The 72,089-nt window shown below is 41.0% G+C and overlaps 3 protein-coding genes and 1 pseudogene across 3 annotated transcripts; 3 read left to right on the top strand and 1 right to left on the bottom strand.

Moving 5' to 3' along the window:
- Window positions 1-12,873: 12,873 nt before the first annotated feature.
- Window positions 12,874-41,159, bottom strand: OR11A1 (olfactory receptor family 11 subfamily A member 1). Its single transcript, XM_075543405.1, has 2 exons — window positions 41,032-41,159; window positions 12,874-13,891 (listed from the first exon to the last, which is right to left on the bottom strand). The coding sequence occupies exons 1-2, from the start codon at window positions 41,157-41,159 to the stop codon at window positions 12,874-12,876; spliced, it is 1,146 nt and encodes a 381-aa protein (XP_075399520.1).
- Window positions 41,160-41,942: 783 nt separating this feature from the next.
- Window positions 41,943-42,902, top strand: LOC142441381 (olfactory receptor 6N1-like). Its single transcript, XM_075543404.1, has one exon. It carries the CDS (start codon window positions 41,943-41,945, stop codon window positions 42,900-42,902), a length of 960 nt encoding a protein of 319 aa, XP_075399519.1.
- A 17,340-nt stretch (window positions 42,903-60,242) lies between these two features.
- LOC142437570 (olfactory receptor 12D1-like) lies at window positions 60,243-60,923 on the top strand. Its single transcript, XM_075540680.1, has one exon. It carries the CDS (start codon window positions 60,243-60,245, stop codon window positions 60,921-60,923), a length of 681 nt encoding a protein of 226 aa, XP_075396795.1.
- A 6,737-nt stretch (window positions 60,924-67,660) lies between these two features.
- Window positions 67,661-68,821, top strand: LOC142441372 (DNA polymerase lambda pseudogene; annotated as a pseudogene).
- The last annotated feature ends 3,268 nt before the right edge of the window (window positions 68,822-72,089 follow it).

Genomic DNA, 72,089 nt, shown 5'->3' with positions numbered 1-72,089 from the left:
AAACCAGAATGCTAATAATTATATATATATTTATACAGATAGATAGAGAACATAAGAAACAGTCAATTAAATGAGAAAGCAGTACAAATGCCTCAGTGCAACTCACTCCCCTGAGAATTGTGAGACACTTTTCTTCATGTCTTCAGGGCCACCGGGTAGTCCTCTGTAGAGAAATTCAGGCTATCTGGGCACAGGCAGCAAACAAGGCAGGTCATCAAGAGTCATCCAGATGACTGCATCCGACATTACCCAGCTCAAGAGATGTAAATTCCAATGGTATAGTGAAGCAGGTCTTGAAGGAACCTCAAATTACAGTGACACAGTAGATGGGTTAAGTGTCTCACAGGTCGTGTAGCTTGCAAAGTGAGGTACAGAACAAGCAAGGCAGCCACACATTGGTCCAATGCTCAAAGAGCAAGAGACAAGAAAGGCGAGGTTCACTGAGCCATTTATCTATCCCTCCTTCAATTATTCCCATGTGTGTTTATCACCCAGGATGGCACACTGAAATAACTACCTCAAGTAGCTTTTATTATTATATTGTGTCAAATAAATTCATTAATAAAGTAATATTAATCTGGAGTCTGAATATTATTGTAAGACTTTTATTAAATATAAGTGAGAATATAAACTATTGGTATTTCCACAGCATAGAAAATACTTATATGCATCAATGCCCAATGTGAAAACCATGTAGGACCCAGCTCACAACACAGTGTAGGTTAAAATTTGTCTGTGATAAAGGCAGACCACTCAGAAGCTTAACAAAATATCAGGAAGACAGATAGTCAAATAAATCCAAGTAAAGCCAAGTTATTTCCTCTTTGTCCATAATGGCTGTGGTTCTTAGTACTCACCTAGAGAGAACTTGTGAGTCATTCATCTCTAAGGAAACATGGAGAAAAGTCAGATGAACAGTGAAAAGAGTCTCAGATATATTACCATAAGTAGATGAAAACCTTTCTTGGTCAGGGGTTGAATCATACGCTCTTGTTAATCTATGGCTGATCATTAAACAGTGGTGACCCAGGAAACAGTAATAAAAAGCCAAGTTTAAATGCAAGAGAGAGAGAGAGAGCAAAGACATCAGAAGTTCCACATTCCTCCAATCAAGTCAAGTAAAGAAGCAACCAAATTAAATAAAATAACAAGGACTACAACAAGACACGGTAGGGTGAGAGATAGCCAGCACCCAGAGTTGCTAGAGTGTTTTACCTAAAATATCTGTTAGGGACTACGGAATGGATTAAAATTGAGACAGGTGTGAGTCGGGGTTTTATCTTTTCTCAATACTTAGTCAATCTATATGCTGAGGAAATAATCTGAGAAGCTGGACTATATGAAGAAGAAAGCAGCATCAGAATTGAGGAAGGCTTATTAACAACCTGCAATATGCAGATAATATTACCTTCCTTACTGAAAGTTAACAGGAATTGAAGCACTTGCTGATGAAGTTTAAGGATTGGAGCCTTCAGTGTAGAAAATATAGTATAGAAAATACTTGTATGCATATATGTCCCGTGGGAAACCATGTAGGACCCAGCTCACAACACAGTGTAGGTTAAAATTTGTCTGCGGTGAAGGCAGACCAATCAGAAGGTTAACAAAATATCAGGAAGGCAGATAGTCAAAGAAATCCTAGTCAAGATTTCTTGTCAATGTCAGGAAGACCCAAATCTTCACAACTAGACCAATAGGTAGCAGAATAATAAATGGGGAAAAGATTGAAGTTGTCACAGATTTTATTTTGTTTGGAACCACAATCAATGCTTATAAAAACAGCAGTCAAAATATCAAATGGCATATTGCATTGGGCATATCTACTGCATAAGACCTCTTTAAAGTCTGAAAAGCAACTATGTTACTTTGAAGACTAAGGTGGTATGCCTGATCTATGCAATGATGTTTTCAATCACCTCATATGCATGTGAACGTTTTATATTGACTAAAGAAGACAGACGAAGAAATTATGTATCTGAACAATGGTGTTGGAGAAAATTCTTGATACTATCTTAGACTTCCAAAAGAACAAAGAGATCTGTCTTAGAAGAAATACAAACAGAATTCCCCTTAGTGGCATGAATGGTGAGACTTGGTCTCACATACTTTAGACATATTTTTGGGTCATCATGCCAGGTAAAGGAGAGGGACAGCAAAAGACAGGAAGACCCTCAAAGAGGTGGATTGACAGTGGCTTCAGCAATGAGCTGAAAAGTAACAGCAATCATGAGCATTTTGCAAGATTGAAAAGTTTTTCCTCTGTTGCACATAGGGTCACTGTAAGTCACATCGAAGTGGATGGCACTAGACAACAACAAAGAAATCTAGTTTCAAAAAAATAAATTTGAGATACCAAAGAACATAGGAAAGTGTGGCCACCACAAAGGCCTAACAAGTGTCTGTGAGTGAGCACAGCTATTGGACTTAAGACAAAAACTTCAAAGTAACTATTAAAACATATTCAAAGAACTAAAGGAAAATGTTTGCAGAATTAAGGGTAAAGATCTAAGAAGTGGTATAATGATGATAGGAATTCTGGTGGTACAGTGTTACATACTGGGCTGCTACCTGCAAGGTCAGCAGTTCAAAACTACCAGCTGCTCCTTGGGTGAAATATGGAGCTTTCTACTCCTGGAAAGAGCGGCCCTCTCAAAAACCCACTGGAGCAGTTCTACCCTGTCCTGTTGGGTCACTGTGAGTCAGCATTGACTCATAGCAGTGAATTGTATTAGGTTTTTATGGCGACAATTCTCTCCTGTGACTGATTGTGTTCATGCCAAAAATCCAACCTATGAGTATCCAGTCAACTCTGATTCGTAGGGACCATACAGTGCAGAGTAGAATTGCCTCATAAGGTCAAAGGCTGTAAATCTTTTCAGAAACAGACAGCACTATCTCCTATCCATGGAGTGGATTGTGGGTTCAAGCTGCCCACCTCGGGTGATCAGCTAAGCAGTTAAGTATTGCGCCACGAGGGCACCTACTGATTGTCATTAATGATATTCTTTGAGTCCCACAAAAAATAATCATCCGCCTGTTATAAGTTCTTTCTCTCCGAATAACAGAAAGGCACTGTTCACTAAAGTTCCTGTATAATCTTTTGATGTTGTCCATTTCATCACATAAAGACACCACCTCTTAACTCTTTAAACTTGAATTTGAATCTCTTCAACAGCACATAACAGGATGAGGACAACATCTTATCAAGTAGACAATACAAATAAAGAATAGAAATTATTATATTTTAATAATTTAATGGATATCCCAAGGGAGAAAATTGCAATAACTGAACTTTTTTTATAATGTACACGAGGTACAACAACATATCTGAGCTGGCCGAGAACACCATTATTTAAAAATCTGAAGATGAATTGATAAAGATAATTCAATCAACCTCTACGATAAAATATAATAAAAATTAACCATCAAAGTCTCAGCGAATGATATGATACAACCCACTTAATCTAAGTGAAATATAGGAGAAAGAGAAAAAGACAAGGAAAAAATCAAATAAATAAGGATTATAAACACATAACACATAAACCCACGCAAACAAGTGTTTACAGAATTAAGAGTAAAGATCTAAAAAGTGGTATGATAATGACAAGAATTCTGACAGTACAGTGTTACACACTGGGTTGCTAACTGCTAGGTCAGCAGTTCAAGACTACCAGCTACTCCTTGTGTGAAAGATGGTACTTTCTACTCTTGCAAAGATCCACAGTCCCAGAAATCAACTGGAGCAGTTCTACCCTGTACACACATCAAATCTATTCATACTCATAAAGACCTTATAAAACAGAGTAGAGCTGCCCCTGTCGATTTATGAGGTTGCAAATCTTTGCAAGAGTAGAAAGTCTCATCTGCATCCTGCACAGCTGCTGGTGGATTCAAATTTCTGATCTTGCAGTTGACAGCTCAATTCTTACCTCTATTCCATCTACACATCTATGAAGCTCTGGTGTCTTTGAACTGATGACCTTTTTTTTTTTCTTTTTAACCAGCCAGGAACTCTAACCACTATGCAACCAGGGATTTTTCCAAGAAACCCAGTGCGCTCCAAGTAGAATAAATAGGAGGAGATCTACACCCGGACATATCAAAGCAGAACTGTTGAAAGGCAATTGCAAAGGGAAGATCTTGAGAAAAACAAGATGACAACCATTCTTGCACAAAGAAGAATACAAGTAAAATCTGAATTCCTAACAAAAACCATGAAGGCCAAAGGCAGTAGGAAGACAACATATTGAAAGTGTCAAGAACCTCACAGGAAAAAAAAAAACTAGCCTTCAAGTATGAAATGATGAAATTCACAGATGAGAAAGCAGATGTCTTTTCTGCTAAAAGACCCGACTATCAGAATTACTGAAGAACGTTCTGAGGCTCAAAGCAAATGACACCAAATAATAATTTGAATCTGCAAGAGAAAGTAAGAGTGTCAGTAAAAGTAATTACCTAGGTAATTCTAAAAGCCACTATGATAGTATATTTCATCTTTCTCTCTTACCTGATTTAAGAAGTAACAAAAAACACATATCATTATGCTGGTGGGACTACAATACGTAGAACAAAATATATTAACATATACATGAGTGAGAAGAAACCTGTAAGTCACTTAACAACAGCAGCACAATTTGTTATGTATTTCATTCAGTTCATTCACTTTCATATATAATGAATTGTACCATCCTTGGCTGAGAGGGACAGAAATGAAATGAAAAGTACTGTTTGGCATTCAGCCATGCATGGGCTGCAAACAGGATGAAAGCGTTACTGAGTAGAAAGCATAGGCCGGTACTTACGGAAATGTAGAGTGCACATGGAAACTAATGAAACCATTCCTAACAAAGAGGACAGGCTCTGAACATGAACCTGGTCTCTGTTGTGTACCAGTGACTGCTGTCTGCTGTCTTTCCCCTCCTCAGTGAAAGGAGTTTCTATTTCAATTACACTACGCTATTTTCATCTTTCTCCCACAGAACATCTAGTGGTTTGGAACTGCTGACCTTTTAATTAACAACTCAACTCATAGCCCAATAAGACACCAGGGCCCTGATAATGACTATAGCCAAGAGTAATATCTAATCTAAACCTGGCCTAAAAGCAAGGCTTGACAATATCCAGAAGAACAAATGTTGCGAGTTCTGGTAAATGAAGACCACTACAACGTCCAATTTAATTATCTGAAGACTTTATTTTTCAGGAGAGTGCAGAATGCAGAGTGAGCCTTTTAAAGGGGAGGTACACCATACTTCAGTGGGGTTTGGACTTTGGCCATGCCTCTTTTTCCAATCATTTTACTGGGGGCTCTTACAGCTCTTGTTACAAGCCATACATCAATTGTAACCGACATATTAGTACATATATCCCATTGTTCTTTTCTAGACATTTACCTTCCATTGAGCCCTTGGAATCAGTTCATCTTTTTTTACCTCCATTCGTCACACTCCACCGCCAACCCTCATGGCCACCTGATAGATTGTAGATTTCTCATTATTTTCAAATCTCCCTCTGACCACACTGTCTTCCCTCCTCTCTGGTTTCTATTGTTCTTCCCTCTGGCTGTGTGTGTGTGTTTATGTACCATTCATTGTGATCGGTGCCCCTCTCCCTTCCCACTTCTCTCCCCCTTCCCCCTACAAATTTGGTATCTCTATTCCCATTCCTGTTCCTGGGTTCCATGTGTTGTGAGTTTTAGCTCTTGCCTATAACTATGTACATGATCCCATCTAGTCTCGATTGCGAGGTGGCATTAAAGTCGTGCTAGCCGTTGGGGGGTTGGGGAGGCCTCCAAGAAACAGAGGTATATTGCGTGTCCCATTAGTGCTCCAATGCACCCTGATTGACTCCCTCCCTCCCTGTGATCCCTCTGTAGAGGGATGCTCCATTGTCCGTAGATGGGCTTTGGGTCTCCACTCCAAACCCCTTCCATTCTCACCAATGCATTTTATTTTTTTATTGTTTGTTATGAATCATCTGATGCCCATTGCTCAGTCTCAGTGACACTTCACGATCCCACAGGCTGGTGTGCTTTTTCCTTGTGGGCGTGTTGTTTCACTGTTGGATGGCCATTGATTTAACTTCAAGCCTTTAAGACCCCAGACACTATATCTTTTAACAGCCAGGAACCATCCTCTGTCTCCACCACATCTGCTTATGCACCCATTGTGTTACCAGCGATTGTATGTGAGTGGGAGGGGAAGGCGGGGAGTGGTGAGCATCACAGAATGCCAATTTGTTAGAATAAAGTGTTCTTGTATTGAGAGAAGGTATGAGCCGAGGCCTAAAGTGGGAGGTGAAAAGGGAAATACAGATGGGGATAGAATTCAGCCAGGAATGTGAAGTTCAGAAAGATTTTATTGAGGCAGGGAAAGAACTCCCAGGAGGGAAGAAGAGACAGCAGAGAAAGGATAGGGAATATCTTGAGCTCCCAGGCAGGTCCTGCAACCCAAGAGTTAGGTCAGGGAAGTTGGGGGGGGCATTGGGATATTTGTAGGATTTGGGTCAGGGAAATATGCAAATGAATTGAAGAACACTGCTGGTGCCTGTGCCCATAAGGAGAAGGGAGGCTTCTTGGAGCTGAAGATGCAGAGTCTGAAGCCTTCACAGACCAGCTTCTTGGAATGTTGGGGAAGAGGCTGCATATTCCAGCTCCTGCTTTGAGAAGCAGGGGTGGGGAGGGTGGGGGCAGGAGGAGACACACAGTCCAGCAGGCTATCTTCTTGGAGAGCCAGGGTAAGATGCAGCGTAGACCAGACTGGGTCCAAACACACAGACCAGACCCTGCCCAAACACAAGGCCCATCTGCAGCTTCAATGTATTGCCTTATAAATATATGTACATAGGCCAATATCACCATTGTTGGATTAATATATTTGCATAAGTGCACACCTCTGTTAATCTCCTTAACTATGCCTTTGTTTCCTAGAGCTTGCCTCTGTTTCCTTTTGCCTCCTCCTGCCCCGCCATCATTTTCCCCCTTCTTCCACCTCCTAATGCTTCCTCTCCACTAGCTTGGTATTGCTATAATACTCACAGGATATCTGCCCTCTTCTAGATGCTGATTTTGCTTCCCTACTTGCTCCCCAGTCCATAATGCCTTCCACTCACCACACCCTTCTCCCCACCTCCTTATTACCCCTCTTCCTTCCAGGCCCACTGGCCCCATTGCCCTCTCCCTGGGCTTCCTTCCCATGATCCAACCCATATAATTAGGCAAGCCATTCATGCCTTAGTCTGAACAATAAGAAAACCTACGGTTGAAGACAGAAAAGAGAAGAGAAAAATAAGAGAAAAAAACAAACAAACAAACAAAAAAAAACCCCTGCATAGCTCCAGATCTGTTGGTTGGTCCCCATGAGACCCTACCCCTGATCCTGAGGGAGATCTGGGGACTGCCCCTCATCACCCAAAGTCCATTCTTGGAGCTCCTTAGGGACTCTGTGGCTCAGCTTTACTCCAATTACTGATCTGTTATGCTCCATTCCCACACTGTCTCCCTGCCGTATAATCCCATTATTGTCCCCTGTCTCCATATGCACCAGTTAGGGGACAACATGTCTTGAGTTGTTGGTAGTCCTATGGTCCTCTCTGTGCCCCAGCAGCTCCATGAAGCGACCTCATTCTCGGGGCTGGCCGTGTCTTTTATTTCATTTACAAAAGCGGAATGCATAAAGCAAAAAGAAAAACAAAAAAATTTAAAAATTCCTATCTCACTATGTAAGCAGTATCAACAGAAGAAAAATAAAAGTATATTTAGGATAAGCCTTAGACACCTTGTTTTATGAATCCAGCCTCACTAGGGAGGGGGAAAATGACTTCTCTGTGATAAGGAGATGGGTAGTTTCAACAAGAATTGGCCTGAGAGCAATTACAAAAGTGCTTTCCATTATGATGAAGAAACACAGACTACCTTGGGTCTATGGCGAAAGACTGGTCAGAAGGGGGAGGAGGCCTTTGGAAGCATGGAGGCTTTGGTCAATTAAAGAAAGGGGGGTGACATGAGCTTGTCTATTTCATAAGTATAACTGGAGGTAGAGTGGTACCAACTTGAAGGGCTCACACAGAACCTTGGACTTTCCTCAAACCTATATTCCTAAGCTTAAAATGAAGCATTCACAAGCTCACCCATATGCATCTGTCCATTGGTTGTACTGTGGTTGTCTATGTGCTGCTATGAAGCTCAAAGTTATGACACTCATAGTTAAAACACCAGCAGAGGGACCTGTGATGGATCAGAGCAAGGCCAGAGGCTGATGTCTGAGCAGGACATCAATTGCTCATGTGCAAGATCAAGTTGAAGCTGTATAACATAAAATTAAAAAAATAAGTTCAGGAGTGCCACAACTTGGAGTATATCCCATCTGGATTCAGAGGCCATCTCGAGAATAAATTTGACACTAAGGACTGAAACTCAGAGGAGTTGTGAGACGATACCAAGAAAATCATATGTGAAGAAAGGTCATTTTAAAGTGGAAAAAGAGGGAAAGAATAAAAGATCAAATGGGTTCAGAAGTCAAGCTTATACAACACTAAATAACTAAAAGAACTGAGGGGAGTACTTAAAGCAGACAAGCTCACATCGCCACGTTTAAGCAGAACTCTCAAGAGAACACTTCTCCTTGAGGGCATCTTCCCCACCCACTCTGACCAGCCTGTGGTTGTCCTGAGGTCCTCCATGTTAGCCCCACAATGGAATGCAGATTTGTAAGTGCCCTTGGAGCAATTCTTCTTTAAACTACTCCTCTCTCCTCATCAAGAGACACTGCAGGTCTATCTCTCAGGGACAGGAGTGTTCAATTCCCATCCCTGCTAGGAGGACAAGATGAAGACCAAAAAAAATCCAGGAATGGGATCATAAAACAAGGCAAATATGCTTTTGTTTTATTTCTGTCAATACTTTTTAGTGATATATGTATTTTAACCTGTGTTTTTCTTTTGCATTCTGAATTTTACCCTCCCTGAATAATATAAAAGAGACTGGCCAGTGAAGACAGGCACTGCAGCCTGGTGGAAAGTTCCTTTTGAACGGCCCCCACTGCAATCTGGGCTAGTCCGATATTAAAAAAAAAAGACTTCAGTAATTCTAATTGGATATTGTAGTGGTCTTCTTTTTCTGAACCCACAACACACTGAAGTAAAAGAACTAAGGGAAATTTTCAGAGGGCAGTTCAGAAGCACATAATAAAGGATTATAATGAAATGTGCTAACACTTGGAGTTAGAAAAACCAAAAGAGAAAACATGCTTAGAATTTCTCAAAAGGAAAAAAAATGTATCAAACAAACCCCCCAAAAATCATCAAGTCCCAAGTTGCAATATTAAAGGACATGATGGACAAAATAAATATTGACTTATTTGTCCAAAAAAAGATGAAGGAGAATACACATAGTCCTTGTACCAAGAAGAATCCACAGGTACAATCTAGCCATAACTATGATCTTCAAGTAGATGCATGGATAGACATGCAGGCTGACCAAATGTTGGAGGAAGAATAGAAAGAGAACCACAAACATATATTGGTTGGAAGAAGATATTTATAAGTATATTTGCCTTTATTACAAATATGTCTATGAATGTGGTGAGGCCTACAGGGGACAAAGGTACAAAATCTCCTCAGATGAAACTAAACATCATGAGGGAAGGGCGTAGGAGCTCAGGGTCAATGTTAATTAGCATAACATAGTTATCAAAGACAGTGATCTGCACTCTGCTTTGGTGAGTAGCACCTGGAGTCTTACAAGCTCATGAGAAGCCTTCTAAGATTAGAGAAAAGAAGAGTAGTGAACACTGAAAGACACGTGGTAACAATTAGTAAAACAGACTAACGGATCACCAAGTAACAGTCTCCACAACCGCAAAACCAAAAGAATTAGACAGTGTCTGGCTACTACTACGAACTTCCCTGAAAACAATCACATTAGATCCCAGAAGAATGGGAGACAAGTGTGGGAAAAACTCAAAACTATAAAAGAGACCAAATTTATTGTTCAGGTAGAGACTGGAGGAACCCCTGAGACAATAGCCGCTAGTCAACCTTCCAGTCTGGAACTGAGCTTACCCTTCTGTCTCAGTTTTCAGGCAAGCAATAGACAGGCCTATCAAAGGAACAACAGCACTACGGAGGGGTGCGCACCTTAGAACAATCAACTTTTAAGATCAGAATGGCATTACTGACCCCAAGACAGAGTTCAGAAAGTTTAGGAAAGGAGGAGGGCTGGAAAGCAGAAACACAATAGTGTGAGGTTTATTGGGGCGCAAAACAGAACCAAAGATTCAATTGGCAAAGTTTTAGAAGCAGGCTTTATTGAGAAACTTGCAGGTGGGTTCAGCAACTCAGGGTATTGAGTTATTGAAAACCGTACCCTACAGGTGCCGAGGCGAAATTTTTATATGCCAGAAAGAAGGCAGAGAGGTGGGGGATTCCTACTGTTAGCAGGTGCAGCTGGCGGGCTGCCTGGGATACCTGGTGTTCTGAGCACATTCCGTGCTGACCACGGTCATCCTGCCCTTTCTTTGTGGTTATTCCGAGAGGGGTGTTCACCGAGGGAGTGGAAGGGCAACAAGGGGTGAGTCTGAGAGGTAAGACGGAGGTGTTGGATTCAAAATGGAGTTCCTCATGCCAAGACCAGGCAAATAGAAAGTGGGATAAGTGACAGTACATTGAATGACATGAAACAAGATGTGTCTGTATTACTAAATGCAAAATTGATGGTCTGTTTTGTAAACTTTCACCAAATTCACAATTAGAAGTTAAAATTGAGGGGAGCAAATGGATGAAATCCCTGGGGAATACCAAAATTAGACTTTGGGAACAGTGTGGCACCCCATCAGATTCCGCTGGAACAAACACTCCTAAAGGTCAAAAAACAGACCTTGAACTATTTATGGGCTTTTCGGCTTTTGTCGTTGGCTTTCTTTTGGTTGTTGTTATTTGTTTTTGTTTTCTGTTGTTGTTTTTCTTTTGTTGGTTTTGTCTTGTACTAGTATTTTGTGTGGCTTTGCATGGTTTTTGCACTTATTAATGTCTCTGCATGTCTATCTAGATAAGACAGGTGGTATACAATTCGGAGATGGAAACAATGGGACCAACTGTGTAAGATATGATGAAATAATAATTATCTACAACTTATAAAGGGTTCATGAAGGAGACTGGGGGAGGGAGGGGGAAAACGTGGAGCTGATACCAAGGACTCAAGTAGAAAGAAAATGCTTTGAAAATGATGATGGCAACATATGTACAAATGTGCTTAACACAATGGATGAATGTATGGATTGTGATAAGAGATGTAAGAGCCCCCAATAAAAATATTAACATAATAAAACAAAGAGCTAAAATTAAAGAAAACAATTGGTGGTCGTCCGTCCACATGTTTCAGGAGGTATCTTGTGATTAAGAACCAATCGTTCTGAAGAAAGAAGTCAAAAATTGCCCCGAAGGTATCAATGACAAACAAGGCTCAAAATTGACAGGATTCCAATGGCAACGTTTCCACAAACTGATGTGATGCTGGAAGAACTCGATGGCCTATGCCAATAAATTTGGAAGATCGCTATCAGACCATCTGATTGAAAGTGATCTATTTTTGTGAACATCCCAAAAGACAGTAACCCAACAGAAGAACAGAACATGGGAAACAACAATGTATACTAAGACTCATTTGTATCACATGCAAAGAGAATTTGCTGAGATAATTGTGAAAAAGTTAGAGCAGTACATGGACAGGGAACTGCCAGAAATCCATGCCAAATTCAGAAGAGAATGTGTGATAATGCATATCATTGCTATCATCAGGTAGGCCTTAGCTGAAAGCAAAGAATACCAAAACATAGTTTGTGTTTTATTGACTATGCAAAGATATTTGGCCTTGCGGATCATAACGAACTATGAATAACATTTCAAAAAAGGAGAATTCCAGAGCACGTTAAAGTGTTAGAGAGCAAAGATGTCATTTTGTGGACTTAATGGGATGCTTGCCTCAAGCTCTGATATTTTTAGTCGCTTCATATGCATGCATAACTGGGACAATGAGTAAGGAAGTTCAAGAAGAATTTATGCCTTTGACTGGTGATACTGGCAATAAATATTGAATGGACTATGGACTGCCAGAAAAAAATGTACAAATCTAACTGGGAAGAATCACAGCTGGGATGCTCCTTGGAAGAGCAGACAGGAAGACTTGGTCTCATATATATTTTGGACATGCTATGAGGAGAGACCAGGAACCCTAGTGATGTAGTTGGGCTGCTAACTTCAGAGTCAGCAGATGGAAACCACCAGCCACTCCACAGAAGAAAGACAGGGTTTTCTACCCTTTAAAGACTTAGTCTCAGAGACTCATAGAAACCAGTTCTACCTGGTCCTGAAGGGTCCCTATGAGTCAGCATCAACTCCCTGACAGTGAGTTTCATTTGAGTTTATCAGGACAGGACAGTCTTTGGAAAAGGATGTCATGCTTGGTAGAGTGGAGGGTATGGGAAAAACAGGAAGATCTTGGACGATATGGATTAACAGGGTGGCTGCAACAATGGGCTCAAACATAGGAATGTGTGTGTGAGCAAGAGAAAAATTTACATATATAATTCTGAGGTGTCATTAACAGTAATATAAATAGCATTTATACATTCGTTTTGATATTTCCGTTATTGTTTAACTTTATTTTCTATATTTCTATAGAGAATATCTGTGTCCTGTTGCATAACTAATAAAACTTTAAAATACATTTTAATCTATCACCTGGAAACCATTCTCATTTTTAAAGAGCTGTGAAAGAGATGAGAGGGGATGCCAGAGCAGCACAGTGCTGTTCTCCCAGTGTTGGAAACGTCCTGAGGGAGGTGTCCAAGTTCAGAGTAAAATCTTCACCTCCCTCAATCAAATGTCTCCTTTTTTTATATAGAGGAGTCTCCACAGTGCCTGATGAACGTCCCTGTTCCTCAGCGTGTAGATGACAGGATTCAAGATGGGAGTGACCACAGTGTAGAGCAGAGCAAAGATCTTGGAGAGGAGCTGGGAGTGGACAGCAGAGGGTGCAATGTACAAGACCATAAGGGTTCCATAGAACGTGGACACAACGGCCAGATGAGAGGAGCATGTGGAGAAAGCCTTCCGCCGGCTGGCACCAGCGGGAACTCTAAGCACTGCCACCAATATCCGGGCATAGGACGTCAGAATCAGTCCAAATGTAACAGTGAGGAAAATCACAGACAGAAGAAACGTTGTCAACCGGGCCACGCTGGGATCAGAGCAGGCCAGCTCCATCAAAGGCATGAAGTCACAATAAAAATGGTCAATGTGGTTAGGGCCGCAGAACCTCAGCTGTGCTGTTAAAGCCACAACAAGCCCGTCTACAACGAAACCAGACAGCCAGGCTATGACCACCAGCCCCAAGCACCACCTGGGCGCCATTAAAACTGGATAGCGGAGTGGGAAGCAGATTGCCAGATAGCGGTCATACGCCATGACGACCAGCAGAAAGCACTCAGCTGTGGCTAGCGCGCCAAAGACAAAGAACTGAAGCAAACAGCCAGCCACAGAGATGGCCGCCTCCTTCAAAAAGCCTTCCAGCATTTTGGGCACCACTGTTGACGTGTAAAGGATCTCCAGGAAGGACAGATTCGCCAGAAAGAAATACATAGGGGTGTGGAGCCTCTGGGAACTGACCACGGCCACAATGATCACCATATTCCCTATGAGAATGGAAATGTAGACAACAGTGAACACAACAAAAAAAAGGAGATGCACCTCAGGGATGTCATGGAAGCCGAGGAGGACAAATCCAGTTGTAGTTTGGTTTCCAGTGGGGGTGGCTGCCACGTGGATCATCCGCGCGCCTGCTTGGCAGTGACTCAGGGGAAATGTCGACGTTATCCCTGTGTCTTCCACACTAACCCTGAGATTAGAAGGACAAACAAATTAAAAAGTAAGCGAGTTTCCAAAACAAGAAACATGTTCAAACCCTCATCCATGCCCCACACTGTAGTCAAGCCCTCCCACTCAACTCCTTTTCTTCCCTATTTTCCATAAGTGTGGTGCTTTCCAAGGCTCAGACTAGCCAAACTTACAATGTCAGTCCTTTAGTCTCATATATTTATCATGTCATGAAGTGTGCATCCCAGTCTTTCTACCCAGTCATAGCTTCCCTGCTGAACATCAGACCCCAGTGTAACATCCCTCAAATGCCTGCTAGAACTCTTCAGTCAGATATCTCAACCACAGCTCAAATTCAGCTTGTCCAACACCCAATTCTCACAGCTTCCCCACGCAGAACTACGTCTTCTATGAGTGGCCCAAAAATGTTGCCTGATATCCAGTATTTCATTGCCATCTTTCATTGATCAATGGGGGACTTTGTACTTCACTGGTCTATAAATCCCACAAGTTTTTCCCCTCCTCAAATTCCTTCCTTTAAAAGGATTCCTTTCATTGTGCCATCATCTGTACTTATATATGACATGAATTAGGCATTTTTCTATGGACTTCATTGAACTTTGAGATAATTTTACGTGCCCCAAGACCCAATCTCGGAATTGGATTCCTACTACAGCATTGTCACTAAAAATAAAGATAGAAATACAAAACCAGACTGGAAAATTTCCAGCCATAAATAGCCCACCACTTCCGCCAGGCACTCAAGGCCATACTTGGTTCATTTTGATTGTTAGAAATGTATTGCTATAGTGACCAAAGATTTGGCTTCTTTTAAGCCCCACTCATACAACTTGCAGCTCACAAAGTCCAATCCTCCTTTCCTCTGGCAGTCATGCAGCTACCTGAAATCAGGAAGAAGTGTACAGAAGGTAACACGTTAAGAACAGACATAAATGTCTTTATTTTGTGGTGAAACAGCCATGTACTTATCCCCATCTCGTTCCTGACTATCCAGAAGAAACAGCTGTTTCAGATCTCTCCTTCTCACCAACCTGGGAAGACTATTTCTAGGAATAGAAATTTGCATACTTCAGGGGAATGACTGTGATTTCAGGGAGACTAAAAAGAAAGGAAATTCCTTTGTCCTCTGAGTGCAAAGAGACCACAGGCAAAGGCATCTGTGCCCTGGCTGCCAACCTGTCGCCACCAAGGCAGCACACTACAAATTGCACCCTCCCTGTCTGAGAAAGAGAGAACAGATGCTCTACAGAATCTTCACCGTGCCACTGAACAGATGCTACACTGACTGGTGGTCCTCCAGGGGAGACAGAAGCCGAAGGCTTAGGTGAGGATGGACGCAGGGGGAAATGCAAATATGATAAGCAGTGCAGGGTATCAAACAGCTTTAGAATAAAGCCAAATCCCATGATCCAATTTTACATCACCTAAATAAGCCAAGAACCCTAGTTTAGAACCTAAATAAGTTTAGAACCCTAAACTAGGAGAAAAAATTTTTATTTGCTGTCCTCTGATTTAAATATATATCCTAGCTCAACTACTGACTTGATTCAGTTCCAAAGACCAAGCTCTTTTGTAAAGCTGTGCATGCACCCATCTTTGAATGGGTGTCCCCCACTCACCACCACAGACACCCTATCACTCAGAATTCATCACAACATCTCCCCCCAAAACATTTCTGCATAAATTTGACACACTGAGCTCCCTTCTCCCACCTACCTGCCCCAGTGCTTCAAAGTGGGATTGGAGGCAGTAGTAGAGGTGGTTGGTGTTACCTGCCACTCACCCTGGGCAGGGACCTCCACTGGCCTCCACCCATCCCAGCACTAAAGTCCCGGTGATCCCTTCCCCTTTCTTTGTGTTTCTATCTCCCCCACCCCAGCACCACCACTGTCTTCTTGCACCTAATTCAAATCCTCCTGCTAGCCTGAGATTTCACAAAGCCCCACTCCTTTGACCAAGCTGAAATGTCACAAACAGGAGAAGGGTATTTTGACTGGTTGGCTTCTATACCTCCTGTGACTCCTCTTCTACCCCTGAAGCTCTGGGAAAGTGTATGCGGTGACCCATGGGCTATTGCCACATGGTTGGCAGTTCGAAACCACTAGCAGCTCTGCTGGAGAAAGACTGGGTTTTCTACTCTGGTAAACAGTTACAGATGACAGTGAGATGAAGGGTGTCTAGAGTCAGAATGTAGTCCTCTCTCATAGACGTGCACCTGAGAAGTGTTTGCCTTAAATACTACATATCAGATAATAAAATAGTAGATAATAAATAGTAAATGTGCGTGTGTTCATTTTCAAAGAGGCTGCCAGCAATGAATGCTTGAAAACACAATTGCATTCCATCTCCACAACCAGATGGGAAGTTTAGTTTGGTTTTTGTTTCATTTTTTTTTCCATTTCTCCAGATGAAAATTGAGGAGCCCTGGTGGCTTAGGGGTTACCTGTGGTCAGCAGTTTGAAAACAGCTGCAGCTCCCAGGGAGGAAGACTGAGCTTTCCACTCCCACAAACAATTACCGACCCAGAAGCCCACAGGAGCTCTCTGGGAGTCAGCATTGACGATGTGGCAGTAAGACAGAGAGGAAAATTATGTTCACATCATCATAAAGGAGACATCCTGGATTTTTGTAGCACCGCATTCCTAACATTGCTGCTCAAAATGGAGAAAAAGGCAAAGAAAGCAGAGCGCTTGGCAGTTATGGGAAAGGGAGGGGGGATTGCTAAGCAAGGTGGATGAGAGAATCAACTTGTAGGCGATGAGTTGCATTGATGTGTTTTGCAACATCTGCTAAAACCCAGACAAGATTCACTGCCACCACATGGAGTCTGACTCACAGCGACCCTATAGGCAGATTCAAAATGTTCCTGTGGGTGTCTGTGCACCTCTTTACCAAGTAGAATACCTCATCATTCACCTCTTCAGGTGATTTCCAACTCTAGTTCCTGCAGTTAGCAGCCTAACATGTAACCCCCTCCAACATCAGGGCTCCAGAATGTCTGCTAAACATATGTTTAATTTTATCACCTGAAAACAAGCATGTGGATATTGTCACATAGCTTGGTTTTCAATCTGTGCATATGCTTTACACATGCTTTTCAAATAATAAAGCAAATATTTATATATACATATATATATACTTGAAGTTTTTTTTAAAAGAAAATAGCATTGATTTCCATAAATCTCACCTTTGTTATACCATGAAGAAAGTAGGAAGATGAATTTCTACCATGAAAAAATTAGCAGGAGGGTGTTCTAATCCATCCTACTTATTTACATACCAACTGAAGGTGGGTGCACAGTGCTATGCCCTGCTCTCCATCTCTAAGCCAGAAGACAGAAAGAACAGAAGCTGAAATGCAGCAGGAGGCATAAGCAATCCAAAACCAAGCATTAAGATCTGGTGAGAGATGTAACAATACTAGGATTCAGAAGAAGGCTAAAAGATTGTCTGAAATGCTCTTGACCTTTAGGATAGCTAAGTTAACTTAAATATCTTGCTAATTAGAGAAGAAAAAGCAGTCAAGACCAAATCTTGATCTTGTTTGTGAACTGAGTTGTAGAGTTATACAAACACCGGAACCCTACCTGGAACAGCTATCCTATTCTCCAAGGACAAGACTCTGACAAGTAGAAGACATGCTGAGGCTTGTTGAAGAGAGCTGAATGTTGGCATCTCCTATCTTCAGATTCTGCCCTTTTCAAGGGCAAACCAAAATAAAGCAGGATATTGACTAGAAAGATCACCTTTGTCATCCTCCACTCCCCAAAGCCATTCTGTCTTCCACCCTCCATCTTCTTTTCTAGCTCCTAGACTTGTCTGTCCTTTCCTTGTATGTCCTTCCCTTTGTCACAGGGGAGGACTAACAATTGCAGAGTGGAGATGCCCCTGAGAACCAATTAATGATTTCCTGAGAAGCAGGCTTAAATGAATAAACAAATACACACACACAAAATCAGCCCCTTAGGCATTTGTCTTTTCCTTAATGCTAACTTGACCAAAAATGGAGCAGAAACCAGGAGTTCCATGGGAATCTGCCTCTCCATCCCCATGGAGACTAAACTTACTCTTCACTCCAAGTGCACCTCGTTTCAAAATTCCCAGTGTCCTTCCGAGAACTCATTACCAACTTCTCCTCACTTTCCTGCAGCATCCCTCCACGCCCACCTCTGACAGCGTTCCTCCCAGTAGCCTTCCCTGTGCAATCACTCCTCACCCTTCTTATCTTCCCAGGTCACCATTTCAACACAGAATTCTGTGAATAGACTGTACATCTGCACAGGCTTGACAATGCTGGACCAACATTAGGAGCTGGCATCTCACTACAAAGTAAACTCAACAGGATCATGTGCCTTCAGCATCCCCCATGTCCTGGTGCCTACCTGATGCCTCTGTCTCTTTTGCCTCCCTTGTAATAACCCCTGAGGGAAATCAGCCTGAAGAATAGCCTCAAGGCTCTATTCTGTCATTTATCAAAGTTGCACCCTTGCTTTAGCGCCACTTTCTCCTTCATCTGGCACCTTGCTGCCATTGTGGGTTATGTGTTGGGTTGTTAACTACAAATTCAGCAGTTCAAATCCACCAGCCACTCTGCAAGAGAAAGATGAGAGTTTCTGCTTCAGTAAACATTTACAGCCTTGGAAACCCACAAGACAAGTTTTATTCTGACGATAGGGTCACTATGATTTTTTTAAATCTCCTTGACCAACCAACACCAGTTAAAACTCCCTCATCTGAGCTACTATAGGGCCTGCTGTCTGTAACCCAAAGTCAATGACATTGGTATACCCTAAAATTTGTATTGGGATCCTAACCCATAATCCATAGATATAAGCTACTTTGGGAGTAAGATCTTCTTCATTATGCTGATGATGTCCTACTGGCCTAGGGTGTGTAGTAGCCTAATAACTTTTGAGATATAAAAACAGATGGTACAAAGAAAAAGTCAGGTAGAAGAAGTGTGCTATGACCCCAGAGGCAAGAGTTCACAAATTAAGCAACTCCCAGGATCACCAACTACAAGGATTAACAAAGGCAAAATCCTCTCCCTAGATGCCCACCTTGAATTTGAAGTCTTAGCCCCTTGAAATATGAAAACATAAAGCTCTGTTCTTGAAAGCCACCAAGGTATGATATGCAAATGGTCAGAGTCATCGACCTTTTTTATTTTCTATTGTGATGAGAGCATATGCAGCCATCAGCCATATGCAGGTGTAACTCCGTGACAGTGATTACACTCCATTTGAGCCACCCTAGCATTTTCTATGCGTGGTTTTAAGTCATATGCATTGTATAATTATGTTTTAAGAGTTAAATAAAATAGTCTATACAAATCATATTCCCTTTTCCCCAAAAAAACACTCCACCTGAATAATGAAACTACTGTTAAGATTTTGGTGTATGCATTTACATACTTTTTTCCTTCATTTATACTTAACATATGAGAATGTTTATATGAAATCTGTTGACAACACATTTATTTCTATATCCGTCACAGAGGTCTATGATATTTCATTAAATGAAGAAAACAAAGGATAAGATGTGGTCTGTTGTTATTGTGACGTTGGGTGTGGTCAAGTCGTTCCTGACCCATGAAGACCCTGTGTGTACACAGCAAAGCACTGCCATGTCCTGCTCCATCTCACAACTGTGGTTATGTTTGAGCCCATGGGTATGGCTGCCATGTCCATCCACAATGTCATGAGTCTTCCTCTTTTTTGCTCCTCCTCCCTTTTACCAAACATGAGGACCTTCTCCAGAGACTAGTCTCTCTAATAACACGTCCAAAGTCTGTGAGACAAAGTCTTGCCCTCTCATTCCCAAGGAGCATTCTGGCTTTACTTCTTCCAAGTCTGATTGTGTGTCCTTTGCCAGCACCGCAATTCAAATGCATAGATTCTTCTCGGGTCTTCCTTTGGTAAGTCTTGATTGGCATATAATTCGCACATCATGGTACTGATAGTTTAGTCATATTAAAGAGAGTTGTACAATTATCTCTCCAGTCAATATTAGAACATACATTTCTTTTCTTTACTCATTGTCATCAATTCCCCAACTCCCCTCAAACTCCTCAAACATACCCCAAAGAAATCAATAATGCAGTCCATCTTCCTTATTTGATGTTCCATCTTCCCAGGCATATGAGACGATTGAACATGCCATGGCTTGGATCAGGTATACCTTAGTCCTCAAAGCGGTACCTGTAAGGTCTTTCAGAGATAAGAGATAGAGCAAGACCTTTAATTAATAGATTTATTGAGGGAGGTGAAGTTTACAGGGAACAGCAACTCAAAGGAAATGAAGTGAAAGCAGTTTAGAATAGCCAGATAAAGAAAGGTTAGAGTGGGTCTTTTGGCTAAAGCCAGAGAATTGGCTAACTTAAAAGGTATAAAGTCCATGAGAGCCGCTATTACATAAAGGAAGAGAAAATTAGGTCTAATACACACCCACTAACAAAACAATAACAGATTATGGCAAGTAAAGAGTTAAACTACTCTAATGTCACAGCCTCCCTTCTGCCAAGGGAACCCACAGAAAGGAACTGCAGAAAAATTCCAACCTGGAGAGAGATCAGGCCTTTCAGGTAGAGAGCAGGGCTGAGAGGCAAAAGAGGCCAGAGAGGCAGGAGTAAAGAGAGAGAAAACAAAGGATGATTGCTGGTATTTCAGTTTTGGGGCCATGTAGGAAGCATCTGGCTGATCAAGGTGTTTACTAATGGGTGACTATTTAGTCCCCTGCACCTCTGTGTCTCTGCAGACAAAAGCATTGCAAGATGACTGTTATTTGTGACTTTGCTGCTAAAAACATTGAGAGCTAACCCAGTTATTTATGATCTCTTTGGGGCTCTTTTAAATCCTGCATATCCGTGTGATTGTCCTTGAACCTAGTGCTTTTGTTATTCTAAAGTTAAGAAACTGTGATTAGTTAAGTAACATTTGCATAGATAAGAGTTTAGTAATGTTTAAGTTCTTTGATGTTTGTTTTTGTGACCAATTCCCTTATGTAAGAAAAATATAAAATCCAAGCTTCAAATATACTTGGGACTTCAATCCATGAGATTGGAGTCCTCCCGATCCCATGCTTTGTACATAGCTCTTTCTTTTCCGTTCATCCGCACGCCTCAGTTTGAACCCAGCTTGATGCGGGATAGCTGGTCTAATCCCCCGCAGGGCCATCTATACATTTTTTTAGACATGATGAATTCACATATCTTTCTGATTGTTGTGGATAACACCAATGGGCTGAGTGTCATTTTCGGCGGGCTGATGTCACTCAATTGGGAAGGAAGGTGGGCAGAGTAAACCTTGTAAACAGAAGAAATGTCTGCTGCTGTCCATAGTAATGCCTCCACCAGATCCAAGCATATCCCTAATCTTCAACACGTTGGAGGGGTTTTGTGCAGGAGATTGTCACTTGGTTTCTTGACTGCTGCTTCCATGAGCGTTGATTGTGGATCCAACCAAGACGAAAAGATGAAATCCTTGACATCTTCATTTTTTCTCCATTTATCATAGCAGAGGCCTACATTTTCCTTATATTGAATTGCAGTCCTGAATTATCATCAGCAAGCATTTCAACTCCTTGCTTTAAATGAACAAGGTCATGTAATCTGCATATTGAAGGTTGTCAATAAACATTCTGCCAATCTGAATGCCAAGTTCTTCTTCATATTGTGAGGGGAAAGAAAGTCCCCAGCATATCATCACTGGTCTGGTAGGCGTAATTGTACGGTGATAATAAGTAAAGATTATAGTGAAGTCATAGAGAGCATGAGAGAGCGAAGAGAGATTGAAGTAATGGAGTCAGACACAATTCATGGTAACATGCTCACCTCAGCCCCACTTGGTGGTCCTCATGGGGAGAGTCTGAGAGTGAAATCAGGAGAGTTCCCCCACTTTATTGCTAACAAAGGGTTATATACTCAGGGGTGTGTGATTACAGGTAACCACACATCACAGAAAGGGGCAGAATAATAGGCATATACATCGTAGTGAGGGACAGTACAATAGGCATAAGTGTGACAGGAAGGGGATGAGTTAGGGGTGTACACATGATAGAAAGGGGAAGGACTAGGGGTATACATGTGATATGTTGGGCAGACCCTAGATTCATGATGGCAGCTGAACCTTGGTCACCCTTGTGTGGGCTTGACTTCGTAGGGGTCTCCTAAAAGGAAACAGTCAACTACTATCCTTATCAGAAGAGAGTGAGTCCTGCTTGTTTTGAGATAAACTGGTGATGCTTGCCCTGGATGGCTGATAACCCTTAGGGTGAATAACCCCTGATCTACTTCTGATGACTTACAAGTGTGTAGGCATTCGCCAAGTGTAGCTAAGTTTGGCATACATTTGGGGGAGACAACCTGGGAGAAATCTTTCTATTTCCCACATCATATAGTCCAGGGTCTCAGATTATCTGCTCAGTTTATAGATTGAATAAATATGGTGAAAGGATACAACCTTGACACACATTTCCTGAATTTAAACCATATAGTAATGTCTTGTTCTGGTTGGTCCATATACAGTTTCCTCATGAACACAATGCCATGTTCTGGAATTCCCATTCTCAATGCTATGATCTACACAAATGAGTGACTTTATGTAGCCAGCAAGACACAAGTAGTCATCTTTCTTGTATTTTCTGCTTTCAGCCAGGAACCATCTAATGTCAGCAATAATCTTTATTGCATGCCCTCTTCTGAATCCAACTTAAATTTCTCACAGTTCTCTGTCAATATACTGCTGCACTCATTGTTGAGTGACCTTCAGCAAACTTCATTTACATGTAATATTAGTGATACCATTCCATAGCTTCTGCATTCTTTAGGGTCCCTTTTCTTTGGAAGGGGTATAATTATGAATCTCTTCTAGTCAATTGTTAAATAGGTGTCTTACTGATTTCTGGACATAGGTAAGTGAGTGCTTGAAATACATCATCAGCTCATTAAAACACACCCACTGGCATTCTATCAATTCCTGGAGATTTGGTTTTGGTAATGCCTTCAGTGTAACTTGGACTTCTTTCAGTACTATTGGTTATAATTATATGCTACGTCTTGAAATGACTGAATGTTGACTGTTTTTTTTTGGTCCAGTGATTGTGAATTCTTTTCATCTTCTTTTGATGCACCTTGTATCTTTAAATAAATTTCCCATAAAATCCTTCAATATTTCAACTCAAGACTTGAATTTTTCCTCAATTCTTTCAGCTTGATATATTCTGAGTGTGTCCTTCCTTTTGGGTTTTCTAAATCTAGGTCTTTACATATTTGATTATAATATTTTACTTTGCCTTCTTGAACTGCCCTTTGAATTTTGCTGTTCAAATATATTTTGCTATTTTCTTATTTGCTTAGCAAGAAATGGCATTCAATTGTTTACATGTACATTGTCAAGAAGCTATCACCATATACACTCGAGTATAAGCCGACCCAAATATCAGCCAAGTCACCTAATTTTACCACAAAACTGCATTAAAAATGTGCTAAAAACACAGCGCACACTCGAGTATATATGGTAACTCTGAATCCACTTAAATCCTAGGATAATATTTCAGGGCTCAGAGATAGTAAAAACATAACATTTTCATCAAATATATTTAAAATTTTCTTACCATTTAAAATGTCTATTGTACTTAAAGTATTTTGGCTGTTTGCTAATTGGCTTGTTTTCATTAGATTTTTTTTTTTTTTAGATTTTTAAAAATGTTTATCACATTATAAAAGTCATAAATACTTAGTGTACGAATGAAATATGAACTAAAGAAAAATATGGCCATCTCCCTCAACTATTAAACTCTAATCTCCCCCCTCTCTCCCCAGTAGTGGATATAAAAGCCTGCTGTGTATCCATGCATAAATTTTATTGCACAAACACATGTATACACATGTGGACCTTTCCAATAAAATGGAAATATGTGGATTAAAATAAATATTTTTTATTTCTTCCCCAAGAACATTTCATCCAATAGGTGGTGTGCACGCGTACACACACACACACACACACACACACACACACAGCAGTCCCTAGAAAATTGGTTAAGTGATTAACTTCAGAGTCTACATGTTTCTGCATACCTTAATAGAATCACTATTCATGTTATCCTCAAATTCACATCTTCCCTAAACAATATGTATAAACAAGGTCTTCTTTCTTCAGTGGAGCATAGCTCCTTCAGTTCCTCTTGATGCCAGCTGATAAGGTCCAAGATGACCATCACTGTTTAGCCAAATTCAGGGATCAAGTTGATTTAGGAAATTCTAAGTTTATTTCTGCCAGTGCTTGACAGAAGGAAACAGTGTAGTTGAAGCCTTCCAATTCTGCTTCAAAAAATCAGTGGAAAACAAGCAAGTCATAGACCCTAAAGGATGTGACAAGTTTAGGGAAAGTTTCAGAGGACTTCAGCAAGAAGCCAAAGGAGGCCTTGTTCATAGAAATGGGAGGCATCCTGCCCTATACCCTCAAGGTCTCGGCTCTATTGCTTATCTACTAGAGCTGACCTTGCTTGGCCAGATGATTTTGTTTGTCCAAACTTGCTGAACTAAAATGTTTTTACATTTAAAAGGGAATTTACTGCAAGGGGGTGGTGAGGCTATACATTTTGTGTTTTTTATAAACTAAGTTTTAAACAGAACAGATCTCAAACCATGTTACCCTTGCAGTATTGATTAACAGCTGGCTAACAATTAGCCCCTGGATCACTTTTCACCCTGAAGCCTCTTTGCAGAGCCATCAGGATAGGTTCCTGTCAGCCCCCTCACAACAGGTTTGTCTTAACCCCTGGACCCAGGATATGTCACTGAAACCTGCTTGTACCTGGTCTGTTGCTGCACTCCTTCTGGCCTCTCACTGCCTTCAGTGTTACAGCTTTTTAAGTCGGCTCCTTGTCAAACTTCTATCACTTCTTCTGCCTTCTCTTTTCTTCTGCTTCTTCCTGATTTTTCTCTTCCTGCTTCTTTCTATCTCTAAAAAGTCTCTGTGAGTTGACTGCTTATATACACAGTTGACTGCTTATATACACAGCTCTTTCTCAATTCAAGGTGTGTACAATCCCACACAGTGAGAGGCCACAAACTGATGGATTCCCTCTGGGTAGTCCACAAACACTTCATTTGCATAGTCTACTGACCAATCCCTGAAAGATGAATATCAACTATAGCCCAGGGCCAGGCAAAAACTATCAAACTAATGTATTGATGGCTTAGTCAGGAAATTTAACACACTCTGTGGTAGAAAATTAAGGCAAAGGTAACTAATTCTTCAAAACTTAGGAGGGAATCTCTCAAGCTGTTTTCTAAAGAACCAAGACAGGAGGCCACATACAGGAACTCACCATAGGACCCAAGGCAAAGGGAAGAAACTAACATTTGTTGAAAATATTTTATGAATCTTATAAAGTCCACTGGCTCTAAATAAGTGACTCAACAAGACTTCACAGAGAAAATAAGAGTGCGTTTGAATATCCTTAAATTTGAGAGACATTTGGAAATGTTTTGTTGAAAATAATTCTCTTTAGAAAGGTCATTTAAAATAAAGAACAGAAACAACAGATCAAAGTGAATATCAAAAGAAACTCTTAAACTTTCTCTTAATCACAGAATGACGAAGGCAAATAGAAGAATGGTGAAGAATGGAAGGACTTATTCCTCTAGTCCAGTAAATTTGGAAGGTAACTACCTGATTAACTGACAGGAAAATATCTATATCTGTACACATGCCAAATAAAGGTGGTCCAAAAGAACGCTGAAATTAGAAAACAATATCATTGATAACACAGGTAAGTAAAATGTGTTCCGACAATAATTGCACGGATACATTGTCAGCGATACATAGCGGCCAGAGGTTCTGGCTAGACTCCGAAGAGGATACGGTACAAGGGACATCATTGCTGATGTCAGATGGATTTTGGCTGAAAGAAAAGAAAATTAGAAAGATATTGACTTGTGTTTTACTGAGTATGCCAATGTATTTGACCTTGAGAATCATAACCGACTATGGACAGATTCGAGGAGAGTGGGAACTCCAGAACACTTCATTGTGCTCCTGCAGACCGTATATATACTGTGTTAGTGGGGTAGACTAGAGAAACAAATACATGGACACACATGTGTGTATAAGAAAGATCTTTATATACAAGGGCAGTCGAATATTGAGAAAACCCAGTCCAGTCCAAAGCATGTCCATAAGTCCAATATTAAACCATATATCTAACACCAATCTATAAAGTCCTCTTCAGACTCATGAAACACATACAATAATGCTGAATGCAAATAAGATCACAGACCAGTGGGTGGGAATCCTTGTAGATCCAGCGGCATCATAAGCATCTAAGCACTGGCAGGGGTCCTCATGTGGGTTCTCCAGGTCCAGTGTTCTGGCTGCATGAGGGTAGGTCCATCTGACTTTTCCTCAAGGATGTGTTACAGGGAGTGAGCAGAGAGGGAAGGTGTGTGCTGCCTCCAAGGAGGAAATACCAGAGTTCCCAGAAACCTCAGGAAAGGCCATGCCCACACAGAGGCCCCACTGGCTGTGACCTGATTGACAGACTAGACTGCACCCATTCACTCTTAATCCTCTCAAGTCCCAAATTGACACCCGATTGTGTAACTGCCACACATGGATCAAGAGGCAATTGTACGAACAGAACAAGGGAATACTCCTTGGTTTAAACTCAGAAAATGTATGCATCAGGGTTGTATCCTCTCACCATACTTACTCAACTTTCTTCACCACATTCACTTATGCACCCATTTTGTCATCAGTGATTGTGTCATGACAGGCTGGTGTGCTTCTACCATGTGGATTTTGTTGTATTTTATAAATACCCATTGCCTCCTAGTTCTTCCATCTATCTCTTTGTACTTTCCTCTTGTTCCACTATCATGCTCAGTCTTCATTTTGGTGTCAGGAATTCCTCTCTGTTACATTGTCTTTGATCCAGCCTTGCCAGATCTCCTACACCCTCCTTGGCACTGATTTAGGATCACTTGTTCCTTTGTCCTTGGGTTTATTAACACCCACAGCAGGAAGATTACTTTGAGGACAAAGGTGTGCCGGACCTAAGCCAAGGAATTTCATGATTCCCATGTATGGGAAAGTTGGACATTGAATAAACAATACCAAAGAAGAATTGGTGTGTTTGAATTATGATCCTGGGGAAGAATATTGAAAGTCCCATCGGCTGCCAAGAAGACAAACAAATTTGCCTTGAAAAGAAGTATGGCCAGAATGCCCCTAAGAGATGTTAAGACTTTTTCTTGCATATTTTGTACATTGTTTCAGCAGAGACCAGACCCTGGAGAAGGACATGAGGCATGGTTAAGTAAAGAAGCAGTGAAAAAGAGAAGACCCTCCGTAAGATGGATTGACACACAGTGGCTTCAACCATGGGCTCAAGCCAAACAATTGTGAGGGTGGTGCTGGACCAGGCAGTGTTTCATTCTGTTGTCCATAGGGTCACTATAGTTTGCAGCTGACTTAATGGCACCTAACAGAAACACAGGCTATATTCTCTAGAGAAGTATATGCATATATAGGTGATTATATATACACATACCACATATATACATATATGCACATATATACATGCATATACCAGTAACTATATGTGTGTGTGTTTGTGTGTATATATATTCACTGGATTCGCTTTCTCTAGAGAATACAGCCTAACATAATATCTGAAGGACATTGCACAATGTAAGCCAACCGCCTGCCCCAAAGAATTCAATTTTATTAATTCCATGAGCCAAGAAGCCAAACAAACAAAACAAAACTCACTGCCATCGAGTAGATTCCAAATCATAGCAACCCAGAAGGAAATGGTAAAACTACCTCTGTAAGCTTCTTAGAATTGTAACTCGTTACAGGAGTAGAAAACCTAGTCTTTTTCCTAAAGAGTACTCAGTGTTTGTGAACTTCTGACCAAGTCTGTGTTAGTAGCCCAATGCAGATGCCAATAGGTATCACCAAGGCAGATTCCCCTCAAAGTTCATGATATATTCAATATGCTTTGCCAACACTACAATTCTTTAGTCTTCCTTATTAATCATCCAGCTTTAATGTGCACGAGGCAATAAAAAATAACATGACTTGAGTCAGGAACATCTTAGTCCTCAGAATAACATTCTGCTTTGTAACACTTGAAAGAGGTCTTTTCAAGATTTGGTTAATGCAATATGTCTTTTGAGCACTTGGTTGTTGCTTTCATAGGTGTTGATTTTGTATGCAAGTAAAATGCAATCCAAACAGCTTCAGTATTTTCTGTTTACCATAATGTTATTTATTAATCCAATTGTGAGTATTTTCTTGTCTTTGTGTTGAGATAGCATTCACAGCTAACTCTGTAGTCTTTGATCTTCACCAGTGAGTGCTCCAAGTCTTCTTCACTTCAGCAAGGAAAGTTGTTTCATCTGCACATCCACGCTCGTAATTTTTCAGTCTCCATGCCCAACGCTGAGTTCTTCATGTAGTCCAGCTTCTCAGATTATTTGCTCAGCATACAGACTAAGTGAATATGGTAAAGAACACAACCTTGATTCATATCTTTCTTGCTTATAAATCACTCGGTTTTGTTCAAACCACTGCCTCTTCTATGTACAAGTTTCCCATGAACACAATGAAGTGTGCTGGAATTTCTATTCATCATGTTGTAATAGTTTTCCACAATCCAGAGTAAAATGCATTTTCATAGTAAGAAAACACACAAATAAACAATTTCTGTGGTAACATTTCAACCAAGATTCATCTGCTATCAGCAATGATATCTTCTGTTCTCTACTTTTGAATCCCGCCTGAATTTCTAGCAGTTCCCTGTAAATCCACTGTTGCTACTATTTTTAAATTATCCTCATTAACTTGCGTGTGATAATAATGATATTGTTCGATAATGTCCATTTTATTGGGTCAACTTTCTTTGAAATAGGCACAAATATATATATAGTCAAAAACATGGTATAGTCAGCCTTTACACCACTTGACCAGACAGCTGTCTTCTAAATTTCTTGGCGTAAATGAGTGTTTCGATGGTTACATTTATTTGTTGAGATATCGTATTTGGTATTCCTTCAATTCCAGGACATTTTTTCACCAATGACTTCAATGCAGCTTAGATTTCCACCTTCAGTATCATTGGTTCTTGATCATATCCTGCCTCCTGAGGCTTACCCTCAGCCAATTATTTTTGGTACAATGACTATATGTATTCCTTCCATCTCCTTTTGCTAGTTCCTGCATCTTCCAATATCTTTGATATTGCAACTTGAAACTTGAATTCTTTCTTCAGTTCTTTCTGCTTGAGAAATGATGAGTGTGCTCTTTCCTTTTGTTTTCTTAACTCCAGGTCTTTGCATATTTTATTATATTTGACTTCATCTTATTGAGCTGCCCTTTGAAACATTCCCGTCAGCCTTTTTCTTCACCATTTCTTTTATTTGCTTTAGTGACTCTATGTCCATAAACAAATTTTAGAGACTCCTATGGCATCCATTTTGGTCTTTTCTTTCTTTACTGTCCTTTTAATGACCTTTTGCTTTCTTCATATTTAAATGTCTTGATGTTATTCCACATCATATTAGGTCTTCAATGTGTCCCGCCTTTTATTGAAGTGCAAGTAGGATACACTCAAGGGCATATTCTAGTGCTCTTGGACTTGTTTTCATTTTCTTCACCTTCTATTTGACCTTGAATATGAGCAACTTATGGGCTGTTCAGTAATTGGACACTGGCTCTGTTCCAAGTGATGATACTGAGTGATGATACCTTGCTTCTTTCCATTAATGCAATCTAGTTGATGCCTGTGTATTCCATTTTGGTGAAATCTATGTGCATAGTCATCATTAATGCTATTGAAAAAATAATAATCTTTTTGATGAATATGTTGTAGGACTTGGAAGATTCTTTCATGCGATTTCCAGCATCATTTTTAACAGTGTGGTTGCATTTTCAAACAACTGATATTTCTAACGTTCACATTCCAGTCGCCAGTAATTGCGAATGCATCTTGATTACATGTTTGATGCACCTCTTCAATTTATTCATCTTTGGCATTAGTGATTGTTGTGTCCATTTGAGTAATAGTCACATTAAATGCTTTTCCTGGTGGGCCCCTGGATATTGCCCATTGCTCCCAGCAATGCACTACATGACAGAAACCGAAATGTTGATACTGAATGTAACCCCATTTCTCTTCCATTTTAATTCCTCATATAGTAGACGATCTACATGTCTAATTAAAAATGGCCAGTGCCGGTATATTTCTGTTCACTGATGCATGGTGTATGGAATCTTTGTGCATTTCATTTCATATTTGATTACTTCCAGTTTTTTCAGGTCCTTATTCCTTGAATTCTATGTTCCAGTTATGAATGGATGCTTGCAGTTGCCCATTCTCATTTTGAGGCATACCGTACTAGCAAATGAAGCCTGGTTAGCATGACCACAGCATGTAAGCCTCCACAGATAGATCACTGGTGGTTGTACTTGAGATTCATTCACCATGAATTAAACCAGGCTTCCTTCCTAAGAGATTAGAATTTTACCACTGAAACACCACTACTTGGCCATTTTAGAAAGGCTACATTTAAATTCAAATAAGGAAGGTTTTATACCATTTTGATTTGGACACACACATATATACATATCCCTCTTTGGATCATTAATATTATTTGGAAAAGACGCATGTATTCCCATGAGTCCCCCCCAAAAAATATTCATTGGATATTTCACAAGACTCAATGATGTGACTATTAAATCCTCAGATCCCATACCGATATCTTACACTACCTAAAGGGCTCTTTATCAGTGATACCTTATGGCACCAATTTTCACTTTTTTTCAAAATTTCCTAGGGGCTAACAATTCATTTTGTATACAGAGAAGATGGCATTCTACACAGTAAGATTGTACAAAGAAAAGCCATTGTATTTTATGTTTCCATTAGCGATTGACACACTCTTGTCCTTAAGCATTCTTCACTAGACTATGAGGTCGATGTAAATAACCAGCACAGGTGGCACAGCTTCTTCATCTTTGTGTCCCTAATACACCATATCTGTTTCATTATTGATTAATAAATTAATATAAATTCATCAAAATTTAAATACCAAATTATTTTTTAAAAGCTTTGCCATCAAATGAATCGACTCATAATGATCCTGTAGGACAGAGTAGAACTGCCCTCTAGGGTTTTCAAAGCTGTAAACATTTTCAGGTGCACAGTGCTACAGGTTTCTCCCACAGAGCAGCTTGTGGGTTTGACTACCAGCCAAACACTTAACCACTATACCACCAAGACTCCTCTAGAATCATCAGGTGTTCCAGCAATTCCAATCCTAGGGATGTTTCCAAAGGAAGAGAAAGTAGAAACAGATACATGCATGTCACTCTGTTCACAATATTCACATGCCCTCAAAAAGTAAATGGATTATTTTTAAAGTGGTACACGCATACACTAAAATACTACTCAGCTATGACAAAGCATTCCTGCTGCTCTCCAGTGCTTGTTGGGGTGACTGCTGCTGTTCTTTATTAGAATTTCCAGGACTCAAATTCATGACCACTTCTTCTGAGAAAGGGAAACTCGTCCTCTGGGTTCTCCATTTCCACACTGATGACTTGGCATTGGAAGACCACTTCAGCAGTTTCAGACCTATGCCTGAAATGGTGGGTGTCAAGATGGGGAGCCTCAGCGATCCTGGGGATTTGGTATTATCCCCTTGATCAATCAAAAACATGCTTCTCATGACCTGTGAACCATAAGTGGAGAGTCCCTGAATGGTCTCCAGATGAGCAAGTCTGCCTGTGGGATACCAGAGTGGGTGCCTTGGGCATTCATGAATATGGTTGCAGTTACTCCAGAGGTGGTGGGGACCAGGGCGATGGGAGCAGCAGGAATGACAGTGCACCTGTAGCAGGATCCATACATGGATCAGGAAGGTCCAGAGCTGCCTAGGTTGATATGACTGCTCTTCTGGAGGAAAGTCCAGAGAACATTAGCACAACCGAGATGAGGCCTGGGCATGATATAGTTACACGGGAACAAAAATTCTTCTGAACCAGGATTGTTCTTCCAGATGGTTGTTTTTATAAAAGAATTTTGGAGCTGCACTGAAACATCTTTGTTCTTGTTTTAGTACACCAATTTCTGTTCTTGAATTCAGCTCCCACAGAAGTCTGTTAAAAGACCTTTTAGTATACTCTGTGTGTTTTTAAACCATTATCTTCCATTTAAAGACAAATTATGTGATATTTGTAGAGAAGGTATTTTTACCTTTTTCTGTTTTTTTTTTTTTTTTTAAGTTTTGGCATTCAGGATTATTCTGGCCAAAAAAAAAAAAATTGCAGGCAGGTTGTTTTGTTTTTTTTTAATGATTGAATATTTATAGGCACATTTACAAAGTTTTGTACACGATGTTTCTTTATCGTGGTTAGAAATTTCCATATGTGCCTAGAAGAAATCTGCATCAAGAACAGTGATTACTTAGAAGTGTATTTTTACTCATTGAAATCGCCACCCTGATTCTGAAGAAGAGCTTTAAAAATGTTTGTGAACGTCAATTTTTTCTTTAATCCTCGAAGAAAAAACATTTTGTTGTGTTTCATAGAGTGTCTAGGATGTCCTTGATGGAGCTGATTAAAAAGACAACCAGAAGAAAGAAAATAAAAACAAAGAATAAATGAATGCTGAAATATTACTCCATTTTAGCAAAGAAAGAATATGAATTAAGTAGGATAAACTCTGAAAACATTTTGTGGGTGAAGAAGATCAGTGATAAAGGATAAATATCTATTTTCCACCATTGTAAGATATCTGGACTAGGCAAATGTCTAGATTCCAAAGTTCATTAGTGCTTACCTGCGGCAGATGGGAGAGGGAAGAGGGGATCATTGCATGGGGGCTCTGAGTTTCTGTTAAGGGTTACAGACATGTATGGCAACAACAGTAGGGATGGTTAAGCACCGAGATGAGGGTCATTAGGGTCTGTGAATAGTGCTTGTAAAAATGTTGAAAGGGTAAATGTTTCCTTACATATATAGATGTTACCATGGTAAAAAGTAAATAAATGCTTTGGAGAGATGACTATAGAACATCAAAATGACAAACCAGTCTTCAACGACTAAAACTTTGTCAGATGAGTCCCTCTCTAATGCCCTAACCTGGCATTAGACCTAACCTGCTTTTCAACATTTTCTGTATTTTTTTCTCTTATTTGTTCATATTGTCTCAGATGTGTTATGTCATTGGGGGTAACCCTCTTGAAATTTTGTTATATGTTATTGTGTTTTTCAGTATAAGAAATCCAGGATTCAAGAAACTAAAGGGGCAGTAAGTAGAATAAGGATTTCTGCAGGGGATAAATGGGGGGAGGAAAGTAGGGAGGTGGGTAAAAGGAAGTTGATGTCAGGGAGTTCAAGAAGAAAAAGAATATTTTGAAACTGATTATGGCGGCAATTGCACAATAGGAGTTGACGTGATTGAACTACGGGATTATATGATACCTTTATTAACTCCCAAGAAATGGTTTTAGAAATAATTGAATGAATGAATGAATGAACTAATTTATCTCATAATCTCTTGCCTTGCAGAAGTGCACACCATGGTCAAGTGAAAGAAAACACCCTGAGAATATACAAATAATCTCCTCACTGGGGAACAGAAAAAAGGGTGAAGGGAGACATTGGACAGTGTAAGACATGACAAAACAATAGTAATTTATAAATTATCAAGGGTTAATGAGGTGGGGGGATTAGGAACTGAAACCATGGGCTCACATAGAAAGAAAATGGTTTGAGAATGATGATTGCAACACATGTACAAATGAGCTTGACACAAGGGATGGTTGTATGGATTGTGATACGAGTTGTACGAGGCCCAATGAAATGATGAAAAAAGAAAACACGTAAGATGCCAACAGTAAACATCTCATACAATATAGCCATTTCAGAGATAGGTTTGAGATCTGTGAGAGTGAACCAGTTTAAACAAAGTTATTGAGTAAGTAAACCATGCAGCCAAGATCAACCCCCTGAGCTAATTTACTGCTCTATCTACCATATATCCATTTCCTCAAATGCCGTAAAAAAAGAAGCAAAGCGGTGTCTTGAGCACCTTATGGCAGCTGTGCAGACTTAGGACTCGATCAGCGTATGTGGGGTGGGGGGGGGGGTGGAGCAGTCTTTCAGTCTCCAAGCTTCTCACAGTTCTACTAGGCCGGGTTCTTTAATGAGCATAACACACTATGAGCCAAGCAGTTTTTTAACCAATTTATTCCAACAAGCATTCATGCAGATTGTGGGGGGAGGCGGACTGCTGTCTCTCCCTACCACAGGATGGGCCTGCTCCCTGTTGCTGAAGACAATGGACTATTTCTCCCTGAAGCTTGCAACCCATTAGCTTGGTTCCTGTAGGTGGGGTTTGCACCCTACTGCTAATGGTTTTAAGGAGATCCAGCTGCCATTCTGACTCTAGGATCCACCAATCTTGCCACATGTATACCCCCAATCCCTCCTCTTCCTATTGCGTGGATACCCCTAGATCACCCCCTTCCATTACTGTATGACCTATAGCACAACCCCTTCCTGTGACATATGTCCTCACCTGTAATTAAGGGGCTTGCATGTTCCAAGAGAAGATAAAAGCCTTGGTTAGCATTAAAGACTCTCTCGTTCTCTCCATGTAGACAATGAAGTGGGGCTGAGGTGAGCATGTTACTATGAACTGTGTCTGACTCCATTTATTTCTATAATTTTCTTCTACCTCTCATGCTCTCTATAACTTTACTATAATCTTTACTTGTTATCGCTGTACAATTGTGCCTACCAGACCTGTAATGATGCATTAGGGGCTGGCTTCCCCTGGCAGCAGATCAATAGCAAGTTAAGAACAACAGGCAAGACTTACCAACAAGAGCGAGGAGGGGAGGGGGGGGCTGGAAATTCTGCTCCACTGCATTAGTCAAGAAGCTCTCCCCCTCGGGGCTCTCAGCTGGGTTCTTATACAGTTTGCGGTCGGGTGGGGGATGTAGTCATAAGTGTGGTTGTGGTTGTTCAGTCCACTAAGGAGGGCAACCTCAAGTGTCCAGTCCCTTAGCTGTGGATTATGGCCAGTGTAGGTTTCCTTCTTGTCAGCCATTTGGTTTACTTCTTTATTCTTGGTGGCCTACTTCTCAGCCTTTTTATTGTCCATAGACACTCCATTTTGTATGCTTTAATAAGTTAGCAGAGTAGAAAACTTTGGGGGACTTTCAAATTTCAAAAATGGTTGGTTCTGAAGAAACCCTTTCATTCGTTTTGATGGAAAGTATTAGGTTCAAAGGGGGGTGGGGGGAGGACTAACTAAAATATAGCACATTCCTTGCCATGATTCTTCCAACTCTGTGGACTTTTCTTATCATCTCACAGTCTCTGTTTAGAAAGGATTGCCCCAAACCCTCAGGGGTGTACTTGGGGGAAATCCTCATTACATTTTCCTGCCTCCCTTTACCCCCAACAAAGAAATGCATTTCTTAAATTCTGTAATAGACATTAAATTTTAAGGATTTCATTTGAGGAAATGTGATCAACAATGTGGAAAGAAATATCCAGCAGACTCACTTCTCATTAGTAATAACCACTATTCATTGTAATGTGAAAACTCTGGATAATGCAGAACCAACCCTGTGGAAAGCGTGTCCTTGTCCCAAACCAGTGGGATTAAACGTTTGACATTTTTAACATTCCCAGAGGCCATCACTTAAGAGCTGGCCTTTGAAAGGGCAGGAGAACAAAATTGGCCCCTGCCAGCCTACTCCCCAAACAGGCAGATGCAGTCCCACTCTGGGAGTTGCTACCTCTAGTGGGGCTCTTTGAGCCTCGGGGAATTGTGTGGGGCTACACTCCTGACACCAACCATCCTCTGAGTCACATCTGTGATTTACATCAATGACATGCTTCTCCCTCAGCGCAACCAGCTCACAGCCCAAATGCTCAAGGACTGAAAATAAACTCATCTATACCTCTGAAGATTCCTTGGTGTTCAGGGCTACCTGACCCTCCAGTTGAGTTCGGTTTTAAAAGGAAGGATAGGAGAAGAGATCAGGTGGATATTTTCCCCAGACCTGCTTCCTCAATTGATCTTGCTCACTGTTTTCTTAAAGCAAAAGCTAAGCCCTATCTCTTCATCCTACAGAACCAACTGATACCCATCATTGTGGTGCTCTTTCTCATCTGTGGTAAGTTCTATCCACTCCTGTGCTGCTGCCTAATGCTTGGGGCAGGTCTGTGTCTTTGATCGTGACAGAGAACTTAGGAAGGGAAAGAAATGTGGAGTGTAATTAAATATGGTAAGCTAAAAATTTTGGATATATCTAAAAATCAAAGAGTGTTGTCATTTAAAAAGAAATTTAAGTGAAAAAGAAAACTGAAACTCAGAAGGTCAGAACAGGAAGATCCAAAGGATGCACCTTCACCCAACAAAAAGAGCTTGGAGTATTTCACCCCCAATCTGTAATCAGAGACTACAATGTCTGAATGGGTGGGTAAAAGAAAATCCTTCACCAGTTTATAAGATGGGGAGAGGGCTGGAGGAGGTGAGAGCACTCAAAATCTTTCATTTCGAATTTCTCTCAGTGACACATTGTCTTACATTTTTTAAAGATTGCCTATTTTCATGCCCAGGTTCTTCTTTGTCAACAAATTTATAAAGACAAGTGATCAACTCAATGGTTCTACAGCTTGATACAGATATAATGATATTTGTTATTTATTTATAATAAAATTATATATTTGCTAGGTTTAAAAAGTTAATGATAAAGGAAAGTATATGTTAAAAATTATTGATCATATTTGAACAGAAGATATCTTAGAACAAGAACCAGAAACAATGTGGTCAAGGTTTCAGAGGACAGCATGACTAGGAAAATTCAGTGAGTTCTTGAAGGTGAGACAGGTGAGCTGATAAGTACAACAATTAGCTCATCTTCTAAGTATAAGTGTTATACAAGCAGCTATGAGGACAACCTCCTGTTGTCAAGTGGACAGGATGGACAACGTTATTGTAAGACTACTTACCTGCCAGCAAAAGTAATGGAGACAGAGGCTATACTTTCCTTGCTGATCTCACTCTCTCTCATTAGGAAAAATAAAATTATAAATTCCAAGGATGTACAGAGAGAAATGTGAAAAGAACATGTCATGCTATAAGTCTTTAAATTCCAAGAGAAAATTTTAATTACACCCACATCAGTTCCTTTGCTCAGTTTTCAACATAAGTAAGAAGATGTGTGTGTGGTTCCTTTGTGGGGAAGAGGATGCCAAGGAATGGCTACCCTATGCAAACCGAGGCACATTTATGAATGACCAGGAATAACTGTGGAAAGGGATGATGATGGACACAGGTGATGCTGGCAGCACAAATCTTGTGGTCACGTAAAGAATGTGAGGGGTGAAAGAAGCTCAGTGTAGATTTTCACGTTCATTGAGTGGTTTTCATTTATTTGAAAAAGAGAAATGGACAATAGAACCTGCCATTTTCCCTCTCTGTGCTCTACATGATTTAGTTTGGTGGATAGAGCTGAGGTTGGGATGATTGACCCTTAAACCACCGGTCTTCACCCTTTTCTAGGGGTACACTTCCTACTGACCAGCAGTGTCACAAGTGTTTGCTGTTAGTCACAGCTAAAAGATGGATGGCAAAACGGGAAATATTAAGGAGAAAATCCATCCTTGCCATGCTGAGTCTGGCAGATTGTTGAATGTTCACCTGTAGAAAGAGCTATAAGGACCTTGTGAGACACAGATGCCGTTTACAGTCCACTGGAAAGATCAAGTAAATCATAAGACATTTAAAGACAAGGAGTCAAACCAGGTGAGCCCAGGAATCAGCAGACCAGTTCTCACCTTACCATACATCACTGAAGTGACCTTGTAGAAGCCACCTCTTGCCTGGGTTCCAATCCACGCATTATAGATGAATCCCTTGCACCCAAACATTCCAGTCCAATTCAGTTATGGCCATTTATATAACCTTCTCAGAAAGGACAATAAGAATGAAGGAGGCAGTTAGTTGCTGTCAAGTTGAGGCGGACTTGGAAATTTTAGGTGCATACAGTAGAATTGTGCACCATAGGGTTTTCAAGATTGGAATCAAATCGCCAAGACTGTCCAAGGACCCTCTGAATGGATTCAAACTGCCAACCCTTCAGCTAGTAGTGTGATACTAAACCATTCCTATTACCCAGACACTAAGAACAGTTGGGTATGGCTTGGTGAATGAACCAAAGAGGATGGTCTATATGTTATAAAACGCATAGGAAGTTGTCAAATCTGAGGAAAATCTTTGAGGAAGGAAGGAGCCTGCTAGAGGCTCAGGGCACATTTAGAGAAGCTGCCCAGACGATTAGATTCTGAACAAGTTAACAGAGTGTGAGGAATGGATAGAACACGCTGCTAACATTTGCCAAAGAGCCTCGACACGTGAGTGTGACAGTTTGTGCTTTCATGGTATACCACAAACGATGGCCTCCCCACCCTGCCCTTTCCTGCTAATGCCCCCTAGTGAGATGCCTTCATTTGACAATCATGTTGGACTTTTAAGGGTGTTTTAAAGGTATTCAGCTAGTTACTAAAACTGTTTACTTTCCAATTTTTTTAAAATTAAAGTGTGACTTTTTAAGCATCAATCACATTTCCACTTCAAGAACTTAAAACAAACCGAACAGAAAAACAACTTAAGACCAAAGTCAGGACTAGAGTTGGTCTCTTAGCTTTCTCTTCTGAGATACGGAGAGCATATTGGCAATGTTACACCTTCTTCTTGAATGGTGGTAGCTTCTGGTTGGCGTCTTCAAGGGATTCATGTAGACAAGTGCTAATAAGCTTCCTTAAGTCTTGGCCACCACTCAACTTCATCTTCCTTTTGAGCCCCTATAGGGACTCATTGAATTCCTGATGTCTATAACTCTTTACCCTCACATTATCTGCCCTCTAGGACTTTAATTCTTATCCCTGTGTTGATGAGTAGGATTTGTCTTCCATACCTCTATCGAAATGATAACTGCAAAAGGCAGGGTTTTCCCCTAACCACCTGGAGACTACAGCTCATTATCTCTCCAAAAGTTCCTTCCCCAACTCTGTAAGCACTCCACCAATCAGCAAGCCAGCTGCTTAGTGAGCATTTGGCTAGGAAACCAGAAGTGGGTCCTCATCTCTCTGCAGGCACTCGTAACTCTCATCATGACTCCCAGGAGAAAGACAATTGCAAACACACCCTCTTAATGCCTAGAAAATCTTAGTGTGGAGATAGGCTAGTCTTGACAAATCTTTCCCTTACTCCCAGTCCTCCTCTAATACTAACTGGGGTTTGGAGAAGGTGGAGAGACATTTCTGTTTCTCCCAACACAATATCTGTCAGAATCCCCTGCTGAAAGGTAGCATACCACCTTCAGAAAGTTTAGATTTAGAATAGTTCTTGGGATTATAGGGAAAATTACATTGAAAAATCGACAACTAAACTTAGTGTGGAGGCATATTGTTCAGAGCTTGTAAAGTTATGTTAACTCACACCATTAGAACATGATATAATACCTCATAAGAAACATTGTACCTTAAGCAGGGAATAATGGGATTGAGGTATGTCCAAGGAATATCCATCTGCCAGGAAATTCAAGGTATTTTTAAGATGAGAGAAACTGGATAACAATTAGGAGTTTCAATGGTTTGTCAATTAATCGCATGAAGATTTTAGTGCTCTGGATTCTGCATGTGTTCCTAGATGGTGCAAATAGTCAACATGGTCATTGTCCATTTTTGTATAAGACCAGTTCTTACATATTGATCTAATCTTTGGAACACAACTGTGTGGCTAAGTGAGAGTGAGTGATATTTTTCCAAAATATTGAATGGATAGAAATTTTAAGCATAGGGATAGCATTGAAAAATAAGATGTTGATAACTGGTCCTGGATGAGACTGACTATTTTCAGGGTACTACTATATGATTCCAAGTGAACTACAATCAGGAGTAATTTTAAACGATGATAGTTGGAGTACAGAAGAGGGACCTAACTGAGAAAATTTCTGACATAAACCAAGCATGACTTTTAAAAGATTGGAGCAACAAGGGAAGGAAGGCAAGACAAAGGAGCCATCAAATATGGATCCAAATTTCAATCAGAGGAAACTTAAGAGATGTTGACACCACTAACTACACTGATGGTGTGGGGTTTAGACCAGGGTGGTGATAAAATCCAACCCAAATTCACTGTCATCGAGTCAATTCCTAGGGGACACAGTAGAATTTCCCCTGTGGGTTTTCAAGATTAAATCTTTATGGGATTGAAAGCTTCTCCTTTATCCCACAAAGCAGCTGGTGAGTTCAAACTGCTGACCTTTTGATGAGTGGGTCCCCACAAGGCCCACAGAGCGGCCAGAGGAGAATGGAGAGTACAGGATGAACAATTTATTATTTCCTTGTGGTTTTTATGTATTCAAGTATGTTCAAATGAATACACACAAAAAACCTATAAGTAAATAAACAGTCTAAAATGTTTATCACTAAATGAAAACATTTCAGGTCATTCTTATTTTTCTTTTTAATACTTGTCAGTTTTTCTGATTTTCTCAACTAACTTAATATATTGTAGTTGAGAAATTTAAAAAAATAAATGTTTTAACAGAGAAATGTTTAAATGTCTTATGATGCTAAATGTGTATTGATATAAGATATTTGTAAGCACATAAATTTATATTAAAAATCACTAGAAACTACCTCTTGAAAATATCTATAATAGCAAAGCAAAGTTTTGGCTTCATATCTTTTCTTCACTTTGCGTTGTGTCAAAGCAATTTCCCATGTGTTTTAATGTATAGCTGATTAGTCTAATACTGAGAGATGAATATTTTTAATATCTCCATTTTTAGAGACATGTCCAAGGGAAGAAGCTTTCAGAACTAGGAATATGTATACAATGAATTTCTTGATGATGTTAAAGTTTTGTCTTCATACATCCTGTGACTAACATTTTAAACCCGAAGGTCTGCATTTCCTCTAAGGTGTGCTTTTTTCATCAATTGGATTTTAAATACAAATGAATAACAGCACTCTCACTGCAAAGATCCTAACACAGCCAAAATTCCCTCTCAGGATTTTCAGCTTGAATTCACCCTCTTACTCTACACCATGGTCTCCCAAGTCTTCCACTGCACAACACGTTCCCTCCTCTACCTCTGAGCCAGAATCCAGAAGTCTCAGTGTAGTGTCCTTGTAGCCTGCTTGCTCACCTGTACAGTGGTACTCCATCCTTACCACTGAGAGCTGATGGCTTAAGGCAGAGCCACTGACTTCAAGTCAAATGCACACGTCAGCCAGAGGAAAAAATATTTATTTCACATCTTCTCCAAGTCCAAGTGGTTTGTATTTTCCTGCTAACCTAGATGCTGGCAGTTCACACCACCCTAGCAGAGATGGGCCTAGAGACCTTCCATTGAGTGGTTGCTGTCAGTTCCACCTCCTAATGCCTTCACCTATTGCAGAATAGAACTGCTCCATGTGGGGGTCACCGTGATGCAGAATTGACTCCAGGGTCACAACCACAAACAGTTGCCAGGGTCAGAGAGAGTACAAGGACTCACAGTCAGCAATCCTCAGGAACCTTGAGGAAATCACATAATTTGCTCTTTTTGAGGTTAAATCAAGTTTTATCTCAACCACTTCACACATGGTACAAATTAGATGTGAAGGCAGGCCATGCTGTCTGTTCACTTCAGAAGAAGACCATTGATGCTAAATTCTCTCCCTCTGGTCTGTCTGAGGAGATGTTTGGGAATGTGGCATTTCAGGAGTTATTTAAATGCGAAAAGAGAAACAACCTTGAATATTGCATGATCCATATAACAAGACAAGAGAAAGCATTCTCTGCTTCAGAGAGGCTGAGAGGCAACCAAAGAGTAAATTACAGGAGCCCAGCAAAGAGAATGTTTGCATTTCTAAGATGGTGAGATAAGATGTGAGCACCAACTGAGGGCAACTCAACATCACTATACACTCTGCTCCTCTCCTTGCTTGGGACGCCCACTGAGCTGAATGGAGAGAGCCAACCGCACGCTGGTCACCGAATTTGTCTTTGTGAGATTTTCCAACTCCCCACGTCTTCAGCTGTTCTTCTTCTCCCTCTTCCTCCTGGTCTACCTCTTGTCCCTGGTGGGGAACGCACTCATTGTGCTCATTGTGACCCTGGATGGACGCCTCCACACCCCCATGTACTTCTTCATCAGCAATCTCTCCCTGGTAGAGCTCTGGTATACCACAGTCACCGTGCCCAAGATGCTGGCCAATTTTCTAAGCCCCCAAGGGGTCATCTCAGTTCCCAGCTGCATCACCCAATACTACTTCTTCTTCGCCTTGGCAGCCACTGAGCTCTTCATCCTCACAACCATGGCTTTTGACCGCTATGCTGCCATCTGCCGCCCACTTCACTACCCTCTGCTGCTCAGCCCCCACCTGTGTTTGACTCTAGCTGGGGTCTGCTGGTGCATGGGCTTTCTCTGCCCCATGTTCCCCTCATTTCTCCTTGCAAAAATCTCTTTCTGCACCCCCAACGAGATCAATCACTTTTTCTGTGATGCTGATCAGATTTTTCGTCTTTCCTGCACCGATACATACACCATTCAAGCAGTGGGCTATGCTTTCAGCACTGTCATTATCCTAGGAGCCTTGGTCCTCACCATGGCTTCCTATGCCCAAATCTTGGCCACAATTCTTGCCATGTCCTCAGCTGCTGCCCAACGGAAGGCCTTCTCTACCTGTGCAGCCCACCTTTCTGTGGTTACCATCTACTTTGGCACGCTCATCTTCATGTATGTCCGGCCGGCAGTAAAATACAAGTCCGATAGCAACAAAATAGTTGCCATCTTCTACTCCGTCATTACGCCCCTGCTCAATCCTCTTATCTATACGCTCCGCAATAAAGATGTCAAGGATGCTCTGAAGGTGTTGTCGCTCCAGATACACAAACGCTGCCACTCAAACAGGGGACCACAATGATTGTGTCACATGGGAAGTAAGAAGAAACAAGACTGTTGAAACATCAACATGGAAAATCACCTCTACTCATTGCTTTTTGCCTGTACCAGAGAGCTATGTGAACCTAACTCCTTAGGCTTGTACGATTGTGTTTAAGGCATCATGCAAAAAAAAAAAAAGATATATGTGTGTATATGTATGTATGTGTGTGTGTGTGTGTGTGTGTGTACCACATTGAATGAAGGGGGAAGTGCAGAGTGGAGACCCAAGGCCCAAGTGTCGGCCAATGGAGATCCCCTCATAGAGGGGTTTAGGAGAGGAGATGGGTTAATTAGGGTGTGAGGTAGTACCGATGAAGAACACAGCTTTCCCCCAGATCCTGGATGCTTCCTCCCCCCAACTACCATGATCCGAATTCTACCTTGCAGGGCTGGATAGGGCAGAGGTTGTACACTGGTTCATATGATGGCTGGAGGCACAGGGAATCCAGGGTGGATGATACCTTCAGGACCAGGGGTGTGAAGGGCGATGCTGGGAGAGTGGAGGGTGAGTGGGTTGGAAAGTGGGAACTGATTACAAGGATCCACATGTGACCTCCTCCCTGGGAGAGGGATGGCAGAGAAGGGGTGGAAGGGAGACTCCAGATAGGGCAAGATATGACAAAATAATGATGTATAAATTACCAAGGGCACATGAGGGAGGGGGGAGCGTGGAGGGAGGGGAAAAAAAAGAGGACCTGATGCAAAGGGCTTAAGTGGAGAGCAAATGCTTTGAGAATGATTGGGGCAGGGAATGTACAGATGTGCTTTATACAATTGATGTATGTATATGTATGGAGTGTGATAAGAGTTGTATGAGTCCCTAATAAAATGTAAAAAAGAAAAGAGGAGAAAAAAAAGAAAATGATTAGGGCAAAGAATGTACAGATGTGCTTCATACAATTGATGTATGTATATGTATGGACTGTGATAAGAGTTGTATGAGCCCCAAATAAATTGTTTTAATAAAAAAAAAGAACATGTCAGAAAGAAAAAAAAAGTTTAATAGTGGTCAATAAATATAGGTTCAAAGTTGATTGTTTCAAAAATATGTACAGGTACAGTTTCATGATTTTATATATGTTCATTTCATCAACCATTACCCTGAACCATTCTCAAATATTTCCAACACCCTCAGCAGGTGTTTACAGTCTCCTAATCATGGTGTGTTCTAGGAGTCAGTATATATTATTGTGCTTTAAATGTGTTATTCAATATTACAGATGATCTTAATGTGATTATCCATGGCACACTTTAAAACTTTTTTTGATTTGGCTTGGGTTAAAGGTTATAGTGCAAATTATTTTCTATTCAACAATTTGTGCACATTGTTTGTGACATTGATTGTGGTCCCTCCTATGTAATAGCCCTTTGAGCGCCTCTCCCTGTGTTTCCTATTTCTTTTTGTCCTTCTTGCCTATCTTCTGAGATCAGTCTTTAGAAAAATGCTGTCCTTTTCATCTGGCGTGGTTGACTGTTCTGAGAAGTACTTCCTCTCTGGCGTTATTGTTCACTTTACAGACTTACCTATTGCTGAACTAGAGCTGATCTCTTGGGGACTTTTTTTTTTAAATCAATTTAGAAGGGTGAACAAGAGGCACGGCCTCATGGGTTCCCTCAGTCTCTATTACACCAAAAAAAAAAAAATCAGGTCTTTTTCATCATTAGACATTTCACTCTATGATTTTCCCCAATTGTGTTTGTGGCTTGTTGTGACTCTGCTTAGAGCACGAGTGTCAGTCAGGCATCATCTAGTTCTTCTGGCATCAGCATAGTGAATACCTGTGAGGCCCTTTGGAGCAATTGCCTTTATAAGTCTTTGATTTTCTTCATTCATCTTTGCTCTGGAGAAAAACTTGCCTCAATATTGGTACCTTAAAAGCTTACAAGCTTTTAATAGATATCAAAGTTGGGTGTGAAACCTTGTCTTTGTGAATTATGTTAGGCCAATTTACCTAGATGGCCCTCAAGATTATGGTCAGACATTGGGCCTCCACTCAAGTACTCTCTCAATGCAAGAACACTTTTTTCTATTAACCTGGCATTCCATGATGCTCACCTTCTCCATACAATCAATGAAGACAACATGGGTGCATAAGCAAATGTGGTGAAGAAAGCTGATGGTGGCCAGCTATCAAAAAATATTGTATCTCAGGTCTTAAAGGCTTGAAGATAAACAAGCAGCCATCTAGATAAGAAGCAACAAAGCTCATATGGAAGAAGCGCACCTGGCTGTGTAATCATGAGGTATCAATGCGATCATGTATCTGGAATCAAAAAACAAAAAATAATATCATTGTGAATGAGGAGGAGGGCATATTGGAGCCCCAAAGCCCATCTGTAGGCAACTGGACATCCTCTTACAGAAGGGCCTTGGGGAGGAGACAAGTCACTCGGGGTGCAGTGAAGCAAGGATAAAACATACAACTTTCCTGTAGATTTTAAATGCTTCTTCTCCCAACTAACATTATCCCAATTCTACCTTACAAATCAGGCTAGACCAGAGGATGTACACTGGTACAGATATGAATACAAAACACAGGCAATCCAGAACACATAAACTCCTCAAGACCAACAATGAGAGTAGCAATAACAGAAGGAGAAGGGGAAGGTGGGGTAGAAATACGGAACTGATCACAATGATATACATATGTCAGCCTCCCTGGGGGAAAGACAACAGAAAAGTGGGTGAAGGGATACATCAGACAGTATAAGACATGAAAAAAAATTTATAAATTATCAAGGGTTCGTGAGAGAAGGCGGGTGGGGGAGGGAGGGAGAGGAAAATATGAGGAGCTGATTGACAAAGGACTCAAGTAGAAAGAAAATGCTTTGAGAATGATGATGCCAACAAAAGTACATGGGTGTTTGACACAATTGATGGATATATGGATTGTAGTAAGAGCTATATGAGCCCCCAATAAAATGATTTGAAAAAAGATTATGGTCCAACGGACCCAATTTTAGTGAATCATTCCTTTAAAGTATTTGATTATGATTAAGTTTTCCAAACTCTTTGGAGGAGAGAATAATGGGATTTTGTCTCACATGTTTCAGACATGTTATCAGAAGAGATTAGTCTCTAAAGAAGGACATCATGCTGGGTAACATGTAGAGGCAGTCAAAAAAAATAATGAGGAGGAATCACCATGAGATGGATTGACACCAGAGATTACAAAAATGGGCTCAAACTTAACAATTGTGAGGATGGCACAGGGCTGGGCAGAGCTTTGTTCTGTTGTGCATGGGGTCGCTAGGAGTGGCAACTGACCTGAGAGCACCTAACAACAACAACGTGCTCTGTTTTATCCAGGAACATAGATAAATATGGAGTTGCAACACCCAGTCAAGCATATGTAGATATATCCTCTGTGGTAGCTATACATGCTCCACGCTGTGAATCTTTAGGAATAGAAAGCCTTGTCTTTCTCCCTTAGAGGCACTGGTGGGTTTGAACAGATAGCAATGCAGTAAGCGGCCAAATATAGAACCAATTATGGCACGAGAGATCCTAAGTAACTATCAGGTGTTCTAGAAAAATATATTATAACTTTGCAAATCCAGAGTCATATCTATAAGTGTCTCACTTTTCCAAATAAAGTTCTCTTACACTAAGGAAGAAACTCCGACATTGTTTTGATCCGTTTTAAGAATATACAGATGAGAAGCTCTTTCAATTTGCTACTGTCATATTTCTCCTTGAAAGGATTTTTCCACATTGAAAACTCTGTGATTTTGTATCCCAGCGCATTTATCAGTGCAGGTGACACTTTAAAATGCACAGTCATCATCATATGTCCTTCTATTTGACCTTGCAACTATCTTTGGGCTACAAAATATTAAATAAACAAAGTTAAACTGAAATGTTTGATTCTATTGTCAATTTTTAGACATCAAATTTTGCATGGTTTTAGAGAAATTCAATAGATCTATGTAGAAGATCTATATAAGGAACTTTCGTGGCATTATGGTTACAAGTTGGGCTCTGATCGCCAGGGTTCAAAGTTTGAAACCACCAGGTGTGTCCCAGGAGAAAGACAGAGCTTTCTCCACCTGTAAAGAGTTACCATCTCCAAAACCCCCAAGGGCAGTTCTTCCTAATACTAAACAATAGTTATGAGATGCCTTCCACTTTATGGCAGTGAGTTTTTAATATATAGACATATATATCTTATTTTCAAAATAAGGTACTTTTTAAAGTTATAGCAATAAGGCAAAGTAAAACAAGTTTTGTCATTTTCTCAAAGTCTATTTCTTTTATTGCTTCACCCGGAGAGAGACACCAGGTTAGTTGAGGTATACTTGATCAGGCAGTAGTTTAAAAGCAACAACTTCTCTAAAATCAGCTATTGTTGAACATGGACATTCATGGTTCTCTATGCCTTCCTAGAAATAATGGTTCTCATGGATAATATTGTTCTATATCCACAGGAAGTTATTTTATAATAATATAGTATTTTCATAAAATCATAATTTAATACCCATGGGCTTGCAAGCCTGGGGCAACGGGAGCTGTCTGTCCTGGGTGCAAACAGTAAAGGAGTAGTACATTGTCTGCAGAGGGTTTGAGAGAATAATATAAGGTTAAGTAAAACATATAGAACTACTAGGGCTCTAGTTCACACTTGCACAACCATTCCAAACCAAATGTGTTCAAAGAGGTCTCGGCAAGCCATGAATAGCTACAGACACGTTCTCAGCAGTTCACTTGTCTTTGGGTCCCTTGAAAAAAAAGTCCAATTGGACAGCGGCTTCCAGGAAGATCTGCTGGCCTCGTTAAATTCCAGGCAGAGATGTCAGCTCAGCAGTATATTACAAGTAATTTTTGGTATAACAAAGAGGTAATCATTTTTTCAATTTTAATAAATCATTTTATTGGGGACTCTGACAGCTCTTATAACAATCGATACATCAGTTGTATCAAGCACCTTTGCACATATGTTGCCATCATCATTTTCCAAAATATTTTCTTAAGCCCTTAGTATCAGCTCCTTCCCAACCCTCCTATCGTCCTGAACAGTTGATAATTTATAAATTATTTTTATTTTCACAATTTACAACATCAACCCACATTTATTTTGCTCATCCCCCTGTGAGGGGGTGGGATACATCAATCCTTGTGCTTGGTTCCCCCTTTGTCCCCTTCTTCCCCCAACTTCCCCCTACCCTCATGGTATGACTACTTTCATTTATGGTCCGCAGAGACCTGTCCAGAATCAGTTCTGGATTCTGTGTGATGAGAGAGCATATCTGTAGCAGTGTACAAGCTCCGGCCTGGTCAGATTTTTAAGATAGAACTGGGGTCTTGATAGTGGGAGGTGGGGGTACAGGGAGGAAACATTAAAGAACTAGAGGAATGATGTGTATTTTGTAAATGCTATACTGCACTCTGACTAGCTTGTCCCTTCCTGTGACTCTTCTGTGAGGGGATTCCAATTCTCTAGAGATGACTCCACTCAATCACATCAAAATGATTTTTTGCTTTGGATCATCTGATGCCTGATCCCATTGACACCTAATGAGCACACTTGTTCATGAGCTTTTTCCATATGGGCTTTGTTTGCTTCCCTGCTAGATGGCCTCTTGTTTAACTTCAAGCCTTTTAGACCCCAGACACTATATCTTGTAATAGCCGAGTACCATCAACTTTCTTCACTATATTAACTTATGCAGCCAATTTGTCTTCAGCAATCATGTCAGAAATGTGAGCATTACAGAATTCCAGGTTATTGGAACAAGGTATTCTTGCATTGAGGAAGGATTGAGTAAAGGCCAAATGTCTATCTGCTGCTGTAAACTTAATCTATAAATATATGTACATAGACCTATATCCCTATCATTATATATTAATATATGTACATGCCTATGTTTATACCTATATAAATATCTTTTGCCTCCTAGTTCTTTCCTCTATTTCCTTTTATTTTATCTTATCCCACTATCATATTTAACCTCTGTTCAGTTCTTTGTATTTCCTCTCTGCTACATTACATTTGATTGAACCCTACCAGGCAGTCTATGTCCTTCTCGCCATCAATTTCAGATCTCTTGTTGTTCCCTTGTTCCTAGGTTTGTTGGATTCCTCCTCCCTTTCCCCCACATCCTCCTCTCCCTCAAAGAGGTAATCTTGATAGATTTTTTTTCAAAGGGCACAGGATGGGGTCATGTTTGGAAGACGTTGGCAGGAAATTGAAAACTACATTTGTGAAATGAAGTCCAGGAAAGCTTCACCAAGGAATTTTTTTCCTTGAGAAAATAAAAATAAGCTATATGGTAACCTCAAAGATGATTGCTAACCTTCTCAAAGGAAAATAATAAAGTCCAAGTAAATTTTCAAACAATAGCAGCAAAGGAAATACTAATTATATTCTCAAACAAAATTAACACAGAAAAATATGTGGAACAAAGAAACCAGCAATGCCACAAGAATGAGGGAAAAGGACAGAAGATGATTGCAATAAATTCGCTCCTGTTTATAATTACACTGAATATAAAGGGATTGAATGGAACATCTAAGAAACTCAGAGTAGCCGATTAGAGAAGAAAACACGACCCATCAATATGCTGCCTACCAGAGACACATCTTGGACATGAGTGCTAAAAATAAAAGAATGAAAAAAACACATATCAAGGACATGGCAGAAAAAAAAGAAAGCAAGTATAGTGACATTAATTTTTGATAGAAAATATTTTAAGGCAAAACTAGCAAAAGAGACATTATATATTGACTAAAGTTTCAATCCCACAAGAGGACATAACCATAATAAATATCTATGTGTCCAATGTAAAAGCCTCAAAATACATTAATCAAACTACTAGAATTAAAAACCCAAGGAGACAACTCCACATAATAGGAGGTTTTAATACACCACAACTGCTAGAAAACAACTCCACAAACATGCAGAAGATCTAAGCAATGCAACCAGTCAACATGACTTCATGGATATGCCACCCAAAAAAATGTACATTCTTTTGAACTATACATGGACCGTTCTCCAGAATAGACAGAATAGATCACATTAGGCTACAAGTAGGCCCGAGTTTATTTCCAAATATCATGATACTTCAAAGCATCTTGTCAGATAATAATGCTATAAAAGTAAATATCAAAACAGGAAAATCAAAGTGAGAAATCAAATACATAGAAACTGAAAAGTTTTGTGCTTAAAAACTACTGTGCAGCAGAGGAAATTGAAAACGCAATCATGCAAGTTCTTCTTGAATAAAATAGAGTGAAATCAGAGCATAGCATAAATTTTAGGGGAAAAACAGAGCTCAGAAGTCAAAAACACTCTCAAAGTTACTACCATTGAGTTGATTCCAACTCATAGTGATGTGATGGAGCAGAGTAGAAATGCCCCTTTGGGTTTCGGAGACTGAATATTTATGGGATTAGGAAATCTCATCTTTCCCCATGGAGTTACTGCTGAACTGGAGTCCACTGGAAAGACTGAAATCAACACTTTGATTCATAAAAATAATAATTAGGAAAATAACAATAAAAAAGCTTAGAGTCTCCAGATGAAATGAAATAATAAAAATTAGAAGAGAACTAAATGAAGCCACCAGAATAAACACAATAGGAAAAAAAATCAAAAACTGAAAGTGAATTCTTAGGGAAAAATAGAATTATTAAAAAACAGGTAAATTTAACAAAAGAAATTAAGTTGAGAAACTGAGTATTATATGAATAAAAATGAAATAGGTAATGTTAAAATAGATCCAATTGACATAAAAATTAATTTTAGGTGACATTTCTCTGCCAGCTGCTCACCTGTGGGGGCTTGTGTGTTGCTGTGCTAGGAGAGCTATGCCATCGGTATTTCAAACACCAGAGGGTCACCCACGGTGAACAGGTGCTGGCAAAGTGTCTGGACTAAGACTAGGGAACAAGAAATAGGCAGTTCACTTCTGAGGTACAGTTGTGGTTAGGTTCCATCAAGTCAGTCCTGCTCCACAGTGACCTTATGCATAATAGAACAAAACATTCCCCAGTCTTGTATCATCCTCACAATTGTTCCGATGTGTGAGCCCATTGTTGCAGCCACTGTGTCAATCCTTCCCTTTGAGGGACTTCTTCTCTTTCTCTGCCCCTCTTCTTTACCAAGCCTGATGTCCTTCTTCAGGGACTGGCCTCTCCTGCCAACATGTCCAAAGTATGTGAGACAAAGCCTCACCATCCTTGCCTCTAAGCAGCACTCAGTGCATGCTTATTCTCTTGACAAATTTGTTTGTTCACGGTATTTTCAATTTTCTTTTCCAACACCACAGTTCAAATGTGTCAAATCTTCTTTGGTGTCCCTTATTCAATGTCCAACTTTCACATGCATATGAGGCCATGGAAAATACCATGGCTTCAGTCAAGCACACCTTAGTCTTCAAAGTGACATCTTTGCCCTTCAATTCTCTCAATATTGTAGGAATATAAAGAGACTTTCCCCCAGCTTGTCTACCCTAAAGACATGCCAAGCATTAGAGGCTATTTGCCAGCATATGGTAGGAGGTCAGATGCTTAGAGACATCCTCCCTGAAGGCAGTCAGTTGCCAGATTACTGTCTGGTCCCACCACAGGAAGGCCCAGCTCCCTGCTGTTAAGGACAATGGCCTACCTCTCCCTCAATGCTTGGGATCATTAGCTTGGGTCCTGTAGGTGGGGTTTACACCCTACTGATAATGGTTTCTATGATGGGCCAGAGAACAGGTCAAACTGTCTCAGTGACCTCCAACGTTAGGTTGCCACCCTGAATCTAAGATCTGCCCATCTTGTCACATGTAAACTCCTTCTATTGTGTGTATAACCCTAGATCACCTTCCTCCTATTACTGTTTTTCCTATATTACTGTATTACCTATAGCACAACCCTTTCCTCTGACGTATGTCTTCACCTATAATTAGTGGGTTGCATGTCCCCAGATAGCATAAAAGCCTTGATTAGCAATAAATCTCTCTCTCTCTCTCTCTCTCTCTCCACATGGACCACCAAGTTAGGCCGAGGTGAGCATGCTACTATGAAATGTGTCTGACTCCATTATTTCAATCACTTTTCTATCTCTTTGCTCTCTATGACTTTACTATAACTTTTACTTATTATCGCTGTACAATTGTGCCCACTAGGCCCTTGATGATGTGTTAGGGCAGGTACCCTGACACAATATGCTTTGTGCAGCAGATTTAATCAATGCAACCTGGCTTTTAATCACGTAACTGCTGCTACTATGAGCATCGATTGTAGATCCAAGCAAGAAGAAATGCTTGAAGACTTCATTCTTTTCTCCATTCAGCATGACATTATCTATGAGCCCAAATGTGAGTATGTTGGTCTCCTTTACATTGAGTTGTGATTCATACTGAAGGCTGCAATTCTTGAACTTCAGCAGCAAGTGGCCCAAGTCCTCTTCACTTTCAGCAAGGAAGGTTGAGTCAGTTACATATAGGTTATTAATTGTGAAAGAATCATGATGAAGCATGTGTCCGTTCAACACTTTCTACATGTCTAATTCAGTGACATGTATTGTGTCCTTGTAGTTGTGCAACATTTCTCTACCTTTCCTGGGTTGCTTCACCATGAACACAAACTCAATGTTATGCTTTGACAACAGCTTACATTTTCTTCTTCCTGACCCTTCCTTTGGCATGAAATCATTTGCCTTTGCATACTCCATCAAATTAAAACCCCTTCCATCCCCTTACTGACATCAAGTGATCCTATCAGCAAGGAATACTGAAAATAGCATGGAGACCTGGAAGGTTGCCAGCTTGAGCTTCAGCCTCAACAGGTCCAATAAACTACTATAATTCTTGAAGTAATAGTGAACATAAACAATGTAGACTTTTAAAACAAGTTCAATGTGATATGAAGATTGTATATTTTTATTGGTTACTGTCATAAGTACTACTAAACCACTTGTATTTGTTGCCAAAATAATGGTTTTGAAATTTAGAGAGTTGATACTTGATGTAACTAAGACCTTCAATGAGAACAAAAAGAAAGCATGATTTCAGGCCCAATATCAAGACCATGATGACCAACAGACTTGGGTTCACAGTCCAGACTTGATCACTGTGTTAGTCCAGGTAGAGGAGAGTAGCAAATTCATAGAAACTCATATGTGTATAAGTGAGAGTTTTATATAAAGGGTAATTGTATATAAAGAAAGCAACTCAACCCAGTCCAGTCCAAGCCCATAAGTCCGATATTAGCCCATATGTCCAATGCTAATCAATAAAGTCCTCTTCAGATTTATGAAATGCATGCAATGATGGCAAATACAAGATGATCACAGGTCAGTGGTTAGACAGGCTTTGGATCCACTGGCATTGTAAGCATCTCAACGCTTGCAGGGGTCTCCATGTGGCTTCTCCAGCACCCAGGGCTGCATCAGTGTAGGTCCATGTGACTTCTACTAAGGGATGTCTCACAGGATGTCAGCCTTGTCAGTTGAGCATCTCCAAAGGAGTGAGCAGAGTGTGTCTCCCGGCTCCAAGGAGGAAAATACAGGAGTTCCCAGACTTCTCAGGAGAAGCTCATGCCCACACAGGCAAGACTCCACCCCTTAATTCATAATCCTCTCAAATTGACACCAGATTATGTAGCTCCCACACCCACTTATCAGTGATATTAATTTATCAAAGTGTCTATCTCAATTTCCTTGTTTAAAAGTAGGGCAACAGTAGCAATTTTGGTGTTGTTCTGATAACTAATAAAATACTTTGTAGCACATTCTGACCTTGCACTTAATGATCACAAAAATACTAGAATAATTCCTCTTGGTCTGAAACAAGTGGGTGAAATGCCACTAAAAAATATTTTATACGAAGACACACCACAGAAATATATTTGAAAACAAAATGCTGAAGACACGGATCCACACTACGGCACGTAGGGAAGGGTCCATGAACTGCGAACTGCAGGTTACCACCACCATCCAGTGGTAGCAGGCTTGCACTTCAACAGCTTTCGGATGAATGAAACCTATAAGTGATGCTTTGGGATCTATATTTTATAATTGAAACACTTTTTCAGTGAAAATTTTAAATAGTTAAAATATAATTCGATTTAATTCTCCCTAATCAATATAAAGCCAAACATGTTGCTATCAAATCAATGCCGACTAAAACTAATCCATGCATGTAACCCTGGGGAAAAAGGAAATAGATTAGAGTTGCTCATCATGCAGGTACAGGTAAGAAAAATATCTCAATTTGTGCCACAGAAAGGTTCTACTGAGAAGGAACACTGGTTTTCTAGGCTCATAAGGAGCTCATGGTCACTGCCCAGGTGTGCTGACAAAAGGTGAAGTATATAATCCAGTCTTCATTATAATACACAGAGTTCAATTTACCTACAAACCAGTTCACACCAGCAAAACTGGGTCTCTAGGATTTGCTCAAAGTAAAAGGAGATACAATGTGTCAACCATAAATTTAAAACAAATGTATCTGATTTTTACTCTGTTATATAACCCTTGGGGGGAGTAGGTTAAGCACTGGGTTGCTAATGGGGGATCAGCAGTTCAAACACACCAGCCAATCCTTGGGAGAAAGATGAAGCAGATTGCTTCCATCACCACTGACCGCCTCAGAAACCCTGTGGAGCAGCTTCATCCTCCCCCCATGTTGTTGTTAAGTACCACCCAGTCACATGCTCATGGGGCCATTTAATACACTATGACTTGACCAGGAGCCCCTTACTCTTCAGAGTAACCTACTTGCTGTTTAACACTCCAAAGAGGTCTTCTGTAGCAGATTCACCCAATGCAATGGCAGCTTGAATCTTGATCTTTTGATCTCTTGAATCCTGCTTTTTCTTTTCTCTTTTTAAATAATTTCATAGGGGTCTCATATAGCTCTTTTCAAAATACATTCCCTATGTCAAGCACATTTGTAAATTTGCTGTCATTATGATATTCAGATCATTTTATTTCTATTTGAGCCCTTGGCATCATCTCCTCATTTATGTTTCCCCTCCCTCCGACCCTCCCTCCCTCCCTCCCTCCATTCCTTCCTCCCTTCCTCCTGCCCTCCTTCCCTCCTTTCCTCCCTCGCTTCCTCACCCTTGATAATTGGGATTATTATAAATTATCATTATTTTTAAATACTTCTTTTATGAGCCTTTAATGTGGATCTGAGCAAAATGAAATCCTAGAGGTGTCCTTAGAATGTCAATGATACCGAATGGGAGTGGAGTGTCGGTGACATTGGGAGGAAAGAGTATCCATGGAGGGTCAGTGACACACTGGGAGGAGTGGCATCATGAAGTGTCAGTGACACTGGGAGGGAGGAGTGTCAGTGACACTGGGAGAGAGAGGTGACTGTGGAATGTCAGTGACACAGGGACGGAGAGGAAACTGTGGAGTGTCAGTGACCCAGGGAGGGAAAGCTGTCCTTGGAATGTCATGACACCCAGATGGAGGGGTATCTGTGAACTGTCAGTTACACTGGGTGGGAGAGGTCTCTGTGGAGTGTCTGTGATGCTGGAAAGGAAGGGTGTACATGAAGTGTCATTGAGAATGGGAGGGAGTAGTGTCTGTTGAGTGTCAATGACACTGAGAAAGAGGTGTGTCATGGAGTGTCAGTGATATGGGGAGGGAAGAGTGTCGGTGGAGTGACAGTGACATTGTGAAGGAAGTGTGTCTGTGCCATGTCAGTGATGACATCAGGAGGGAGGGGTGTCTCTGGGGTGTCTAACACTTGGTGAGAAGGGTGTTGATAGAGTGTCAGTGACAATGGGAGGGGTCTCCATGGAGTATCAGTGATACTTTGATGGAAGGGTGATCATAGAGTGGCAGTAATACTGGGAAGGAAAGGTATCCATAGAGTGTCAGTGACACTGGGAGGGAAGCGTGTCTGTAGAGTGGCAGTGACACTGTTAATAAGGGGTGTCTGTGATGTGGCAGTGACACTGTGAGGGAAGCGTGTTGTGGAGTGTCGGTAACACTAGTTTGTCCATATAGTGTATTAATGCTGGGAAGGAGGGATGTCCATGGAGTGTCAATGACACTGGAATAGAGGCGTGTCTGTGCAGTGTCAGTGACACTGGGAGGGAGGGGTTTCATGGAATGACAGTAACAGTGGGAGAAGTGTCATCAAGTGTCACTGACACTTGGAGGGGTTTCTTGAGGGTCAAAAACACTGGGAGGGAAGGGTGTCTGTGTAGAGTTAGTGAAACCGGGATAGAAGGGTGTCATGCAGTGTCAGTAACACTGGGAGGAAAAGGGGTAATGGAGTGTCAGTAACACTGGGTGTCGGTGAATTATCATTCATGAACAGTGGGAGGGAAAGTGTCTGTGGAGTGTCAGTAACACTGGGAAGTTATGATGTCATGGGATGTCAGTGATAGGGGAGAGAAGAGAGTCCGTGATAGATCAGTTGCAATGGGAGGGAGGGTGGCATGGAGAGTCAGTGATACTTAGAGCAAAGTGTGTTATGGAGAATCAGTGGAGTGTCAGTGACACTCAAAAGGAAGGGTATCATGGAGTGTTAATGACAGTGGGAAAAAGGGGTGTCATGGAGTCTCAGTAACATTAGGAGGCAGGGGTGTCATGGAGTGTCAGTGACAATGGGAGAAAAGTGTACTGTGGAGTGTCAGTAAATTGGGACAGAGCGGTGTCTGTGGATTGTCAATGACACTACGAGGGTGGAATGTAAGTGATGTGAAAGCAGTGTCATGGAGTATCAGTGACACTGAGAGGGAGGGATGTCATGGAATGTTCATGATGTTGGGAAGGAAGGATGTCATGGGATGGAAGTAACACTGGGAGGAGTTGCTTGGAGTGTCAGTGACTCTGTGAGGGCATGGTATGTAGGTGTCAGTGACACTGTGAGGTAGAAGTATAATGGAGTGTCAGTGACACTGGGAGGGAAAGCTATATGCAGAGTATCAGTGACATTTGGCAGGAAGGGTGGGTGTCTGTGGAGTGTCAGTGGCACTGGAAAGACATGTGTCCATGGCTAGTCAGTAACACAGAGAGGGAAGTTTTCTGAGGTCAGGGACACTGGGAGAGAAGGGTATTATGGAATGTCGATGACATTGAGAGTTAAGGGTATCAGTGACACTGGAAGGGATAGGTGATAAATAACTGTCAGCAACACTTAGAAGGGGCTGTGCCTATGGAGTGTCTGTAACAGTGGAAGGGAAGTTTTTCATTGAGTATCAGTGACTCTGGAAGAAAGGGTGTTGTGGAGTATTAGTGAGACTGGGAGGGAGGGATGTCTGTGGAGTGTCAGTGACACTGAGAGGGAGGAGTATCCTGGATTTACAATGACAATGGGAGGGCGGGGTGTCAATGACACAGAGGAGTGACACTGACACTGGGGAACAAGTGTGTCTGTGAGGTTCCTGTAACACTATGAGGAGGGGAGTCCTCAACTATTAATGACTTTGGGAAGAAATGTGTCCATTGAGTCTCAGTGACAGTGGGAAGGAAGGGTGTCCCTGGGGTATCAGTAACACTGGGAAGTAATGGTGTCATGGAGTGGCAGTGACACTAACAAAGAAGTGTGTCTGTGGAGTGTGAGTAACAATGGGAGGGTGGGGTGTCATGGAGTATCAGTTGCACTGTGTGAGTGAGGTGTCATCGTGTGTTACTGACACTGAGAGGAGAGGGTGCCATCTTTGTAAGTGACAGTGGTAAGGAAGGGAGTCTGTGGATTGTCAGTGACACTGAAAGGGAAGGATGTCATGGTGTGTCAGTGACACTGGGAAGACGTATCCAGTGAGTGTCAGTGGCACTGGGAAGGAGGTGTGTCATGGAGTGTGCGTGACACTGGGACAGAAAGGTATCCATGTGGTGGCAGTCCCAGTTTATTTTCATTAAGGTAAAAATCTCCCAGAGCTGATTCAGAATGATGAAAGGAAAGTGGTACCACAAGGCAGAGGATCACTGGCAGAGAAATTGAGGAGCTGACAATATGCAGTAGATTACAGAATGTAAACTACTAGTGATAAATCAAAGAAAAACAAAATACTAATGGTAAAACACAGAAAAGTAAAATACTAATGATAAAGCAAAGAAAATTAAAATACTACTGATAAATCAAAAGGAAAAATGGTATTGAGTCGGACAAGTGACAAACATGTACCCTTAATATCTTAAAGCTCAACAACCCACATTTAGTAAAGCACCAGGAGCCAGATCCTATCAAACAACTATAAAGTGAAACCAGTTGCCCTCAAGTAGATATCAACTGATGGTGACTCTGAAAGTTAGAGAGTAGAATGGGGATCTATAGGCTGTATTTTCCCTCCTGACACCGTGGATTAAACACTAGCCTGCTTTAGAAGAATTCATACCCGACTAGTCCCAAGGAGATGTAGATTAATGATGTCCCAAATGTCCAACCCTCTCAAGACACAATTCAGCTCAATTTTCTCTCCACTTCACCATTGCCTATAGTCCCTTATGTGTCTGCGTTTTTCAAATTACTACATCATCCCACAGAAACACACAAAAAAAGTAGAAGGAAATGTCTTACTTGTTGGCTGGTGCTCTTCTGGGCAAAATGTGAGCAGCACAGAGACCAGGCTGTGCTGAAAGTTAGGCTAAGGTGACCCAGGCATATGGTCCAAATCCAGAAGTCAAGGAGGTCCAAATATCACAGCAGGACCTTTCCCATCCACCAAAGCTCAGTCAGGGAGTGGAGGTATGGTTTTCAAGTGAGGTGATGATAATATGGAAAGGTATGTTAACACCATTATATAACCAAGGAACATAAGCAATATGGCCTTGTTTTTGCCCAGTACTAGGGTGAGATTTTAGAGATGCCACCAAGGGAACAAAGAGTCCAGTCCAATTCACAATCTCTGCTAAGGTCAGGTCTTAATTCCATTCCATTCCTGCTCCTACATAAAGAATATCCACCAAAATGGAATGATAGTCGCAGGTCTATAAAGTCCAGAATCAATATATATCACATAAGGAATTGTGGCTATGTATAGAGCATAAAAATATAAAATTTCATTAAATATAAAAATTGGGTTGAAATGTAAATGTAAGAGGAAAAAACCATCTAGACTCAAGGACAGATGGCTGATCCAAGGGACACAATAAAGAGGACTACACCTAAGACAGACAGACTATTCCCAACTATACCCAAGACAGATGGCCAATCTAGTAAACAAGATATAGTCTTATACTACAAACATATAAAAAGCCAAAAGGTTAGCACTTAGCGCCCCACTATGGTTAGAGTTCATGTGTGAGACAGCATCTGCTTGCTGCTCATAAGCTTTATTATTTCTTGGTTTGTGGGTGTGAAGATTTATATGTTGACTGTTATTAGAAATATATTTGAAATGTATGTGATTGCTTGAACTTGCACTGTGAAATCACATTAGGAATTATGCTTAGAAGGGCCATATTAATTGATTATAACTCAGCTGCTGACCACAAGGTGGGTGATTCAAACCCACAAGCCATTTTGCAGGCGAAACATGAGCCTGTTTGATCCCTTAACGATTTACAATTTTGGAAACTCAGTACCTGAGAGAGTATGTCTACTCTGTTCCCACAGGGTCATTGTAATTCAAAATTGACTCATGTCAGTGGATTTTGCTTATGTGGGGTTTATTATTTTCATTATCAATTTTTCTTTACAGAAGCAGGTCACAAACTTTTCTTCTACAGAGTCACTGAGTCGATTCAAAAAACCCCTCTCTCTGTCACTGGTGGGGAACAAACCAATGCCCAACTTAGAAACCCTTAAACTACTGTTGACATTGCTGGCTGCAGTCGACTCAGTTATGATGCATAAAAACCCTTGTACAACAGAGCAAACCCTGGCACGCCTGTGCCGACCTCACATTTGTTAAAATGGAACCCATTGTGGAGGGGCTAATATTCTGAATGATATCCAACCATGGTCTGCAGCTATTACAAAAATTTTCAGTCAATTCATCCTCCAGAAGTAGACAAGTTTGGCCTTCTTCATCAAGTTATCTTAGCTCAGAAGCTCAGATGAAGTGTGTTCACCATGGGTAACCCCGCTAATATTGAAAATAATGGTGACATAACTTCCAACATCACAGCAACACAAAAACTATCAAAGGCCAACAAACTGACACACGGGGTAGAAAAGTAACTACATTTGCTCTTAAAATATTTTATTTCTGTCAGGAAATCCTGGGCAGTTTGAGATTCTGCTTCTTGTTACAGCTAGGATTCCATGCAGTATCTTATCATTCATTTTCAGTGATCCTAAACCAGTCCTCAGTCACTGAATTTCTCCTCCTGGGAGTGGCAGATACCCAAGAACTAAGGCCCTTTCTCTTTGTGATTTTCCTCACCAACAATTTGTCATTGTGACCGGGAATGGAACTATCCTGATGATTGTCATCTGTGATCCCAAACTCCATTCACCTATGTACTTCTTCCTGGGAAACCTATCGTGTCTAGATATCTGCTACTCCACCGTGACACTGCCAAAGATGCTAGAGAATCTCCTCTCTCCAAACAAAGCTATCTCCTTTGTGGGATGCATCAGCCAGCTTCATTTCTTTCACTTCCTGGGCAGCACAGAGGCCATGCTGTTGGCTGTGATGGCCTTTGACCGTTTTGTAGCCATCTGCAAGCCACTTCGTTACATTCTCATCATGAATCATCAGCGCTGTGCCCAGATGGCTGGCACTGTCTGGGTCATTGGATTTTCCCATGCTCTGCTGCACTCCATCATGACCTCTAACTTGACCTTCTGTGGTTCTAACCACATCCATCACTTCTTCTGTGATGTTAAGCCATTGATAGAGTTGGCCTGTGGGAACACTGAGCTCAACCAGTGGCTGCTCAATACTGTCACGGGGACCATTGCCATGTGTCCCTTCTTTCTCACACTTCTCTCCTATTCCTGCATCATCACCTCTCTCCTCTTCAAGACCTGTTCTTGCAGCGTGCTTCACAAAGCATTGTCCACCTGCGCTTCCCACTTCATGGTAGTTACTCCCTTATATGTTCCTGTTCTAGTCACACATATTCGTCCTTTCTCAGGCAGCTACATGGACCTGGAATGAGTCACTGCCATCATGTACACTGTGTCACCCCTGTGCTAATCTACACTTTGATCTACAGTTTAAGGAACAAAGACGCGCAGAGGGCTTTGATCAGGGCAGTCAGGTACAAACAATGCCTGAAGGAATGGAGAGAATTCTTCATAGGTATATATAGTAGTCAATGAGGTGATTGAGCTTGGAATTCATACTGCTTCTCAAATCATTTAGGATGTATGCAAAAGAGATACTGAAATGAAATGAATAGGAAAGTCCAGCCCAGTAGGTAAAGGAAACATAAACAAATGGGATATTAGCTGAAGAATCCTCATGCTGATAGGTATTTGAGTTGATGTAACTGATTCTTCATAAATTCTACTGTGCTGATGTCCAAAATCATCTGCAGAAATGTACCTATATTACTCATGTAAAGTACATATGGATAAGATTTTTATTTGTTTACTTCTGTGTTACCTTTAACACACTTCATGAGAACAATAAAATTATTCTCTTTTTGTATTTTGGTGGTTTTCAATTACGGCTATGGCTACCTAATTGTAAAATCAAATGCTAACTCATTTAATTTAGAGTGAATTCTAGAGAGATATGTCATGCTTCCATGATCACCAAGTAATGAGACAAAAATTAAAGAAAATTAATTACAACCACTAATTAACAAAAATGAAAAACCAAGAGTTTATCTAAAGAATTCTGTCCATCTAGCATAGAAATTTTTTTCATAATCACCTGTCCAACTATCAAAGATGATATATGTAAAATGTCCTTAAAAGTAGAATCAAATGGTGAGAAAACCCCCAACAATGCCTTCTATTCCATTAAGGTGCTGTTTTTCCTTCATTTAATCACAGTGACTTTCAAACTTTCCTATACTTTTCTTTTGTTTTTCTATTTATATGCCTCTTTATAACAGATCATAGTATGATTCAAAACAGGGGAAATATAAATAGCTCATCCAAATTTTGTTTGTTTCTGTCTTTTCTTGTCACAAAATCCATACAAAGTGAAAGCAATGAAGTCCTAGTTCCTAGGGTATTTCTTGAATTAAAGACCAGTACCCTCTCTAAATTCCTAGAAGTATCTGCTTTTCCTAAAGGAACAATGAGATTACAGCATGCATAACTTTGGAGAGAGGCAGAGAAAACTATGGGAAAAGATTTTAAATTAGTGAATAGATATACTACTCAAAATCTACATTGAATGTTTTCTTCTTTCCCTTTCTCACACGTGTCACTGTAGACCTCCAGGCCACTCTTCTTAGCCTATGGCATTTACCCCTGGCCTTCACCAAGCTAGAAGAGTTCCACCCACTGCAGTGTATCCTGAGGCAGGGGAAATCCCAACCACCTTCCACCTGGGGAAATTCCTCCTGCCCATTCTCTACAGCGCTTAATATGTGGCTGGGGAAAGTCCGTCCACCTTCTTCCAGATGAAATCCTGCCTGTGTGTCTGGAGGTTCTTACCCATCTTCTGTGGTCCCACAGGATTGAGGGAACTTCCTCCAACCTGCTGTAGTGCCTCACACGGCCAAAGGCAACTTGGTCAACACTCAACGATGCACCATGTTGACGCAGGAACCTCTGCCCAGTCTCGGCAACAATCGCCTGACCCTTGAAAGTGCCTCTGTTTGCAAAGGACATGGTTCTATACAGTGATAATCCCCAAATTTCTACAAAGGCGAGCTGACAGCCAAAGAGGAATATGGAAGAGTGGCAGAATACAAGATCAGCAAACAAAAGTCTATTGGTTTGCTGTATACATTGGACAAGACCATGATAGAGGAGTTCAAGAAGGTAGTAACCTCCACAATAGTCAGGAACAAATTAAAATATCTAAGGATATATCTGATCTATCATTCCTTGAGAGTGACATATTGAAGTCTCTTACTATTATCATTTTTAAAAATTGCAATTAGTTTGTTACAATTTTCAACAACCTTTGACTGTCAGTCTGTGTGGTATTTTAAAAATCTGTTGTCAATTTGAGACTTCGGAATGAAGGGGTGGAGTTTAGCCTGTCAATCAAGTCATAGCTTGATGACCTCATTTGGTGGCACTAAGGAGATAAATAGCTTGCTGGAGGTGGGACACATACTCACTCCCTGTGAGACATGCTTGCTGACAAGACACATGAAGCTACACTAGAGCCCTGGAGTCATAGGGGCCATGTGGAGACCCCTACCAGAAGTTAGATGCTTACAATGCCACTGGATCCACAAGAATTCCAACCCTCTGGCCTGTGATCTTCCTGCATTCAGTGCTGTTGCATGTGTTTCATGAGTCTGAAGAGGACTTTCTACATTGGCATCAGACATATGGGATAATGTTGGATTTATGGACTTAATCTGTATTATAATGGGATGTTTCTCAATATTCAATTGCTCTTGTATACAAAGCTCTTTCTTATACACGAGTGTCTATGAATTTGTTTCTCTTCTCAACCAGACTAGCACAATATGATTTTGTCTGTGAGCTTGTGGTGTGTCTCTTGAAGGCAGCAGATTGCTGAATCTTGTTTCCTAATCCAATCTTTTATTCTATATCTTTTAATTGGTCACTTAGTCCATTGACATTCAGTTTAATTAACTATAAATGTAGATTAGTTGCTGTCATATATTATTTGTGTTTGGTATTTTTTCCCTCTTTTTGAGGGGGTAGAGGTGGGGAGAGGTGTGTGGGTGGGTGGATATTCATATCTTCATTTACTCACTGGATCTATATTCTTTTGATTACTGTTTTCAATTCATTGTCTTCTGGGTGGTGTTACACCCTGTGCTGGTCTCAGTTGTTCAATGCTGTAGTTGCTGGTTTTCTGACCTTAAAGATATGGATAATATTTTTTATATTGCTGCTTTTGTTTTCATGAATTCTCTAAAAATTCCCTTCTTTGAGAATACTTTTATTTTCTTCTTTGTATTTAATAGTTACCTTTGTTAGATATAGGATTCTTGTCCGGTAATTTTTGTTTTTTGAAATTTGGAATATTTTGATGCATTTACTTCTTTTCTGCGTGGTTTCTGTGGAAGTGACTGTTTGTTTATCTCTCTAGTTGCTATCAAGATTCTCTCCTTGACCTCCCGATAGATAATTTCACTATTATATGCTTTCATGGTTTGGAGGGTGGTGATGGTAGGGGGAATCTATTAGGCATTCTCTCTGCTTCCATAATGTGTATCGTCTACTAATCTTTGTGATATTGGGGAGATTTTCTTCCATGAACTCCTTACTCTTTTGTCTGTAGAATTGTTTGTTTCTTCCTGCTCTGGGATTCCAATGAGACATATATGATTTCTCTTCATGGCGTTCCACAGCATCCAATCGTTTTGCTCTTTTTTGGGCATTTTTTAATTTAAATCCTTTTATTAGGGGCTCATACAATTCTTATCACAATCCATACATACTTCAATTGTGTAAAGCACACTTGTACATCCTTATTTTTTTTGAAATTTATTTCTTTTTTATTCTCTTTGGAAATCTATTTCTTTTTTGGGTTTTTAAAAAAACATTTTATTAGGGACTCATACAACTCTTATCACAATCCATACATACATCAATTGTGTAAATCACATCTGTACATTCTTTGCCCTCATCATTTTCAAAGTATTTGCCCTCCACTTAAGCTTTTTTTTCTCCTCTCTTCCTGCTCCCCCTCCCTCATGAGCCCTTGATAATTTATAAATTATTATTTTGTCATATCTTGCCCTGTCGGATGTCTCCCTTCACCCCCTTTTCTGTTGTCCGTCCCCCAGGGAGGAGGTCACATGTAGCTCCTTGTAATCAGTTCCCTCTTTCCAACCCACTCACCCTCTACCCTGCCAGTATCGCCCCTCATACCCCTGGTCCTGAAGGTATCATCTGCCCCATTTCATTTGCTGAAGTCTACATGGTTGTCTTTGAGTTCTCTGATTCAATTTTTCTTTTCTCCATTCTATTGATCAGTTCTTGTACCATGTTTTTATTAGTGCTAGTTCGTTGCTTATTTTCTGGGTTTCTTTTGGTGTGAGGTTCTTAGTATCTCAATTTCTTCCTTTTCTTTTCCTAAGACTGATCCCCAGATCTACTGTATGGCTCTAAACATGATTCTCCTATATTCTCTTTCTGGCACTTCAAGCATTTCTTTTTTGATATATTCCATTGGGTTTGGGTACTATTCAATTGCTGACTATGTTCCTTCTTTTTTGGGGTGTGGGGTTATGTGGTAATTGCTGTTGGAATAGCGCTCCAGCTGTAGATGGTGAATAGGATTCTGGGGGAGGGTAGGATTTGGGGGTGTAGTTGGATCTTTGGGTTATAGGAGTAAGTTCAAATAGGAGTTGGAAATCATATTGTGTGGAAATGTGGAAAGAGTGACTGGATTGCATGGGTATCATGAATAGGAGACGGGCTCGAGAGTAGGATTAAAGGGATTACCAATAGGGAATCTATTGGTTAAGTGAATTTTAGTGATTTTTGATAAGTTGGAAGAGGAGAAATTAAGAGGTGTGTTAGTACATGCTAGATTATATGAAAGTGTGTCTCTGAGGAGATGGGAGCAGGGTCTTGTGGTAGTCGTGGTTGTGGTAAGTGGTGGGGGTGGGGGATATTTAGTAATCTACCAGAGTCACTTATTGACCTAGCATATAATATAGAGAGTGCATATTATCTGTGTTATTGTGACTATATCATAGGACCATTATTTGGAGGACACAGAAGTATTCAGAGTCTGCACCACTCTGTGCAGGGCCCTAGGGTGGATATGTGGTATAGAATGGAGGTCTAAGGTTAAGGGTTACTTCTAATCAGGTGGAGGTCTTGAGCAAGTAAGTGGAAGCACCAGTGAGTTACTGAGTTGGGGCATGGGGAGCTGCCAAGATCAACTGGAATACCGAGTTCTGGGTTCTACAGTAGGAAAAGAATTTTTTGGGTTTTGTTTTTAAAACAAAAGCAAAAATAAAAAATACTCTTGAAGCACCTAGAGTTCAAGTTGTGCATCTGGATTACAGGACCAGGATCCCTCCCTATTAGATTCTAAGTGTGGTTGTCTGACTTATCTGTGATATTCTGTTTGGCATCCTTTAGAGCTGAACTCTTGTATAGAGGGGTGAGTGGGTGGGTGGGTAGATCCAGTGATAGGAGAAACTTTGAAGTTTCTCCTCTGTCTTGAGGGCTTCCGATTCCATGATGGTCTCCCAGGGTTAGAAAGGTATAGGGGATGGGGACTCTAGGTGAAATAGAGGGATTCTAATTTGGGGGCTGAAGCACCACTGTGCTGTATTTTGCAGAATTCTCTAAAAATGAAAAAGGATGGAGGAAAATCCAAAGTATTTCTGGACTTCATAGAATTCAGGTCACACTTCTGAATTCCCAGAATTTGAGTCCCACCTAATTGTCTAGACAAGGGGTGCTATCTGGCACCATCTTCCCAGGATCTTCAAGATAGATTATTTTCCATAACATCTCTTCCCCTATAATATTACTATTCAAAATTTCTGATTTTAGCCATATGTTCCTTTGTTTTAAACTTAGGTCTTGTTTCTGTCAACATGGTTTCCTTTAAGATTGAAATTCCTTGGGAAATGGGCTGTTCAAACTGCTCTGTGCTTTAATTACCCTTATGGTGTAACAGGCTGCACACTAAACTGCAAGGTCAGCAGTTCAAGCCTAACAGTCCTTCCTGGAAATAAAGATGAAGTTGTCTGTTCCAGTGAAGATTTAATTCTTTGAAAACCCAAAGTGGCAGTTCTACTGTCTTACATGTTGCAATAAACTCAATGCCAGTGGGTTTGGTTGGGGGGGGGGGGGTTTGAACTACTCCCTCCAGTGCCATAAGATCAGAATGGATGGTTCCCAGCTACCTTAACCAAGCATTTTGATCAAGGACATCAGCAGATTCATGTTTATCAAAAGGAGGAAAGGCATGGAATAAAGCTTTAAACTCACATGGAAACCAGATTTACTGAATGTGTTGAAACTACATGAACTCCCAAAATGAGTGTCCGAAATCAGCTTTAAAATTTAAACTAAGATTATCCCAAAAGTCACTGATAGACTAAAGTGCAGTTTTAGTCCAATTAATAAAAAATGGTTGCCTTGTGTTTAACACTCGTATAAAGAATGTCTATTTGAGTTCAATCTGACAACAGTTCATCTAAAGCACAGATGACCACTTTAAGGAGCAAAGAGCCTGAATTAATGATGATGATACACTGAGCCAAGCCCCTGCAGGACCAGACTGAATATGACCCTACTCTGGAGTGGAATCCAGAAAGGGAGGGAGCGGTTCCTAAGTTCCAGCTGGGACCCTCCAAGTCTTTTTCTGATCTCCAGCTGCAGCCTTGTACCTCACCTCTATGAAGCTGTGCAACCAGGATCCTGGCAGGTAGAGGGTGCATCCCCATGCTCCTTTAACCCCTCGTGCCCCAAGTTGGCCTCTGAGCATCTATGTGGCAGGTAGAGAAAAATTATGTGGGGTTTATGTGCACGTGTTTTCCTATCCTCACAGTTCTTGAGAGCCCAAGTCTTTCCTAACGTTTCATCTCTGTTTCTCAGCCTACCATCCCTTTGGGTAAAACCCATTGGAACTGGGTAGGAGAGTATGAGGCAACAGATCCTTTGTAGCAAAACCTGTGTGAGGAATGATGTTCTCTATTGCCCTGTGAAAACCTCCCACCATCCCTGCCTTCTTCCTTCCCCTAGGACTCTGGTTTGTAGGACTGTGACCAGGATCAACCCCGAGGCAGAAACTCCAGGTTCTAGCCCCACCCCATGGACCACAAGGGCATCCTGAAGGGATTGACTAAGCTGAAGAAAGTTATTGCTAATCCATCATGAAAAGCCCTTGAAAATATCCTCAAGAAGGAGCAAGGAGAAGTAGCAGAGTGATTGAGTTCCCTGCACATTCATGTTGTGCCCACTATCCTTGGATGAGCCTGCGTGAACCCTTTAAGAAATAGCTTGTCCAGCATGGTGGCCAGATGTGCCCTGCCCAGGCATCAGGGGTCATTCACTTTGTGGTGGATGTGATTGAGCATGTCATCTCATTAAACTGCCCTGGCTGCCTCCAGGTGCCCAACTGGTGAAGTCAGCCTGGCTGAGCTTCTAACTTCTGGACACAGTCAGATTCAGCACATTCATCCCTCACAGGTACTTGGATCAACCACAGCCCAACTGGGCCGCCGAAGACTCTTCTACTCCCTCTGGTGCCCATGAGGTGCTACTCAAGACATTTCTTTCTTTCCTCCTCTTCTTCCTCATTACCAGACCCTTATCTCCTTTCTGGAAGACAGAAAAGGTGCCAAGCCCCTAACCCAACCTGGCTCTAATAATGAAATCAATGATGGAGAAGAGACCCAGTTTAGCACAGCTGTTCTCGAAACCCGTATCAGTGACCGCACCCTCACAGGAGATGATGGACCTAGTGCAGCCTCAGCCTTTGGATAAGTGGGCCTGTGCACATCCTTTGAACCAAAAGATCACCAACCACAATCCCCACATCACTTAGAATCTGAAAGTGCTTGCCGAATTCTACATTGTTCAAGGAGACAAATTGAGAGTCCTCAGTTATTCACAATGCCCTCAAGAGATTTATCAATCCCATTACCTCCTTCTAGGAGGCCTATGGAATCCCTTGGACTGAGAAGAAGATGGAGAAAGAAGATCCTCAAGATCCTGGAGGGCAGGCACCTACAGAAGATAGAACACATCACTGAGAGTGTCGCTATCTTGGGGCTCTTCTCCAACATCCTGAACTGTTTGCCCAGAGAGGAGGCTACAGAGATCCAGCACATGATGAGGGATCAACCAGTCTCTCAACCCAGGGCTGCTATGTGCAGCATGGGGTTCATAACACTAGGAGAGGCCACCTGTGGCAACAGGGACATGCTGGTCACCCACCCCCATGTTTGGTCCCACCAAGTAACTAGGTAGTCTAAGATTCCCAGAACCAGTCTTGTAATCTAGTGCTTCAGTATCTGTATCATTGTCTCTTTCCTGCTTTTGTTTATGACAATAATGAATTTATCTGTAGCCAAATAGATTTTTTTAAAGGATTTCCTTTTGTTTTCCATTGTCTATATATATCTGAATGGCTATGAATTCTTGGGACCCTCTGGTGATTAGATTTAATATCAACTTGAACCTATCTGAAAGTGTAGGGTTGGAGTCCAAGCTATCATGCAGGTCATAGCCTGATGAGTCTTCTTTGGGGATGTGGCCTTTAGGTGCAAGAGAACTAGCAAGTTCCCTTTCTCTTTCCCTTTGCCTTTCTCCTCTCTTGGATTCTGTGTCTGTCTCCAGAGGTGGCCACAGACCTAAAGAGCTGTCAGAGTCCTACCATGGAGAGACATGACTGCATCCACTGGGCTGACATCTCCACTGCTCCCCACATCATCTTTGTATTACCTGACACTAGCTGTGTGACGCTGAAGAGTACCCTGATTGGACTCATGAACTTGATTTGGACTGGTCAGGCATGCCTTCTTGGTATAAATTTACTTCTTGATATAAAATTACTTCTTGATATATATATGAGTGTCACAGATTTTATTCTCTAGACAACCAGCCTACCACAGACTCCATTTTGGCCTTATATTGATTATTATCTTCATCTGGATGAATTCTTTTTTCTTGACTGAGTCCTGTTGAAGTCTTAAGGAAGAGGTCTCTATAAAATATATTTGAATTCAGGGTCTATTTTACTCTAAGATACTAAGAATGATAATAAAATTCTAAGTCTATAACTAAGTTTATTCAACTGTGTAGAAATTGTGAGTGGATGTTTGTACATATTGTCACCAAAAATAAATCAATTTTGGGTTTTTGATTTATTTTTGTTCTTCAATGAATGTTTACAAAATAGCATAAAGGTAAAATGCAATCAGTACAACACATTAAAATTTACATACACAAAAGTAATAATAATTTATAAGTTTTTACTGTTACAGGAAAGGGAAATAAATGAACAGAACCAACTAAAGAGTGAAAATGCCAACTACAAACTTATCAGGATGTGAAATGTTATAGAAATAGCATCACACATCTAGAAAAAGACAATAGCTCATTTTTCTGACTACAATGGAGACAAAGTAGAGTCAAATCTGACTATCTCACGTTACATGTAAACATGAACCTAACATGGAAATAAAACTCTAAATCTAATAAACAAGAATAACTACATAATTTATGTACAAAATAAAAAAAATTAAGGTGTCTTATTTTAAAATATTAAGAATTCCAAAGCAAATATTTAACTAGGCAGACTTCCAGGAAGACAGCAACTGAGTATCATACCAGAGGCACTGTGCAGATGTCAGCTTGGGAGAGTTATTAAGAGGGAACCTCCATACTGCCAGGTTGCAGCAGGAGCATCATAAACACAAGTAGGCACGGGTCCACTAGGTTTTGAGAGACTGTGGTCTTTTGGCTTATCACAGTGGAGGCCAGCTAGGGTTTCACCTTTGCCCCACCACTGTCTCAGCCTGAGTCAGGTTCATCTGGGGCAAGCACAGGAGGTTTATCTCAACACAGTCACAGCTTGCCACCACCTCAGAGCAAGGATTAAACCACGCTAGCACCATGGTCAGGGATCAGGTCTTAGCTATATTGTCATTTTTGTTTCCCGTACTTCTCTCTGTCCCCATGCCCCCCCACCCCCAGTCGCAGCAGGCTTAGCTCCCCCCCCCCCCTTTTCTCTTCCCTATTCTTTCACACACCACTGCTTACCTCAGGACCACACCCCTCAGCCTAAGGCATTTCTGTATGTCCTCCATCCATCTGGGAGCTTTTCACCCTCTTCCTGCCCATCATCTTCAGGGGAAATTCTGCCCATCTGCACTTGGCAATGAATGACATTTGGCTGAGAAATCCTGCCCCACTTCTTTGAGTGAAATCCTGCCTGTGTGTCAGGGGTCAACTCCTATCCCTACTGTGCTGTCCCACGTGACTGAGGGAATTTCCTCCCACTGGCCATAGTGCCTCACAAGGCCTAAGACTGCTTACGAAACACTCACCAATGTGTCACACTGCTGCAGGAAATTTTGTCTAATTTCTGCAGCTATGTACATGACCAGGGCAATTCAACCCACCATTCAAGATGCTATACACCATAGCAGGAAACTCACCAGATTTTCATGGCACTCCCCTCGCAGTGGGCACGCATACACATCCTCTGCAGTACCCCAAGTCATTGTGGGCCACACCATCATGACTTCTTGTAAGATAACCCAGTATACCACCATCCTTGTGGGTCCATAACAAAACAAATTGAGTCCCCTGAGAGGACCATCCAACTTGCCCGCCAAATAACAGAATACTGGTTGACTAGGGAAAGAGAGAAGCCAAAGTAGCATAAAGTAGTGGGCCAATTCCATAGTGAAATTGCCTGCAGGGAGTTCAAAGAAGCATTACTACGAGTCATCCAGAAAGAGCCAGTGCTCTACTACTCCCTGGAAAAATGGCACCTGGCTTTTCTTTTTTTTTTTTTCTTTAAATCATTTTATTGGGGGCTCATACAAGTCTTATCACAATCCATACTTGCATCAATTGTGTAAAGCGCATTTTTACATTCATTGCCCTCATCATTCTTTTTTTTTCTTTCTTTTTAAAAATCTTTTTATTGGGGCTCATAAGGCTCTTATCACAATCTGTACATACATCAATTGAGCAAAGCACCCTTATATATTCGTTGCACTCGTCACTCTCATAATTCACCTTCCACTTGGGTTCCTGGAATCAGCTCGGTTTCCCTTTTTTTCCCCCTACCCCCCTCCCTCCCCGATCCCACCCCTGGTCCCTTGATAGTTTATAAATAATTATTATATTTTATCTTACACTCCCCGGCGTCTCCCCTCACCCACCTCCCCATTGCCCATCTCCCAGAGAGGGGGTTACACATAGATCTCCGAGATCGGTTCTCCCTTTCTACACGCCCTTCCCTCCTGGTGTCGCCACTCCCACCGCTGGTGTTGAGGGGTTCGCCTGTCCTAGATTCCCTGTGCCTCCAGATCCCCACTAGACCGCTGCACATCCTCTGGTATAACCAGGTCCGCAAGGCAAGGTAGAATTGGGGTCATGATGATTGGGAGGGGAGGAAGCGTTCAGGAACTAGAGGAAGGTTTTGAGTTTCATTGTTGCTACACTGAACCCTGAGTGACCCATCTCCTCCTCACTACCCCTCTGGAAGGGGTGTCCAGCTGTG

Source organism: Tenrec ecaudatus, chromosome 1 (genome assembly GCF_050624435.1).
Source record: "Tenrec ecaudatus isolate mTenEca1 chromosome 1, mTenEca1.hap1, whole genome shotgun sequence".
NCBI classification, from domain to species: Eukaryota; Metazoa; Chordata; class Mammalia; order Afrosoricida; family Tenrecidae; genus Tenrec; species Tenrec ecaudatus.
This window is presented reverse-complemented; position numbering and strand designations above follow the sequence as displayed.

Coding starts and splice junctions, on each gene's coding strand:
- OR11A1 (XM_075543405.1), bottom strand. CDS start 41,159: ATGGAGTACCACTGTACAGGTGAGCAAGCAGGCTACAAGGACACTACA. Junction 13,892..41,031: donor TTGGGAGACCATGGTGTAGA/GTAAGAGGGTGA, acceptor TTCTAATCTCAG/GGTTAGTGTGGAAGACACAG.
- LOC142441381 (XM_075543404.1), top strand. CDS start 41,943: ATGGAGAGAGCCAACCGCACGCTGGTCACCGAATTTGTCTTTGTGAGA.
- LOC142437570 (XM_075540680.1), top strand. CDS start 60,243: ATGATTGTCATCTGTGATCCCAAACTCCATTCACCTATGTACTTCTTC.